Raw genomic sequence first — 51,705 nt, 5'->3', positions numbered from 1 at the left:
TTATTGAGTTTTGCACTTCCTTCTTCATTTCTGCCCGAGTTTTCTTCAGTGCTTCTATGACTTTTATGAATTCATTCAGAAGTTTATCCCTATCTTCTTTTAGTTCTTTGATTTGTTTGTTTGTGTGTTCTTTAAATTCATTTGAATTCCTTGATCATGTTTATGATTGTTCTTTTAAATTCAGTGTCCTGGGTTATCTCTAGGGGATTCTCCTTGTAGAACTCTTCTGTAGGATTGGTGGAGTTTGGTGTGGACATAGCATTTTGGCTTTCCATTTTGTTATTCTTTGTTGTGATTTTGGCATATGAACCTCTTTAGTTTATGATTCTGACATGAGAATTAAGTTGAAGTATGCTTCTGTTTGTGTTATCGGGGTGTCTAGATCCTTTCTTTATTGGTTATGTAAAGCTGCTTGGTACAGGGTTCAGGTTCTCTCAGGTTTGATTTGGAGGGAACTGATGGCTTCAGTTCAGCTATTCAGGTATACCCATAGAAGCCAATTTCAGTTTCCAGTCAGGTACATTCAGGCTTCCTTCACCACATGGAGGCAGGATCTGGGCACTCTCAGACAGTCCTCTGCATTATCAGCCCCTATGCCATTGGGAGGCCAGAGAGAGGGAGGCCAGAACTCGGCACTCTGGCAGTTTGCTGAGATCAGAACTGCTACACCAATAGAGGTTGAAACCTACCCTGTTAGGCTGTCTGCTAGGATCTCAGCCTTAGCCTACCGAAGCCAGATCTGCCCTGGGGCCTCGGGAGGGGCCTCATGAAATCCCAGGTAGGGGGATGGATATGGTGCAATTACGGGAAACTCATCACCACATGGAGGCAAAATTGGAGGATATCAGGGTGTCCCCTGCATTCTCAGGCTCCCTGCCAGAGGGCGGCCAGAAGGAGACCAGAACTTGGCACTCTTTCATGGTCATACATTTTAACAAAGAATGTCACAGAAGTCATGCCATGGTCTCCTTACTGCCCCCTTACCAAGTGGCCCCTGATGTCAATTTGTCCCATTAGTTTTGGTAGTGACATTGATCACTTACCTGATTGAGACAACATTTGTCCCTATTTTCTGCTGTAAAATTACTTTTTAAAAATGTTGTGATTAATATTCCACAGTCACCTATTTTTCTGTGTGTGTACGTGTGTGTGCACATCCATGCATGTGTATGTGAAGGCCAGAGCTTGACATTAAGTGTCTTCCTCTATTGCTCTCCACCTTATTTCTTGAGACAGGGTCTTTTGCTGAACCTGGAGCTTATGAATTCAGCTGACTGGCTGGCCAGCAAGCTCCTAAGATTACTTGTCTATACTTCTCTAGTGCTGAGATTATTGGTGTCCCCTGTTGCACTTGGCTTTTTAATGTGGGTGCTGGGGATGGAACTCACATCCTCATATTTGCATGGGCACTTTACCTATTAAGCCATCTCCCCAGCCCTCACCTATTTGTTTTAACACCAACTGGTGTTTCTTAGCAAAAGTTTTGCCTTAATGTTTAGCAAAAGATAACTTCCTATTGTTATCACTCCCTCTGTGCTTATTAGTTGATTGTGTAAGGATGAACTTTCTCGTCTTCCATTTTAAAACTCATTTATTTATAAGTAATTCAGAAAATTTATAAGTAATAATTATGTAATAAGTATCTATAAGTAATCCTTTAATGCCATCATATATTTTGATTCTCAAATTGACCTAGATTTTGACAGTCCCGTGAATATGACTTGTGTGTCCTTCTGACAGACTGTCAATGTGTGTGTGTGGTGTGTGGTATATGCTTGGTGTATGTGTATGTGTGTGGTGTATGTGTGTGATGTGTGTGGTGTATGTATGGCATGTGTATGTATAGTATACGTATGGTGTGGTGTGTGTGTAGTGTGTGGTATATGTATGGTATGTGTATGTATAGTATACGTATGGTGTGGTGTGTGTGTAGTGTGTGGTGTATGTATGGTATGTATGTGTGGTGTATGTATGGCATGGTGTCATGTGTGCGTGATGTGTGTGGTGTATGTGTGGTATGTATGTATAGTATATGTATGGTGTGGGATGTGTGTAGTGTGTGGTGTATGTATAGTATATGTATGGTGTGGGGTGTGTGTGATGTGAGTGGTGTATGTAATGGTATGTGTGTGGTATATGTATCATGTGGTGTGGTGTGTGTGTGATGTATGTGTATGATGTGTGTGGTGTATGTGTGGTATGTGTATATATAATATATGTATGGTGTGGGGTACTGTGTATGTGTGTGTACTGTGTGGTATATGTATAGTATATGGTGTGGGGTGTGTGTGATGTCTGTAGTGTATGTATGGTATGTGTGTGTGTGGTATATGTATCGTGTGGTGTGGTGTGTGTGTGATGTGTGTGCACTGTGTGGTATATGTATAGTATATGGTGTGGGGTGTGTGTGATGTCTGTAGTGTATGTATGGTATGTGTGTGTGTGGTATATGTATCGTGTGGTGTGGTGTGTGTGTGATGTGTGTGCGTGGTGTGTGGTGTATGTGTGTGTAGTGTGTATGTGATGTGTGGTGTATGTTTGGTGTATGTATGGTGTGTGTGTGTGGTGTGTGGTGTGGTGTGGTGTGTGTGGTGTGTGTGGTGTATGTATGGTATGTGTGATGTGGTGTTTGGTGTGTGTGCATGTGATATGTTTGATGTGTTGTGTGTATGTGTGCATGTGGTGTGGTGTGGTGTGGTGTCAAGAACTGAACCAGGGCTAGCTAAGTGTTCTACCACTGAGCTACATTCTCAGCTCTTCGAGAAACTTCTTCACAAGGTGTTCTAGGGTATTTTACACTTTTCCTGCCCCAGTTCTGGATCATCCAGTTCTCTAAGAGGATTTTTCCTCCAGGTAGATAGATGTTTAGAAGCTAAGATCTGGATATTAAATGTTCGCTTTTCTACTGGTGTGTTGCTACTCTTAGGCCCTTTGGGTGGACAAAGGCTGTCAATGTGGCATGTGTGTGTGTGTGTGTGGGGGGGGTGTATTTAATTATACAAATATTCATTTACACAGGAAGGAAAACCTCCTTATCTTCACCTCCTCCTAGGCACTATGAGGCCCCCACTAGACATGCACCACTGTCCAGGTGGGAGGGGCAGCACCGCCACATTCGCCCAAGGAAACAAGGGACAGCAGGGCAGGGCCAGCATAATACATTAGTCTGCACTTCTGAGTCTTGGCAACCCTACCATCCTGTCCTCCTCAGGCTCAGGTTGAATTTGGGAAGGTCTTCACACTATGCCCACTTCCCACATTGGTCATCAGCTGTCTTAGTGAGGTTCTCTCTAGGTGGAAACTACCTTTGATGGGCTTGGGGTTACAGTCAGTCCTTACTGGAGAGAGAAGAGATTGTTTCTTATAGAAAAATGCCCCCAAATTCAATTGTTCCCATGGCAAAAAGAAAACAAGGCACATATGCACACATATCTACACACACACACATACACACACACACATACCTACACACACACATACCCACACACACACACCTACACACACATACCTACACACACACATACCTACACACACACACACACACATACCTACACACACACGTACCTACACACACACACACATACCTACACACACATACCTACACACACACACACACACACACACACACACATCTCACATCTCACTTTACACACAGATTCTTCCTAAGCTCAGGTCCTACCACCTAAAGGCAGGTGCCTGACTCACTTCATGCCCAAAGATGGACTGATGCATGGGGAGGAGAGGGGGTTCTAGGTCTTTCTCAGAGCCCATGCTGGTGTAGGATTGGAGAATAAGCTGTAACCTCCTCTGGTCCAGGAAGCCATGAACCAAGGCTTGCACCTGCTTGGGCCTTCTGCAAGGAGTTAATTCTCAAAGGACGTGCAGACACTGCTTGTTCTTGGGAAGAAAGCCAGAGTGCTTAAGCCATTTAATTTGCTAGGTGAGGTTGCCTACAAGTGAGAGAGGGAGTAAGAAGACGGGCAGGCTCAGACTCATCGATGGTGGCCCACAAAGGCCCTGCGAAATCAGGGCAGGTAGCCCCTGCTGAGAAACTGAGAAAGGGTACCTAGTGGTAGGCAGAAGCTTCCCATGATTCCCAGAGGGTAGCTGGAGATGCTGCTCCAAGATCAGCAAGCAGGATGTATGGCCCAGCATGGGTGTGCTCCAGGTTGGCAGTGTCCTAGGAGACGGTACCAATGGCAGCAGCAACTTGGCCCTAAGAAGGCCCTCAGACAAAAGTCTCCTGGGCCCTGTGGCATGGGAACTTGGCAGGGACTGTTCTTGGCTCTGCTAGGGCCCAAGTGTGTAGAGGAAGTAGGGGCTCCATAGAAGCTCCCATCTAACTCCAGACCCAGCTGCACTCTTCTTCTCCATGGCCTTCTCCACTTCCCCTGGGGCTTCACAGCCAAGCAAAGCTGATTCCCTCTTGGTTTGGCTTTTCAAGCAGTAGAAATGTGACGGGAGATTTCATACAAGTATTTCTTCCATAAGCAAGTATTTAAAATCTAGAGTCTCAGAAAAGGATAAGAAGAAATGAACACCACACACGTTTGGAACTCAGACACTCAGATGGAATCAGACAAGCAGGCAGACCTGCACCACATCTAAGCTGGAGGACCCATTGCAGCTACTCACACTCTGCTCTGCTCTGCTCACAGCACGTGGGGGCTGTGGTGGAAGATGGGAGACTGCAACCACACCTGAGATCCACATCCCCGGCCCCTCAAAGCAACTGACTCAGGGAAGGAGGGGCTGAGAAGAGGAGAGGGACTTGGGAAATACACGTGTTTTTATGTAAGATCATATGCATTCAAACACATGCGCACACACATAAATAAACAAGCACCTATGCACCTTTCCATCTATATGTCTGCCTCTATTTCTCGGGATCTTGTTACCCTTTATTTGTTCAGTGACCTGTATGTACTCATTCTCCACCATATAGGGCAGCCTCTTGCCCTGCTCTGACACCTCCCTTGAGCAGATCCCATTGCCAGCTGTTGCTGGCTGCCCCTCCAATACCATCTTTGCTCTGGCCCTTCTCATTCCCCTTTCTTCTGCCTGCCCAATTGCTGAGGGGCCGAATTAAAACAGAGAGGAAGAAAGCCAAATTATTATTTCTTAATTAGAAGAAAACCTAAGCAATGGCTGGACTAAAATTACTTGTAAGGGCTCCCTCTTCATTCAGTGCCACACTTTAGAACTGAAATCTGTAAGATAGACAGTCTAGCTGCCAGGTTAACACCACAAAATCTGAAATAAAATGGTTGTAAGTACCCCCACGTCTACTTTAGACATGTGCTCATGGCCTGGAGGATGGGAGGAGGTGGTATTTATGAATTCTATAGTATACTTTTGGCCTTGCTCTAATGGCAGAAATGGGGCAGTCAGCATTGGTTTTAGCATCACTAAATCAGCAGGATGCTTATGAACTGGTTCTAGACCTGCACTGTGTCTGATGAAAGGATTGACTTTTCATTTGTACCAAGACATTGTACTACTCACTCCACCTTACATGACAATCTTGCATGACAATAGTTAATTCCACTCAAATGCCAACAGCATTCCTCCAACAAGAAGTAAAAAAGGTGCTCACTCTGGTCATTCAGTTTGTGATGCATTAAATGTCAACCTGACCATCGCGTTCCTGAGGGCTCAAATTCTTCAGCCTCCAGCAGATCTGAGCAAAATAACCATAACCACCAGAAAGAGTGGTGATGGTGACAGCTGCTTCTTCATCTTCTAGATATCCACCTAGTTACACAGTCCCTACTGAAACCCACATCCCAAATCCAAACAGGAGGTACAACATAGGACAAAATAAGAGATCAAAAGATCTTACGTTTTGACTTCTTTTGATATTAGCATTAGAAAATAAGTGGGGCCCTATTTTCAGTGTTCACTATTACTCAGTTATAAGCTTACATTTCCTGTCACCTGGTCAAGCCCTTCTGGATCAAGTGCAGGCTACTTGAGGGCAAGGGGCAGATTGTTAGGCTTATGTAGTCACCTACACTCACAATTAGTAGCTGATTCATTGCTGATGACTTCAGGCTTGATGTTTCCCAGCTAGACTATGAACGGTACCATCAGATGAGGGCTCATGTCTGTTTTTCTATAGTGTTTCAGTCACCTCCGTTTATTTCAGATGGGACTCACATCTATAGCCACTAGTAACCCCACTAGGTTAGGGTTAGGACAGGAGGAACTAGAGCCTGTCTCTCTGTTACCTTTGCTTCCTCTATCCCTCTTTGCCTCTGTATCTGTCTCTTATTTATAGATTGGTGGAAGTTGCTGCAAGAATGACCCTGACCTATGTGTGGAAATGACCTTCTCAGTACAGAGCTTAAGGTAGCAGAGTTCTAGTGGGTATATGCCAGAGTCAGAAGACACAATAGAAAATAATCAGTGTTCACAGATTGATAAAATACCTTTTAGTAAGTCTTAAAATTAACTTAATGTGACAACCAGTAATTTTGAAATGTAATAAAATAGAAAATACCAGATTATATACCTAGTAAAGTTTTGTTTAATCAAAGTTTTGTTTAGGCAAGTTTTGACATGCTTAAACTATCTCAAAGCTATTAAGCATGAAAACAACTGTGTACAGTAGACAGGCATTTATGAAAACATAATTATTTATGATTGATTACTATAATGGCATACTTAATTTTCAGTCTTTGGAAAATGAAAATTGACTGAAAAAGCTATTAAATATTTATGAGTGTCCAAATGAATAAGGGTCTGTGCAAAATTAATTAGCTAAAATATTGGTTACTAGGCTGTAAAACTGTTAAAGATATTCAAGTTGTAACTTTAAAGATCCCAGAAATTCCAGAAAGGAACTCTCTAGGTCCAGAAGACTTCAATGGTAAGTTCCACAAAACATTTAAAAAGAAACAGCAAAAAGTTTACATGATTTTTCCCTTTGAAAACAGAAAGGGACTACTTATCATTTCATTTTATAAGGTTAGTATTATTCTGATACCAAAATTGGACTAATATGGCTTATACCTTAGACACAAAATCCTCAACATTAGCAAATCAAATTTGTCAGTATGTGAAAAGATCTGGGGATGTAGCCCAGTGGTAGAACACTCACCTAACATGCATAAGTTCCTGGATTTTATCCCTTCTAATGAAAGAAAAAACAATCTGAAAATGTATGAAATGAATTATACACCATGACCAAATAGTGTCAACACTCAAAAATCAATAATATAATATCAATTGATTTGGGAAGATCATCCAATATTTATGATAAATTTTCATAAACAAGGACCAAAGGAATTTTTCTTCAACTGGATATAAACAGCAGCTCTAAAAAGCCTATGGCCAGCATGTGTGAAGGAAAGGGTTGTTTCCCTAGGGCCAGGAACAAGACAAAGAGGGATTCTATTACCACTCTCATTTAACATGAGACCAGAAATTACAGTAACTGCAAAAAAGCAAAGAAATAAATAGCACATAGTTTGGAAAAGGGAGAAATTGAACTTCCCTATTTTCAGATGACAGCTGTCTACACAGACAATATTAACTACTTTATAAAACAACAAAAACAAACAAGCCTCCTAGACCTAGTGAGTTCAGTAAACACGCGCGCGCACACACGCACACACATGCACACACACAAATTACATTTCTGTACACTAACAGTAAACATCTGGAAACTAAAATTAAGAATGCAATTCAATTTAAAACCATACCAAATAAATGGAAATACTTAGATTTATATTCTGAAAAATCACAAAGTTCAGGTAAAAAACATCAAAGAAGCTCCAGATAAAGGAGGAGGCACATTGTATTCATGGGCTGAAAGAGTCAACATAGTAAACACGTCAATTCTTCCCAAATTTATTGATAGACTTAAAATAATTCTGATAAAAATCCCAGTACAGTTTTTGTAAAGACAAGATTATTATAATTTATATGAAAAGACACGAATCCTGTATTAGTTAAAAGAATAAAATGGAAATTACTGTGTCTTATATTAGGACTTACTATATAGTTACAGTACTTGAGACAGTGATCTGCAGTGATAGGCCCATGCATTAGCAGATGAGAATAGACAACCCATACATATGCTATAAAGATTAGTTCATCTGTTTGTTTTTTTTTTTGACAAAGATGTAAAAGCAGTTCTTTTGAAGAAAGATGATTTTTTCAACAAATTGTGCTGAAGCAGATGGTCATCTACAGGTAAAAAAAATGACCCTCTTCCCCCAAAATGGACTCTACCTTTTAAAACATTTTATTCATTTTATTTTTATTTTTTTGGAATTGTATATGTACATACAATGTATTTTGATCATATTCACTCCTCCTCCTACCTTCTTCCAAGATCCACCTTCACCCTCACCCCTCCCAACTTTGAGTCTTTAAAAAAAAATGAAAGTCTAATTTGTGCTGTCACTATACTAATAATGGGTATGGGACCATCCTTGGTGCATGGTTGATCCACCAGGGGGGCTGCATCCTTCAATCATACATTTAAATTTAAAATATAGAACTAGATGAGGTTTGAAGAAAAACATAGAACATCTTTAGAATCTAGGCCTAGGCAGAGTTCTTGTACTTCACATAAAACATAGTCCTATAAATGGAAAATTCGTAGTAAAAAACCTTTAGTTCTGAGAAAGTCCATGTGAAGACGATAAAAAAGGATACAGATTGGGAGAAAGTATATTTAAAATATATAAAGAACTCCCTGAACTCAATAGTGGAAAAACCCCAAAACAACCAATTAGAAATGGACAAAAGGTGTGAAAAGACTTTATTCCAAAGAAGATATACAGATGGCAAAAAAAAGAACATGGAAAGATGTTCAATATCATTTACCAGTAGGAGGATGCAAATAAAAATCACAAGATGTTACTGTACATGTGTCAGAATTACTAAAACAGAAACTAGTGACCACAGCAAATACTGACAAGGATGCAGAAAAGTTGAATACATTACTGGTAGCACTGTAAAATGATACAGTTACTCTGGAAAAGTTTGGCAATTTCTTCTAAAAACTAAACTAAATATGGGACTACCATATGGCCAAGAAATTTTACTCTTGGACAATTTGTCCTACAGAAATAAAAAGCTGTATTTGCATAAAGATCTGTACATGAATATCTATAACCTTTATTCATAATAGCATCAAACTAGAAACAAGTCAGATACTCTTTAGTACATTATTAAACTGACTGTGGACCATGCATGCAGAGGAAAGGAAACCACCAGGAAAGGAACCAACATGGGACAAATACAGATGAATCTTTAGGAAAGTACGCTGAGTGGAAAGAGTCAAGTCCCTTAAGTTGTATGCTGGATCACTGCATATTTATAGCATTCTTGAAATGACAAGAAGCAGGAAGCAGACTGATGCCTGCCAGGAGTTAAGGAGCACGGTGGTGGCTTGGATGAGAAGGAACGGAGCAAAGCAGGAGACAGGATGCTGAAAAAGACCAACAGAAAAGATCTCTTGGTGAAAAATTTAAAAAAAATTTACTGAAGTTTTGAGATTTTCATACAATATATTTTGATGGTATTTAAATTCCTCCCCTATAAATTTTTTTTCTTCCAGTGCTCAGGATAGAACTCAGGGCTCTGTGCATGCTAGGTAAGTGTTTTGTCTCTGAGCTATATCCCCACCCTGGTGAATATTTTGTATCTTTTAAAAATATTTCATTTATTGTTATTTTGAAATTTTTTATGTGTATGAGTGTATTGCCTGTATGTACGTAAGTACACCTGTATCATATATTGCCCATGGAGATCAGAGGAGGGTAACTGGGGTTACAGATGGTTGTTAGCCACCATGTGGGTGCTGGGACTCAACCTGGGTCCTCTGCAAGAGCAGCCAGTGCTCAACCCCTGAGCCATTTCTTCAGTCCCGAATATTTCGTATATTAACTGGATTACTGTCACCATACTGGTTGTAACACTGAGTTATGGTTTGCCAGATGTGGCTGGTGGGGAACACTGGGTATATAGTACATGGTACTGCTCTGTATTATTTCTTATAGCTGCATGTGAACCTATAATGATCTCAAAGTAATGTTTTAATTTAAAAAATGAAAATGAAACTCCAGCTGAGTTTCATACAAAAATGGAGTGACATATTTATAATTTGGTAAAAGATTAACATAACTATTAGTGGATTCTAAATTGCTTGGTGATAGTGACATACCTTTTTCTTCCAGTATTCATTAGAACCCTCAGCTCTAATCATAACCTTGTGCACAAAACACCCATAACTATATTTATGTAGTATTATTAGACTGGAATAGGAGTCGCCTTACCAAGCTTTGTAATCTATGAATGTAAATGGAAGTCACGTAGGCATAAGACATCTAGATGTGATTCTGCAAAATATATTTTGAGGTAAAGATGGTAATTATCCTCAATAATATAGCCAAAGCATAACTGGAGTCCATTTGTGCACTATGGAGCTAAACAGCTGTGTTTCCTCCCACGGAGGTTTGATTCAGCTTGCTTTTGTCCTGGTTTTTTGGACATCCTTCACCTGCATTCAGGGAACAGTAGTGTCACTCCTACTTCTAAGAAAAGGTTCTCAACCTGTGTTTCTAGAGCTTAGGAGATGCCTCAGGAATCGAGAGAGAGAGAGAGAGAGAGAGAGAGAGAGAGAGAGAGAGAGAGGGTTTGTGGTTTTCTGCTTCCAGTAATGCTCATGTTGGGCAGTTTTTCCCTTTTTAGGGGGCTAGGGATTGAATCCAGGCCTTGCACATGAACTCTGCCCTGAGCTTCATCCCCCAGCCCCCGCAGCCCCTTTTCTATTTTGCATATTTGACTCACTTAAGATTTGGTTTAAGGAAAGATTCTGTTGCTGAGTTTACTTTGCACAGCACTGAGGTTGCAACTAGGGCCAGTGTCTCTGTGTCCCTACCTGGGACAATGAGTTGAGATGGGGAGTGGGTGCTGCCAGAGGCACAGCAAAAGGAGTGCCTTCGCCACTGTCTCCTGCTCCAGTCACTGCCAGCAGCGCCACTCATCCATCATTGCCCTTTGCCTTGGTGAAGATAGAGTGCTTCCCACCTACAGAAACTCTGAAGCAAAGCCTTGCTATTCCAGAGCAGAGAAGTCAACCAGTACAGAAGGGAATCTTTGCAGAGAAAATATTTTTCCTTTGATTTTTCTCATTTCAGAGCCCCTATACTGTCCTTTCCTTCATACAGAGCATGAGGGCCCAAGGCAGTGAGGCAATTGATCAGGCGATGTGAAAAGCACCTGTAGAATTCACATTAACACAGGCTTGCTGCATGAGCAAATGTGCAGAGCTGCTTTCTAAAGTGCATATGACAATATTTGGGTGGCTATCTCATGCTGGGCTCAATAAATAGCTGAGCAATGGTGATTATTAATAAAATAAGGAAGGATGAGATCTTAAGGGAGGTGGGAAATACAGAGTAATGGAATGGACAAGTTTAAGAAAGCAGAAGGGGACTAACTGGAGGAAAAAAGGGAACCAGTCCACAGTAGGGAAGGGGTATTAGCGGGACGTCAGTGGAGAGGCAGAGTGCATAAGAACAAAGTCTTAACAGAACATATGTATGAAGACATTATGATGAAACCCATTAATCTGCATATTAACCTAAAATGTTAATAAAATAATTTCTAATAAAATGATATATATATATATTTATTTATAAAACCAGTAAAATCTCACCTCTGTAGTATCACATCTAAAAGGGACCAAGATGTCCAAAAAAGGCAATCAAATGAGGGGCTCTGGAGGCGAGCACAGTGGAAGTAGTGGTTGATCTCTCACCAACCCCAGCAGGGAACTTTGTGATGCTTGGCATTTCTTTCTCTCTTAAGAAGTCTCAGCTACAGGCAAATGCTGTAACACCAGCTGGTATGGTTACTTTTTGACCTATTAGGGACTCCCAAAAACTTTCGCAAGCTCCCTCAGCACTAATGAGGGTCCTCTCCACACAACAGGCCCCACCTTCAGGCCTTGGGTATGGTAAATACCTTCTGGAGAAAGCAGCTAAATGTAGAAGATTGAATATTTGTGGCCATACCTCATAGTAGTCACCAGGAAAGGAGAGGGGTCTTTCAGGGCAAAGGCCTAGAGACTTTGTGATGAATTCTCACCTTAGTCTCCTGGGTGCTTAAGACTTCTTGAACTTGCTGGGCCACAGAAGTATGAGTTGAGGGTCCATAGCTGGTAAAATTCCCAGCCATCGCTTTGGAATTACTTTCTGAGTCTCAGATTTAGAACACTGCTAGGTCTGGCCTGAGCATCTGTCCACAGTGAGTACTCCCTTGGGACTTTTGCCATACCCTAGATGCTGGGCACAGGGGTGGAGTAGGAGGGGGGGAAGGCCGTAGTAGGAAATAAGCTCAAACCCTTAATAACCCCTTCCCTCCTAAACAAGCTACTGTTAAGATTGAATTGACTGTAATTTTCAGAGGATTTTTGGCCATCAGCACTACAATTAAGAACAGAAAACCCAACCAACAAAAACATATTGAAACCACAGGCTAAATCACCACTCTGTTATAATTCATCCAAAAAAGAGCGCTATCTGCCAGATGGATTTTTGTACATGACAGCCCTGGGCAATCTGCATTCTCCAAAGGCCTGGAGAGATCCTACAGGATCAACAGGGAATAGATGGGCACCAGCAGGATTTGCAGGCTGGATTTCACTAAGGACTCTCCTAGGACGGACTGAACACTCTATGGTCATTAGCAGCACCCTCACTCACTTTCAAAAGTGTGCCAGTTTGGACGATATGTTACATGGTTATCCTGAGGAGAGAGGGGGTCTGAAAAAAACCTCCTGACTTCACTCCTCAACAAACTATGGCCACAGGACAAAGTCAGCCTTGTCTTATTTACGCATAGCTCATGAGGAATAGACTTAAAAAAAACATTTAAAAGATTCTTCAAATAAAAATAAAGAATAGGAAGAAACTGTGCATGGCCTGCAATACCTAATAGCTATATACTACCTGTGCTTTGCAGTAAAAGCTTGCCATAGCTTATCTAGCTGCCTGGTCTTATAGCTTTGGGTTTTGGAAGACCAGAATCTGAAATCTTTATTGATATCTTTACCCCAGGGAACAGGTCTGTGTTCCTGCCCTATTTCTGTCAAATCCAAGGTCCACCCTGAGGTAGGAGGCATAGCAATGTTGTGGAATGGCATCAACTCAAGCATGATACTTGCCAGAGGATCCCATAGAAACATCATGAAACACCTATTCAAATTCCCTCACTCTCCCCTTCCAAGGGATGGTAACAGGAGAGAAGAAGAATGAAATTTGGTTGCCACAGGCCCCATTGGTTGTTTCTGACCATCAGTAGCATCCTGATATCCAATGAGCCTGCCTGGGACTCACTCATTTGCTTCCACCTTATATGCTTGTGAATCTGTGGTCCCAGCATGAGCAGAGGAAGTAGAAGGAAATGGTTTTTCCTGCATAAGAATGACCCTGCCTACTCCTGCCCAGGGAACTGCATGGCTCCATCATGAAGGCCTGCTTTCCACATCACCATTTTGGTCTCAGTTCTGTGAAACTGACTCTTGTTCAAGGTATTTCTTGGAAGGAGAGGAAATATTCTTCCTCCTGATGAACCCTGGGACATGAACTCTGTAAGCCTTCATCTCTTTCTCCATGGAGTAAGTTCTCTACTACTCTATTTAAGCCTGAGCAATGAAAATTTAAGAAAGCTCAAGAATAGTCTGAAGGGCTGCTTACTCTGGTGATTCATGGTCCTTCTTATAGGACTTTGTATTCAGAAGTCTTTGAAAAATGAACACATCCACTAATCTCAAAAGTACTCAAGCCACTCTGGTTCCCTCATTCCTGCTCAGCTCCCTCTGGCCTCTTCAGTAGGGCAGTTGACAGAGTACAGGAGGGCTGAGATGTCAGTGGAGCAGGTAAGAACCCAGAGTCTGACTTCCAAGTTCTTTCTGTAGCTCTCAGGTCTACGAGAGGACTCTGAGCACATGTGCAGGTTTCTTACACAGGTTTGGATTGAAAAGCACTGAGCCCCGCCATGGGCATGGCAGCTGAGCAGCAAACTCTCAGTTGAATGGCTCACAGGGGACCCTTGTTAATCTGGGGACATTGCTCTAGAAAAGTAGTTTCCTTTTCATTTTTATTTTTCTTCAGTCATCTCTGAGATTAGATAATGGTTTCACAATTGAGCAACGATTACAAAACCATATTGAATTTCATTCATTAAAAGCAGTGTTACTTTTCTCTCTTCTTATTTCTGTGAAGGCAGTTGTGGGCAGTATTTAAGATTTTTAGGAAAGACGACTAGTTGTTAGTTTTGCACTACCGTGACAAATATCTGAGAGAGAAACTTGAAAGGAGGAAAGGTTTATTTTGGCTCCTGGTTTCAGAATTCTCAGCTCATGGTGGACTTACGCAACTTCTGTGGTCCTGTGGTAAGGCAGAAAACCAAGGGCACAGTGGCCCCAAGTAGCTCACTCAGGGAAGCCAGGAGAGGAGACAGCGATGGAGGAGATAGACATAGAATCAGGTAGGGACAAGGGACAAGAAATAGATCCAAAGACACATTCCCAGTGATTTGCTTCCTCCAACTAGGCCCCACCCCTTAAATTCCCTACCATCTCTCAAAATAGCACGGGGTGCTGGGGACCACACCTGCAACACATGGGTCTGGGCTTCAGGCAGTTTACCCTTGCCTCTCTTCCTCCATCCCTTCTGAGCTTTTTGAAAAACCTTACTTAGGGTTTATGTCTGTTATTCAGCTAAGAGGGGAGTCCCCACCAGGAGCTGGTTTATTTTTCTGGATACAGAATTTGGTCCATCAAACAGTTCAAAGCTGTGACTGCCACAGGTAGTTTTCCTACAGTCTGAATATATACATTAGTCTCAATACATTTGTCTCCTCTACCGTTCTAAAGCTAGTGAGAGGGTAGGAAGAGCTGAGGAGCCCATGTTCCCCCTCCCTGGCACTTGTCTACAGATGGTGAAGGCTGTCACCTCTTCACTGCTAGACAGCCTAGAAGACAAGAGTCCCCTTCCCCTCCTGCAAGCCTTCCAGTTTTTCCATAGTCACTGAATATGACCTGTACCTTTGGAAAACCAATATGTGTATGTTAAAAAACATTGACTTAAAATAATACTCACCCCCTCTGGCATTAATAATAGAACACTTTCAGTTTTGTTTTTTCTATCTTTATTACAGTTTTGCTTTTGAGACAGATACAAGCCAACCATTCTCTTATACCACAAAAAACCAGTCCATCCTGTGACTTTAAAGTGCATTTCCCCTTTACCATTGTGTACAAAAATATTTCTTAAAAACATGCAGAAATTTCTTGAAGGCACTTTCAGGCATAAAATGAACACAAGTCCTCAGTTGGACATTCACATTAAAGCAAAAGTGTAACACCCCACATCTGCATTTTAGAAGTCCTCATGGACCCAGTGGTCTCTCAGAGCCATCAACAGAACTGTGAAAACAGCTGTGCAGGCTGCTCTGGGATCCCTCCCAACTGCCACCAGAAGAAACTGCTAGTCCCTGATGACTGTCCTCCAGTTCAGGACAACACCTTAAGATGCCAAACTGTCTTTGGGTGACTGTGTAAGAGCCCATTCTAGGTAAGATCTTATAATTTGTATAACATCTTAATTCCAATTTCAGTGATCCTGTCAGGACACATGATCATGTTCAGACCCTCCCAGAGTAAAAAGCCACATCCAGTGGAGGATTTTTAAAAACAGAAACAAATGGAAGGTTACCTGGGTTTTCTTCACTGTGCACTGAAAGAGGAGAGTTGACATGGTGTTTCTGAAAGAAAGGAGCATTTAGCCCACAACGTTCAGATGACCACAAATAGAGCTTGTTCTTAAAAAGCAAGCAATATGCAAAGATCAAAAACCACAAAGCAATTCAAATTCTACATCTTTAAAAAATGTGTCATAGTTGAGCCTGGTGACACATGCCTTTAATCCCAGCCTGGTCTACAGAGTGAGTTGCAGGCTAGCTGGGGCTACAGGAGACCCTGTCTCACAAATCAAAGCAAAATGGAAAAAAAAAAAAAAAGAACCCAATACAATCAAACAAAAAACCAGTATTATGTTTTATCACTATTACAATAAATCTCAGGACTAAAATAACTTCCACTGTTGACTCAGATTTTGAGTTTCTGGAGAACTAGGGTTCTATTATATTTTGCCAGCTTTCCTATAAAGAATACTTAAAATAACGTAACAACAAAACATGCTTATTATCCAAGAAACATGGAAAACTTATTATGTATCTTTACATAGTCCAGCTTATTTATTGCACCCATTTTGCAAAAAGCACCCCAGAGAATTTTGGGAAATAAATATGAAACAAAGAATGGAGTTGCCTCTTCCTAGATTATGGCAGGAGATTGGTCTATAGGGAACATGGGAAGGACACTCAGACTGGGGGTCACCCATCACCATAACCAAGAGCTATATGAAGACAGATCCAGAAAGGAACCTGTCACTCGCTGAGGTGTTGTAGGCCTGTCTACGACGGTGAACTGCTAAGAGGAGAGTCCCTCAGTTAGGTTCAGGGAATCACAGCACAAACTGGGTGAAATAGAGAAAGACTGTTGGGGGTGGGGAACAGAACTTTCTGTGAGTGACAGCCTTGATGAAGAAGGTAACTGCACAGGTTCCTTTAAAGGGAGGAAGGGTCTTGGCAAACAGGCAAAGACTTGCCCTCTATGCTGAGTGGTGGGGTGCACACCCCAGGTGTGCTGTCTGGGGACTTTCACCCAGTGCCCCTAGCAAGAAAGCTGGGAGAAAGAAGAGGCGGGCAGAGGGTTTACAGCTTCTTTAGGAGAGATATTCATCACTGAATTATCATATTTCATATTTTGACATGGGAATGTCTGTGGATCATTACTGCACACAACCAAACAGACTTTATTCTGGAGTCACATGGGGTCATTTTCTTCTGAAAATGATCTTTAGTCTGGTACCCTGTAAGTAACAGCACACCTGGCTGCTTTCCTGCATTGAGAGGAGGCACTTCTAACACAAAACAAAATTTATGACCCTCAGGAGATCAGTTTTGCTTCCCTCTGATTTAGATTTATGCTATTAAGAGTTCTGGTCACCAAGTCTGAAATATTTAAAGTACGTCTGTTTATTTGATGTATGTGCAGATAAAATGCAGCCCTGCCTAATTTCAGCTTAAGGTACAAAAGCAATTTTCCCATGAGATATTAACATGTAATCCCAGAGCACTACCACCTGGGAGAGGTACAAGACATGAAGCATAGATTGTAGACCAGTAGCAGTTCATTTTAAGGACAAGAAATTACACAAAATACCACTTAGCATTTAAAAAGTCAGAACATCTTAAAGTGAAAAAGTTAAAATAGAAAAATAACCCCCAACCACACACTCTAGGATCAAAGTACTTGATACCTGCCTGATGCTACTGTACCAGGCCACAGAGAGCAGGACACCTTTCCTATCTAATCTGGAAAAGTCAAGCATAGGACTCTTTCCTGGACATGTCCAGTGGCTATGCCTCTGAATCCATGCAGCTCTGTGCTCACTTCTCTCTTACCTCAGGGAGACCTCCTTTAGTAAGAAAAACAGGCATTTTACAAACTTCAAACACCCTCTCCCCGACTTCTACAAATATGCATGTAAAAATATCTTTCAAACTCCCCTAAATAATAAGTAATCTTATCTTGCTCAGGAAAAAAAAAATCACAGGTTTAGGGGAATCCACCCAACAGTGAATGTTCTAGGAGTCTCTCAATTGCATTTGGTCATGCATTGTAGTCCAATATGGTTCAAAACAACTAATCTCTGACACTCCAGAGTTGGCATTTAAAATAACAGGAAAACTTGGTGAGGTTCTTCTCCTCTATCTCTTTTCAGACACACTGTAAATAACACCCAGTCAATGTCTTTGGGTGCTTATAAAGTGTCCTGAATATTACACATTGCAGACAAATTTGAGCATTTTATGGAAGCTAAGAGGATATGTTGGCTGTGCCATTCAAATGTCCTAAGCACGCTTGGAAGTGGACTCTCCAGGAAAGGAGAGCTATGATTCTTCTCTCATAAGAAAGAAGCTCATATACCAGCCAGGCAAGTGAAAATGATCTTGTCACTGAGCCTTCTGGTAGCTCAGTTGAAAGTGAGTGCTTAGACAGCTCCTCCCCGAAAACCAAGAGGAAAAGCTAAAACTCACAACTGTCCCACTTTGTCACAATGCTGCAATCCATGACCCCGTATGGAGACCAGTGATGTTCCAGTAACTGGTGTATTGCTCTCTGCTGAAATATACAAGTGGGGCCAGGTTGAGGGAGAGGAAATGTCTAACTCAGCCACAAGCTATTTGCTTTATTATCTTTGCTGGAACATTGGATGGACTGTGGAAGAAAATGAAATGCAAAGAATGAACTTCACAGAAAGCACTGCTCCTATCCCTCTTCTGAAGCTGTGTTAGGAACGTGAGGCATCAGGCCAGCACCGACAGAAAGTTGGCTCTGAGTAGACATGGAACCGCAGTAATATGCAGGAGTGGGTCGCTGGGACCAGTCACCCAGAGGTGAATGGTTAAGGGTCTGTCGGAGGAGGCTGGAGGCTGAGTGACTTCTGGGTGACTGCCTTTCCACATGTCCAAGGGTAGGAGAGGCCAGGTTCCTCCATTCTTGCCAGCACTACATGCTTGGCTCCTCTCCAGACCCTTCTTGCACCATCCTAAGCGTTCTCTTGTGGCCACCAGGTACCACAGAGGACCAGCACACCTCCTCACCTCTGAGCAAGAAACCAGCCATAATGGAAACCTGGCTGAGCTTGCTGGTTTAAGAAAAAAGTGAACAGGATCCTTTTCTTTCAGAAACCATGCCTAATGGCAGTTCAACTGTGCTCCTCTCTTGGTTTCTCTCCTCTATCTTGACCAGAGCCTCAACCTGTCATCTGCAGTCACTAATAGTAGGGCCCCAGCTTTTCATACCCCAGGTAACTAGGCCACTCTGGAAACAGACCGTAGGAACACCGAGGGCTTCCAAACTGGTCAAAGGATATTCCAAAATCTGGTCTATTGTGTGGCTCAACCGTTCCCTGAGTGGATCGTAGTTCGGCCCGGGTGATCCTGTAGTTTTTGCCTTTGTTGCTGTCCCAGTATGCCTGGCCATTACACTCATAACACACAGCAAACTCCATTCTTTCATAGGACTGAATCTTCTCGGGTAAGCTGATGTCAAAAGAGAATGTGTCTCTGTCTGAACCAGCATATGTGTCCTTCACATAGTGACAAGGGAAGTCTGTGAAGCTCTTCCAAGTGTCAAATGTCATTCTGATCTTGACAATCTTTTCAAATGCAAGGTTCTGCACCTTCACGGTGCCTGCGATGGCTTTATCCTTCAACACACAGTTTTCCAGGCAAACATGGTTGGTCTGAAGTCGATTTCTAAAGTCTAAGTAATCTGCAGAAGGCTGTGAAAAGTCCAAAACAAAGCTCTCACTCTCTGCTGTCGTCAGACTCACGATGCTGTCTAGGAGTTCAGTGATGTTAAATGGAATATCTAGTGGGTCATCAAATTCTGAGAACACTTTGACCATTGTCAGAGCCAGCCCCTGATTGTCGGCAAAGGACACCCGCTTTTTCACTTTCTTCTCCTGTGCTGTGGGGACCACCACTCCACTGGCTTCATCCTTGCTGCCCAGCTGAATACAAGGCCGCAGCGGCTTGCTCAGCTTGGGGGAGATCTTGAAGGCAAAGCGCTCCGGGCGCAGAGAGGGACCCATGTTGCTGTATCTGTATTCTATGTCCACAGCCATCACGGGGCTAGACGAATAGGCTAGAGCTCTGCAAAAAGGCGAGGAAAGAAAACAGTAAAGAGATCAGATAAATGTTTAAACCCTCATTCAGGCAGAGACTAGCAAACAATGTTGCCTTTCATCTGGGCTCAAGTGGCCACTGTCCAGTGTTCACTCCTGTGTGGGCTGACGGGACAGAGGCTTCAGGGACAATTAAGTGTAAGATTGGTGGGGAGACGGCTGCGATCAAAACCAACCAACAAAAAGCACAGAAGGCAATAGTTTCAAAGTGAATTCATGTTTTTTTTCTGTCAGGATGTCCTGGGCCCCTCAGTATGCTATCAGGGGCATTATGAAAGGGGCATTAAGAATTATGGGTTCCTACTGTTTGCAGAATTCCTTACTTATTTGACTAAAAGAACCCCCTTATTAGTGGCGTATAGCCTACATATAGCTGCCCTGCAGAGCATACTTGATAAGTATCAAGGATCTATTATTAACTGATAAGTAAAAACTGTTCATATTTTGGAGCTGGTGCAATGGCTCATCAGGTGAAGGTGCTTGCTCCAAGCCTCATAACCCAAGTTCAGTCCCTAAGACCTAGTGATGGAAGGGGTCCATCACTGAACCCCACAAATTAGCTCTCACAAATTGTCCTCTAATCTCCACATATGTGCTATGGCACACATCCGTACACATTCATACACACCAAATAAACACATGTAATAAAAATTTTAAAAACTGCATTTATGGAGTAGAGCATGGTATTCTGATATATGTGTCAATTGGGGAATGGCTAAACTACTTAACATGCACTTTTCTTTTTATACTTGTGTGGTGAGAACATTTAAAATCTACTCAGCAATTTTCAGGTATATGCTGTCATTAACTATAGTCACTATGATGTAATGGAGTTTGATTGACAGCTCCCCAGTCTCTCAATGCCCAGCGCATCTGGTAGCCATCATTCTATTTTCTGTTTCAGTGTATTTCTTTCTTTTTTTTCTTTTTAAGCTTCTGCATGACTGGCACATGGCACTTAACATGGTACCCTCCAGGTTCATCTCCATATTTCTACAAATGACAAGATTTCATTCTTGTCTATGGCTGAACAACATTCTACTGTGTGTGTGTGTGTGTGTGTGTGTGTGTGTGTGTGTGTGTATCACATTTTATTTATCCACCAATAGACACTTAGCTTGATTCCATATCTTGGCTATTGGGAATGGTATTACAACGAACATGGGAGTTTGGATATTTCTTCAACATACTGACTTCATATCTTTTAACTATATACCCTGTGAGGTTACTAGGTCACAAAGTCATTTTATTTTTAATTTCTTGAGAAAACTCTATAGTATATCTTCTGCAGTGGCAGCATTAATTTGCATTCCCACTAGCAGTATACAAGGATTTCTTTTCTCCATATCTTCTTCAACACTTGTTAACATTTATCTTTTTGAAAGATAACCACTCTAACAGGTATGAAGTGTGATCTCTTTATGGCTTCAATAATAAATACTGATTTAATTCAATATGAAAGCACACAAATTCATAACATAAACATTGGCTTTGTGTTTACTGTATGCCAGACATTACTCTGTATACCAGAGTCAATGGTGAAAATGGACACAAACTTGTTTTCACTAAACTTCTGGGAGATTTTTATGTTCTAGACTAGCTTTCTTTTAAAAAAAAACTATGAGTAGTTTAGTTTTCTAAACTTTGTCAAACACACATTTGCCTTATCCATAGATGAAAACAGTTGTTATAAGAATAAAAAGCAGGCTGGGCATGGTGGCACATACCTTTAATCCCAGAATTTGGGATTTTTTCTGTCAGGATGTCCTGGGCCCCTCAGTATGCTATCAGGGGCATTATGAAAGGGGCATTAAGAATTATGGGTTCCTACTGTTTGCAGAATTGGGAGGCAGAGGCAGGCTGCTCTCTGTATGACGCCACTCTGGTCTATGAGTCTAGCCTGGTCTACATAGCAAGTTCCAAGCCAGCTGGGGCTACAGGGAGACCCTGTCTCAAAAAGACCAAAATAAATAATAAGTAAATAAATAGAAAATAAAATCATTCTAAAAGATAGTAAATCTGACTTAATTAAAACTATTTTTAAAGACAAAGTGGGAAAATATTTTACAAGAAGCATGATGATAGAGGTAGCACCTTAAAATACAGAGATCTTACAAAGCAGTAACAAAGTTCAAAAGTACACATAGAAAAATGAGCAAAGAAAAAGAACATTAATAGATAATTCACCAAAGAGATTTAAGAGTGGCCCATGAATACAAAAAATATCCAACCTTAACAGTAATGTAAGAGCTGAATGTGGTGGCACTTGTCTTTAATTCCAGCATTCAGGAGGCAGAGGCAGGTGTATCTCTGTTAGATGGAGGCCAACCCGGTCTACGTATTGAGTGAGTTCCAAGCCAGCTGAGATTACAAGGAGACCCTGTCTCAAAAAAGTAATTTAAGAGACTGAGAAGTTGAGCACGATGGTGCATGCCTGTAACCCACCTATTCAGACATCAAGGCAGGAAGACTGCAAGCTCAAGGCCTACCTGGGTGCACAGTGAGATTCTGACTAAAATTAATTAATTAAGCTTAAAAATAAAAAAAGGTAAAGAAATTTACATTTTTAACATATTGGATTTTTGTTTTTACCTATTGGGTTAGGAAAGAATTATAAAAAACAAAATATTTTATAATCAAAATTGCTATAATGTAAATGTTATCATTTTATATGTAATAAATATCATTTAATCATATATGAAATCATTACCTAGGTAAATAAAATACACAGAAACTAATGTAATAAAATGTTTTGTACATCACTACAGGAAAAGAAATAATGAGAAAAAGAATACCCACTAAGAGATACCTGGTAAAATCTATCATACCACATAAATCTGCTGTACTAAATCCATATCGCTTAATTTTATATCACTAACTTCATTATTTGAAAAAGTTTAAATGGCATGGAAATTTTTTATTTGGTTTTAACTTTTTTGTATTATTTTTTAAAAAATTCTTAAAATTTTTTTTTATTATTCTTATGTGTATGTGTGTATTGCCTGCATGTAGGTAAGTACACCATGTTGTGCAATGCCCTTGGAAGAAAGAAGAGGCTTTCGGATCCCCTGGAACTGAAGTTACAGACAGTTGTTAGCTGCCATGTGGGGGCTGGGATTCAAACCCGGGTCTTCTGCAAGAACAGCCAGTGTTCTTAACCCCTCAGTCATCTCTCCAGCCCCTGTATTATTGGTTTTTGAGGTAGTGTTTCACTATGTAACCCTGCCTATCCTGGAACTCAAAGAGATCAATCAGCCTGCCTCTGTCTCCCAAGTGCTGGGATTAAAGGTGTGCACTGCTACTACTCAGTTAAAATTTTATAATATAATATTAATGTGAAAAATAGAGGAGATAAAATTGTATATAAATTCCAAATATGAGAGAAATTATAGAATGTGTATGTATTTAAAAAATAAGTAGAGATACAGTGTACCCTGCCTGTTTTGTTTCCCATGGTGTCACTTCTTTGTAGTCAACCATGGTCCAAAAATATTAAATGGAAAATTCCTAAAGTAAGCAACTGGTAAGTGTAAATTGTGCACCATTCCAAGTTGTATGAGGCCACCCCACCTGGTTGGGTCCCACTGCCTCCTGGGAAGTCAATCATTGCCTTAGCCAACATATCCATAATGTATACACTACCTGTTCATCAGTGACTTAGTAGCCACTTCAGGTATCAGACAATTGAAGCATCACAGTGCTGGTGATCAAGGAACTTTTATTTTGACCCCAAAGCTTAGGAGTAGTGATGCAAGGGAGGCAACTTGAACATGCAACATGAAAAGACAGATGAATTCTGGAACTGTAGGCAATGTTGCAGGACATCTAGGGAAGAGTGTAGTACACACAAGATTTGCTACTGCCACTGACTTTCAGGCTCATAATGTGTCTCCTGCAGACAACAGGGGACTATTCTATGGTTTAAAATGTCAGAATATCCAGGTGACAGAATTTCATTAAAGTTGTTTCCTGTTTTGTGTATTCTTTTATCTTCTAAAATGATACTGCTTTTATAATCAGAAAAAAAACAAACTTTAAAAAAGCACTCAAAGACTTTAAGGTTTGCTAAAAGTACCCTGATACTATTACATCATTAGAGCTGAGCACTTTTTAATCGTTCTTACGACTATGGCAGATTTATATGACAGTTACAATGGTCTAAATTGAAGAAGCTAGTCACAAAACCTAGATAAAAATCTTAAATCTAAGAATATAGCTCCCAGCCAGGTGTGGTGGTGCACGCCTTTAATCCCAGCACTTGGGAGGCAGAGGCAGGTGGATCTCTGTGAGTTCAAGGCCTCCTGGTCTACTCGGTGAGTTCCAGGACAGCTGGGGCTACAGGGAGACCCTGTCTCAAAAAGACAAAAAACAAAAACAAAACAAAACAAAACAAAACAGACTATAGCTCCCAAACACTCTGCCTTCTTCTAGCCAGGGTGTAGGTATGTGGGAGTAGGTGCATTGGGGCATGCTGGGGCTCTGCTCTCAGGCCACCATGGCTGCCTGAGCAGTAACAGGTAGACTATTGTCATCTTTTGACAAGTGCTAGGGAACCATGCAGTTGACCCAGTATGTAGTTTCACTTTCGACTTTTGATTTTGATTAACAAATTATAATGAAAAAAACTGAGAACAAACAAAGATGCCCCATTCTTTCTAAAGGTGTAGTGCTTCGAGGGTACAAGAAGCACTTAGCTAGGACCACTTGGGAAAGCACACAAATTCAGTGGCAAATCAGAAAAATCTGCAGCTGTAATATAGTTACTTGAATATTCATTTTATGGGATATTTGTCTTACTACTTCACTTCTAGCGAGGTCAATCCACTGAAAAGTTTCAGGGCAAATTTTCTTGTCCTGGTCTTCTGCCCATGCACAAGATTGTTACAGAAAGGGAAATTCTGACTGAACTGGGCAAGATGGATTTATAAAGGATCAATGGGCTGGCTAACTCACTTTTTTTAAAAGGATTCATTACTTACCAAATTACTTGAATTTTAATTCTTTCTACCTATTGCAAAATTTTGTTAGAATGTACTGGAATTATACCTTCTGTTTCCAATCTTAACATAGGTATTTTTTTGCTCTGTGTTTAAACGTGTATTAAAACCAAACAATCACACAACATATGCTCTGCATCCCAGGGCTTCTCCCTCCATCTACCCTTAAAAAGCTAGGTATAGGGTAAGCCCCCTACCCCCAAGCTTCCTGCTGGCCTGAGTCAGCACTAGGTCAACTGTCCCTTGGCACTCTGCGAAGCTCTAGGACCAGTTTCAGCCACACTTTCTTCTAAATCTTTGAACCAGATAGTTAGAAGGTGGTACAAAATTCAGATACTGGGAACAGCAAAGCACAAGGATCAGTGAAAGACCTGGCTCTCTTGCAGGCCATGAAAGTGCTCTCTCCAGTTCTAGCCCTCCAGATCTACTCTGAAGACACTGGTGAAGTGGTTCTGTTGGGCCCCAGGGTATAAATTTGCCTGGGAACTCCCTTTATTGCCAAGTTGTAGGAACAAGCAGAATGGAGGTTGGAGAGGCAAGTTTCTAGTCAGAGCCAGAGCTGAGGAAACAATCCCAACATTTTTGAGTCTTCCCTGAAAAAGGCAAAAGTAACATTATGATGGCCCAGGATTTACTGCTAGGACCCCTGCTCAGGGAATTGCACAAGCCCTGGCCCAGAAACCCCTCATTCTTTCTGTGTGTCACTGTCACTATAGGTGAGGACATTTACCCTTGTGGCCTCATTCAAAGGTTTGACGTGACTGACAGCTGCCCAGCTGTCCTCACAGAACATTCCAGCTTTTAGTAATTTGATCACCCTCCAAAAATCAGTTTACCTAAGTGCTGGTTGGAGTTTGCTCTCCTGACTTTCTGCTCAGGATGTCCCAATACTTATTACAGGGATGATAGCCACTCAGCTCTCCTAGCACTGGAGAAAGTCCAGCAGATACTATAAGTCCCTGAAAATGTACCTGGGCAGGTACTTTGTGACCAGTCCCACCCACCCCTATGTGCTTGGCTGTGCCTTAGGCCTCTTCTTGACCCCAGACCCTGGCTGCTCTAGCCTTTCCCTCAGAAACCCAAACCAAAGCACACAGATGCACATTTGAATCAGCAGAATATGACATAAGATCTGCACACCAGTTTCAAGACAGGATCATGGGAGCTATTCCCCCAGGACAGTGAGGACCTCACATACTTTGCTTTCACGTGGATGCCTCAGAGGTCAGCTATGCCTAATGAGATACTGAGCCATGTCCGGGATCTCAGTGTTGCTTGCCCACATGCACAAGCTCCAGCACTCTTGAAAATTACAGAACACATAGTTTTGCAGAAATGCCTTTCCTGTTCCACTAGTGGCAAATAATATGCTCTCTCAGAATACTGGCCAGTGTTAGAAGTTGTAGTGATTTTTCTTATAAGAATGATAGATCTGCACAGAAAATAACCCTATAACCTTCCTAATTTCAGGCAGCTGAGCTACTGACTTTCTGGTTGTCTTTTATAGGAAACAACTCCTATTTATTTTTGTATTGTCGCTTTCCATTCATTCATCTATCTCTCCTCTCTCTCTCTCTCTCTCTCTCTCTCTCTCTCTCTCTCTCTCTCTCTCTCTCCCTGAAAAACCAGATGCACAAGTACCCACTAGCAATACCACATTAGGTAAGCATTCATAACCAGGTTATAAGACACGGCTATCCACTCCTCCCTTTAGCAATTCTTTATTCTCTCCCCAAATGTTTAGCAGATACAGTACAAAGTTGACATCTTTTCCCTTTTGTACACAGACCCTGGGGATCCTATTCTAGACTTAAAAGTTATTTGTAGACTTCAAACCTTTTGCCATCATCCCAAGTATCTTGGAGATAAATATTTGTGCTGAGGAAAGAGGTAAGTTGGTATAGTTCCCACCATTTACTAACTCCAAAGGTCCTGGCCTGAGATGATCAGGTTACTAAAAGCTGTATCTCTTGAGAAATTAATTCTCTGGACTTGAGGATTCTTCTCAGAGTTCTCTTCTAGCTCTGGTCTGTGTTGCTAACAGTGCCTGATGGTTGGTTCACTTTCCACTAACTTTCTTCTAAACAGTGAGTCTTCTTTGTGGTAACCCCTCCAGCTGTCTTCACTTTTGCCTTGGCTCCTGGACAACTCACCTGAATGAACCATTTCCTTTCCTGCCTAGGCTGAAGCTCCTGTCCTTTTCCTGGATCCTGGGTCTCCCAGTGAACCTGACCAGCTGACCACAGGCAACTCTACAAGTTCCCAGGACAAGTCTATTTTAGCTTGCTCTTCTCCATTTCCCGCTGGACCTGAATACACTGTTTGAAGCTACTGTCTCTTTCACAGCCTGTTCTCTAGGTTCAAAAGGGTGGCGTGAACAAGTCCCTGGGGGCAGGAGGATCCCACCGGTCACTATCCCCCACTCCCCAGCCTGCATCCTGTCCCCAAACCCGCGAGCCTCCAGCGCTTGGCCCTGCACCTACCTCTCCTGCGGCGCCGAAGGCCGGGCCCTGGCTCGCAGGTCTCATGGGAGAGCCTGGAGAGAGGTGGCAGGGGTGACTGCTGCCACCGAACTACGTGAGCGTCGGTGTGTCAAGGAGGCAGGGCCTGGGCTGAGTTCCCGGAGACTACAAGGGAGGAGGAGCCCAAGTTATCGCCCTGGGGCGGGACCTGGCGGCCAGACAGCCCCTGCTGGAGCAGCGCCGCACTAGCACCCCCGCGCGGGCCACCCTGCTCGCGGCACCCGCGCATCCCAGTCCCATCATCCGAACCCCAGTCCCAGTCTTGGAGACCCGAGAGACTAGTGTATGCCCTTCCCAAGTGCATTCCCTTCCCAGCGTGCAGCGAAGGGTGAATCTGAACCAAAGTGGAAGGCGTTTGGACAACTTGATGGCCATAGGATTTGGACGCAGTTTTCTTACAATTCTAGTAATGGGAAACTGAGGCCCAGAGAGATAGGCGACTTGAGTTGGGGCTCCAGATTCCGCCACGGAAAATTCTGGAGATAGTCTCCAGAAGGGGCGAATCTCAGGTTGAGAAAGTGCCACGCCTGAACTTGGGACATGTGCTATCCAGGGCAACCCCTTGGGCCACCGAACTCAAGGAACTCGGGGTCCCGCCAGACTACATCCCAGCTCCGGCCTCTGCGGTAGTTCACGTGGAAACAAGAGCCGAGGGAGCCCATCACTCGTGTGCCACTGCAAGAGGGATGGCACAAGGTAGGTGGCAGGCAACAGAGGGGCCCTGCCCGCGCGCCGCTCACCACGGATTTCGCAGCCCTGCACCTTGAACTAGGGGCTGGGGGAGACCTACCCGCTGCAGCTCCTGAGTCCGGAGGGCAGACTCGCCCGCCCACCGCACCATCCGCGCGGGGGAGACCGCAGCCACAACGGCTGGGACGGGAGCGATGGGAGCGGGGGCAACTGCATCCGTCCAGGCGACAGCAGCCCTCTCACCTGCTCCCTGTGCACGACACCTTGAACTCAGGCTCCTGCAGACCTTGGCACCCTTTAACTTTCTAGCCACCTCTCCCCTCTCAGAGTCGCTTCCCAGACCTTTTTTCTGCCTGACCGCCAATGAGCGCTCTTGCGACGAAAGCCGAGGACCAATAGCTGCAGCTCGGGAGAGCACGGCTCCGCCACGTGATCGATGTGCGGTGAGTGACACTCTAGGGTCTGGGAAGAGAAAGGTAGGTCACGGTTTCTTCAGGAGTTGGGGACCCGTGCCACCCTGCAGAAGCGAGTAGAACGTTGCTTTGTAGAAAGACGCACAACGGAGCGCAGAGTACATGCAAAGTTTCCTCTAGCCAGGAAAGTCCTGACCAGTCTTGGGCGTCCCAAGCCTAGAAGGTTTTGTCGTTGTATTTCCACCCGCCGATTGGCCAGCCTTCATAAGCCTCTAGCATCAGAGTTCACAGACAACTGACTGCTTTCCTGTCCCCTGCATGCACAACAGGAGAGGCCGTGAGGTCAGTGGTCTCCACCCCCTCACCCCTCATCCCACATCTGGTTTAATATGCATCTCCTGCAATAGTGTCCCAAGCACTCACTGAACCTTGTTTTGTGCCCACCGTGTGCAAGTGTTGATATGGAAAAACTCCAGCAAAAATCCTCATTGCATTGGTATTGGTCTCAGAACCCCTCCCCAGTCTCTCACGGTACTTCAGATATGCCTGGGGATTAGTCGGGTGGACATATTTAAGTGATTACTGGACTTGGATTTGTTGTAGTAGCTGCCAGCATGTGCAGGGCTCTGTGCTCTTTCTGAGGCCATACAAGACCTTAGGAACTAGTGGCTCCTCCTCTCTTGGGCAGTCAATTGATTTGAGCTAGCCACTTGAAGGAGGCTAATGACTAATAAACTTTTAGGATATTGCTAATTGATAGAGAATTGCCAACTTAAAAAAAAAAAAAGTACTATGTAGACCTCTCGTGGTGGCGCATGCCTTTAATCCCAGCACTAGAGAGGCAGAGGCAGGTGGATCTCTGTGAGATCAAGGCCAGTCTGGTCTACAAATCGAGTTCCAGGCCAGCTAAGGCTATAGTGAGACCTTGTCTCAAAAAGACAAAAACAAAACAAAACAGGGCAACAAAATTTTACTGAAGTACTACTAAGTTAACACATTAAAATAAACCCACCATCATTTTCTTAAAATTCTCCCTCTTCCCTTCTTTTTTGAGGCAGTGATTTGCTATGTGGCTCAAGAAGGTCTCTCACTTACTGTGTAGTTCAGGCTGGCAACAAACTCATGATTTTCCTGCCTCTGCCTCCTGAGTGCTGGGATTACTGGTGTGTGCCACCACATCTGACTTTTAAAAAAATTTATTATTTTTATGTGTATGAGTGTATTGCCTGCATCTGTGTCATGTCATCTTACAATGCCCACGGAGGTCAGAAGAAGGCATTGGATCCCCTGGAACTAGAGTTATGCACAGTTGTTAGGTGCCATGTGGGTGCTTTGAATCAAGCCTGGGTCCTCTACAAGAGCAGTCAGAGCTCTTAACTGATGAGCCATCTCTCCAGCCCCCATATCTCACTTTTTAAAAGTACTCTTTAAAAGAACACAAGAAGGGCATATTTCCAGTAACTCATATTGGATATGTTTAGCTTTATAAAAATTCATTGTGTTTAGTATGCATTTTCGAATTTCTACTCTAAGGGATATAGGAGCAGCTTTCAATTTTACTAGGTGCTTCCCCAGCCCAAGTCTCCAAGTCTGAAGGGTACATATGGTCATTACCCTCTTCTTTCCTGATGGGAACATCTGATATAGGACCACCTGTGAATGTGTTATTGATAGGCAGCAGGCCTAGTTCCTTTGCCAACTCTAACCCCCCTTTTGTTAGCTGTGAGTAGGCTGATGATGAATTAAGGCAAGTGCTGGCTATGTTTCTCAAATGTAGTGAGCATGCTTGCAGAGTGAACAAAATAGACCCAACAGGTATTGCAAAATGTGTGCAAGGCAAGGGTGATGGGACCTAAACTGAGAAGGAGTTGGGATGGGACATGTAAATATAATTTTATAGCATGAGGGTTTGGAAGCATCTTTCTTACATAGATCTAGGAAACCATGGGGAATAGTTTCCCTGTGGTTTAGATGACTATTTAGAATCAGGAGTGTGGGCTAAACTTAGCTGTGGTATACCACAGTCTTGGTCCGTAGGAGTGTGGCATCTATGGGTTTGAAAAGAGCAGTCTTTTTCTGTAATTAGAATAGAGCTAGCTGGTCTGCTAGCTCTGGAGGACTTTGCCCGCAGAAGACAGGCCCAGAGCCTGTGAGTTGGCCCAGTCCTTTCTTATTGTGTGGCAGTAAAGAGAGAAAGTGAGCATGGAAAATTTCTACCCCTTAGGCAATGCACACCAAGTTCCTTTTTTATAATATTTAGCACTGAATTTAAGTCTTAATTTCACTTATTAAAAACAACCCCCTCCCAGAAAAATAAACCAAAAGACTTAGCGGTGAGTAACCGTAGAACTTCTTTTTACAAACTGTTCTTTTTCAAGGCTGTCAGTAGTAGTAGTGTCCTCTTCCTTGTACCAAGGCTTATCCAGCTGCTTCAGTATTCATTCATTCATTCATTCATTCATTCATTCAGCAGCATATTGAGCAGCCCCATGAGTCTGGGAACTGGAAACGAAAAAACAAGGGGTTAGTATTATTGTGAAAAACACAACAACAGCAAAAAACCCAGAAGATTTGCAAACTGAATTCAAGCACACATCAAAAAAATCATCATGATCAAACTAACTTCATTCCAGAGATGCAAGGATGATTCAACCAACCTATGTAAACCAACAAATGTAACACATCACATCAAGGAACTCAAGGTCAGAAATCACATGATCATCTTAGTAGATACGGAAAAAGCTTTTGACAAAGTCCAAGATCACACGATAAAAGTCCTGAAGAAATTAGAAATAGAAGGAACAATAAAGTCTATAAAAGACAAACCTATAGCCAACATTACACTAAATGGGGAAACTCAAAGCTTCATTAAAATCAGGAACAAGCAAGGATATACACTTTCTCCAATCCTTTTCAGTCTGGTATTGAAAATCTTAGCTAGAGCAATAAGACAAGATAAGGAAATTTCCTGTATACCAATAACCAGCTTGCTGAAAAAGAAATCAAGAAACTATTATTATATTATATTATTATTATATTATATATTTATTATTATTATTTTATCCTTTTGACACAGGGTCTCCCTGTAACTTTTTTTTCAGATGATATGATTCTATATATGAGACCCTAAAGACTTCATGAAAAAACATTTACAACTGACAAACACATTTAACAAAGTGGCAGGATACCAAATTAACATACAAAATTGGAACACATTATGTAGACCAGGCTGGCCTTGAACTCACAGAGATCTGCCTGTCCCTGCTGGGATTAAAGGCATCACCACCACTTCTGGAGAAATCAAGGAAATAATCCCATTCACAATTTCCTAAAAAATAAATTGGACTAAACCTAGTAAGGAAGTGAAAGACCTCTAAAATGGAAAATTTTGAACGCTGAAAGTCAGTGAAGATGCTAGATGGAAATGCTTCTCATGCTTGTGGATTGGAAGAACTGATAGTATGAAAATGGCCATCCTACAGACTCAGCAATCTACAGACTCAGTGCAATTCCCATCAAAATTCCAACATCATTATTCACAGGAATAGAAAAAAAATCTTAAAATTCATATAGAAGCACCAAAAGACCCCAGACAGGCAAAACAACCTGAGCAAAAAGAATACCAAAAGAAAGGCAAATATATTTTTTCTCTCATTTGTGAATCCCAGATTTATATAGATACATAAAATTAAGAATGTATACTTGGTATGAAATAAAACTGAGAAACAAAGAAGACTAATGGAAGGGGGAGGGAAGAAGGGGAGGGAGGAGTATGAAAAGACGGACTCAAAGAATATTAAATATTTGCATGAAAATAGTCTTATGAAACCCAGTACTATGTATAATGAAAATGTGCAAATTAAAAATATTTCAAGGGGCTGGAGAGATGGCTCAGAGGTTAAGAGCACTGGCTGCTCTTGCAGAGGACCTGGGTTCCATTCCTAGCACCTACGTGGCAGCTGACAACCATCTGTAACTCCAGTTCCAGGGGAACCTGACACCCTCTTCTGACTTCCGTGGGCATTGTATGACACAGGCGCACTTACATACATGCAGAAAGACACTCATATACATTAAAAAATAAATAGAATTTTAAAATTATTTTAAAAGGAAATGGAAAAATGGGGGAAATACAGTCTTACTTCCAAGAAGCACATAGGCTAATAATGATGTGTAACAAACGGATGTAAGGTTTTGGGGATGCTATGTTACTTTTCTGGGGAGACATACTGATTCACTACAGATGGGATATCAATGACAGACAGAAGTCTTGGTTGGAGAAGCAATGAGTTTATCTCGTGTATTTACAGGACTGTGGGTGACAGAAACAGCTGCATCCTACCCTAGCATGGGTCATGACCTCCAGAAAGGTGCATGGATGGTATTTCACCTTTGGATAACCTTCCACTTCGTGTGTACTAAACATCCCCCAAGACCATGTGCTGCTGGAGGTGGGGTGCCAAGAGAGAGTAATGGCTGAAATCTCTGGTGAGGATTCTTTGACTCCCAGTCTCCTTCTAGGAAAAAGCATTATCAGCCCCATTATCATTACTGTAGACCTCATTACTGTGTTGTTCTTTTCACTTCATGACTAGAAAGTTATTTTGTAGATTCCCCACAGCAATATCTGTTGCAGGACGGAGATGTTATGCCCAGAGGGAATATTCCCCAACAGGGGAGCTTAATAAGTAGTCTCGAGATATCTGTGGCAGGCAGCAAGGGTGAGTGTAGAGTAAGGGATGTGGTAGACGGAGCCCTGAGACGTGGCCACTGAGCAGGTCAAGTTGAGGTATGATTGAAGAAAGCAAGATAAAGAAGAATTCTAGAGTCGGTTGTAGAATTTCTTCTCTGTGGATTAAAAATTAGGTCCTGCAACCTTTGTCCCTCATCAGAGAAGGTTCTTAGCTCAGTAGATGTTGGTTGACACTGAGAGTCACAACTAGTAGAAATGCAGGAAAAAACAGCTGTGGTGTGCTCAAGCCCCAAACGAGACATCTATATCATCCCTCTCCAGAAGACTCAGGGACTATCACAACATCTTGGAATAGGGGACAGAAAGATTATAAGAGCCAGAGGTCAGGGAGGACTGTGTTGTTGTGAAATAGTGCCCTTAACATGACAGGGCAGTTGCACTCATGAACTGATGGCTGCTGTGATTATCTACACAAGACTTGCACAAGATCAAGCCAGTCAGTAGTCCAGCATGGATGGGGGAGGGGCACATGAGGCCCCACCTCTAGCTGAGAGCTACTGGCACTTGATAACTGCTGGGGCAGGGAAGTCTGTTTTTTTTTCAGGGGTGTGGCCTATGCTCCAGTGGACTGCCCTACACATAGTCACAGTTGGGTAGCACTGACTGGACTCGGTGGGCTACTTTTTGAGAGAAAAGAGGATATGAGGTTGAGTGGGGAATGTGGGAATGCCTGCGGAAAGCTGGGGGGCATGGGAGTAGATATGATCACAATAGACTGATGCATGTATGAAATTCTTTCCTATTTCGCATATAAACTGCTCTTTCATTCATGTTTTAGAATCAAGTTGCTACTCACTTGGAAATTTTGAAGAAATATTGCTCATGTCTCATTTCTACAACTTAATGCATTTCGAACACATTTCAAAAAAACTCATGTAAAGATTTTGGAAGAAAAAATTTTAAAAATTTAGTTCTAATATTGTTTCTCTTTAAATGAAGGTTATTGCAGAACCAAATCTAAATAAAAATAACCAGCATCAGGAGTCAGCACTAAAGAAGAGTACATTCTTCCATTTAATCAGAATAGCAAGAGGGAGACTGTTTCCAAACTGCCAAGTCAGTTTATATTTAGACAAGAGGAGTTTGCACCTGTCAGAGCTGTGGTGTGTTCTGAGCGCATTATGTTACCTGGGGCCCTGTGTCCCTCTTTCACATTCCACTAACATTGACTTGCAAGGTCATGTTTTATAGTGGACAGAAGGATAAGTACTGACAGAGGGGCTCTATAAACCTCTTTCTGTGGAGAATGTCCTGTGCATGTGAGACTTTGAGAACTCCAGGGCCTATTAGGGCTTCCCTTACTACTCAAGGCTTTTGAGTTGCTGGGTAAGGGGCTTATTCTTCAGAAAACTATGTGATTAAACTAGACTTAACTAGGTGGTAGAGCACTTGCCTAGTGTGCATGAAACCCTGGTTTTGAGCCCTGGCAAAATAAACAGACAAATAAAATCAACAAGACTGCTGAATTTGCTTTTTATAACCCAACTTCATATCCTGTGCCAGTGCTTTGTATAAGACTGATATGACTTCTGTAATTTGTATTATTTATCATTTTATGATTATAAAACTAGTAGGCCATTGCTGGCACTGTGGAAAATACAGAAAAATATTTTAAAAATAGAATTGGCAGTAAAAACTGCCAACATAATTCATGCAACAGTATACCTTTATATTTTTTATCCGTGACTATCACTTTGTGAGTACTACTATTATACATTTTGTGACATGAGTCCTAATGGCTATATAATGTTCTTCCTTATGAAGGACTATACTTTCACTCTTTTCTTCTTCAGCAAATTTATTATATCTAAATTTTTTATGGTTGAGAATGAGACACCGTGCTTCACTCCGTCACCAAGTTACAGTCCCCAGCTCCTTAACTCTTTTCTTCTTATGAGAAAACAGGTGCTTTTTGCCCAAAATTTCTGTTGTAAATATCCTTCATTTGATGGGGAATTTTCATGTTTGATAAGTCTCTTCATATTTAAATCTTTGTCCACATTCTTATGACTTTCTGCAGCCCTATTTCCACAGAGAAGACGGATCTTTGGACTCGGTTCATATTGCCAAATTGTTTTTAGAAAGGTTAGTATTGATTTTTTTCATTCCTGCTCCTGAGGAAAAATAAGTCAAATAATTCTAATAAGGTCTTGGTTTGTGGACTTTGGAAAAATTACACTCCATTTTACAAAAAGATCATATGAGAATTTTTACAAATGAATTCTGTGCTCTGTATCTGGGCAAAAATAGCCACACACCTCATCTCCTGTTCAGCTTTGACTCTGAGAGCACACAGCCCATTTATGCTATGAATGGAGACTTTACAACCCATATTATTGACTTAAATGATATTAAGTGGTGGCTTGTTAAGGAGAAGGTGGAGAGGCTAGGAACTAGGGAACACTTTGCCACAGACTTACAAAGCATTAGGCAGAACTCAGTATATATTAATACTCTTTGCTCATTCATCCCATTCAAGACCGGCATGATCATATATTATATTTAAACACGTAACTCTATATACTTAGAATGTAATGTATAGCAAAGCTGCAACCAGAATTTCATGGCAAGTGGCATGCATTTTTGTGAGGAGAACAGCATGTCAAGCTGTTTTTAGGATGGTGTCAGGCCCCTTGTCTGTTATGTGCCTTGTACCTCAGGTCAGGGATGATTGTGTTGCATGCCTCTGGAGTCAAAGGACTCAGATGCTGCAAGAACTTCAGATTTTGTATAAGCAACTGTATTTCAGCTGATAGTTACAAGGCTTCTGGGACTGCACTCTTAGGAACATGCACTGAGATATATTCCCTTTAGGAAAGCAATGACTCACTTGAGGGATGAGGGGAAAAGAAGTAAGTATTTGTGTGCGATGATTCCTAAATGTGCACCACCGTGCTTTCCTGCAGGCTTTAGTTTTCTATCACCCCTTTTCCTTTGAAGCTCAAAGTCGGAGGTACATTGACTTCCTGGTTTTCCTTGTGATGATTTGATATTCCCTAGAGGGTTATGACTTAAAGACTGCATTTTCCCTTCTTGGATTCCATGTTAAAGATTTAGCCACACAGCACCAAAGGCTGATGTGGAGCTAGAGACAGAGAGGTTGAAACTAGCATTTCACAGTATTGAGAAACTGCCCTTGCCTCCATGCACACATACGTACACTCTGCTGGCGCAGAGGAGGGGCCATCGCCTAACGAATATATTTTTCCTACTATATAATAAAACTGAGGACAATGGCACATTTGTTATAGAGGCTACTCAAGTTTCTTGTAAAATTACACTTCACCAAAAACAAGCCGATAACTATTAGTATGAGTCTTACTTGGTAAATAGCCAAGACCATAAAATATACAAAAGCAAACTTTGCCAACTTTGTTTCGAGATGGCTACAACAATATATTAAGCCGTAACAAAGATATTTGGCACCATTCCCATTTCCCTTCTGTTAACTCCTTGGTCATTTTCAAATGCATGGCCCTCTGTGTCCTTGTATTCTCTGGCTTCATTACTCTGAAAAGTGTATTATTTATCTTCCTAGTTTCACTTTGTCCTTTCTTCCTCCTTCTTCTCTTCTCTCCTTCCTTCCTTCTTTCCTCCCTCCCTCTCTCCCTCTCTCTCTTTCTTTTTATATTGCTCCTTTGCTTACAAAACATGTTAACGGCTTCCTCCTAGAAGTAGCAAATAAACAATTCTCTTTCTCATCTCATTATAAAATCACCCATGAAATTGTAGTACCAATTTCAAGACACGATGAAAAGAAACCTACCATTAAATATATGAGGACGTTTTTCATTTAACATTTTGCTAAAATTCCCAGGAAATAATAAAAAGCTGAAAGACTCACAAAACCTTCACAGCCTAAAAATAATGAAGTGTAGGGGTTGAAAGCCTGACCATAGGTCTTTGGAATGCAGACTTTGCCCGATTATCTGTGGACTTTAGGAAAGTAATATTAACAACTTTGTGCCTGTTTCTTGATCTGTAAAGTGGAGAAATTAGTGCTAGCCTGGAAGGGCTAGTCTGAGGATTTCCTAGAACATTTTTTTTGGTCTTCTTTTGAGACAGGGTCTCCCTGTAGCCCTAGCTGTCCTGGAATTTGCTATGTAGACCAGGCTGGCCTTGAACTCACAGAGATCTGCCTGCCTCTGCCTCTCGAGTACTGGGATTAAAGGTGTGAGCCACCAAGCCCAGCCCTAGAACATTTTATGTATATCCAGAATAATACTTTACAAAACTCAAACAACAACAGTCTTATTTCTTGATTATTCTAAATACAATAAATTCTGGATGTGAACCCTCCACCTACCAAGGTGAACAAGGGGCTGATATCAGTTGACTTAGTGGGCTAATGAAAATCTAGAACAGGCCTTATGCCCTTAGACTCTAGGTCATTGCCCTTACACTGTTCCTTCCACATCCCATCCTCTGTGGAGGTGAGGTCCTTGCTACCCACTGGGTTACTGCTTACTTAAGGCAGGCTTTGGTAATGCACATTTTGCAAACCTGGTGTGAAATTCCTATGCCCTCAGACCTAAGACCCTTTTAGACTATTGTACTTGGGATGAATCATTTCCACCACCTGAGGAAACTTTAGCCCCACTTTACAGACTCTGAGGATTCAGCCCTTTCTGGGCTAGATCTTTTGGCAAACCCATAGAAGCACCAGTCTTCTTGATCTTCTTTCACCCTTGAAACACTCTGGGTCCTTCCTGGAAAAGCTCAGGATTCCCAGACAAAGGGAGACAATATCTTCAGAGACTCCTCAGACACGAAGGTGCTGTTAGTACCTCACTGATGCTGAAAAAGCCAAGACTTCAGGAAACAAAGACCTACCTATCCCCTTAGTGTAAGGTGAGATGTGTAAGAACAAAGCACAACTTTATATGCTGACTGTAATTGTCATACTCATGGTAAATATCTCAAAGCCCTCACTAATTTTCCAAGAAGAAAACAGAAACATTGAAGATACAGCTTATTTAAAAAGTAAAAAAGAGACTTCTATAGACTGGAGAGGGGTAGACTTTCTACAGAAAGTCTGGAAGGAGGCTTACCATAGGAAGCAAAAGAAAATCTTAAAAAATATCTTTGATTTCAAGGAGACTTGGTGGATACACAGAGCAAAGGCTCAGATGAAAAGTAAAGTTAGGAAAGTAGAATGTAAAGAGAGCTGATGTATGACTGGATGGCAAAAGGCTTTCTACATGCCTGCACTTCCAGCACTCAGGAAAGGAGGCAGAAGGATTGGGAGTGTATGACTAGCCTAGGCCACATACATAGTGACACCCTGTTTCAAAATAAACCAACAAATAAAAGCCTCACTAACAGCCAAAAAACAGATGGTCAAAAAACGCAATCAAAGAATCAAAATCCACTATGGAGGTGGAAATAAGGGGAACTGACAGGGTAGAAAATGAAATCACTGATCTGGAGGTTAACCTTGGAAAGTTTTCAGGGTTTACAGTCAAGAATATGGGGTTAGAAATGATCAGGGAAAACAGTTACAAGAAAACAGATAGATGCTGATAGATAAAGAGAATGGAGTCCAGTGTAAGAGCTGTGGTACTGCTAATCAACAGAAACAAGTGATAATAACCTTATTAAACATTTTCAAGCCACAAAGAGAGGAGATACAGAGCCAGAGGGGCTCACTTCTCTTGGGTATGATTACTTTAAAAGATCCACATCTAGGGGCTGGAGAGATGGCTCAGCGGTTAAGAACACTGATTGTTCTTGCAGAAAACCCGGGTTCGAATCCCAGCACCCACATGGCAGCTAACAACTGCCTGTAACTCCACTCCCAGGGGATCTGACAGCCTTTTCTGACCTCCATGGGCATTGTACAACATGAGTGCACTTACCTACATGCAGGCATTACATGCATACACATTAAAAAAAAAAAAAGATCCACGTCTAGACACATACTGTTAGCATTTGTGAGTTACAAACACATAGACACAAAGTGCTGCAAGAATTCAGTAGGAAGTAAGCCCACCCCACATAAGACATTGGTAGAGGAACAAATACCCAGACTTCTGACCTCTATCAGGGAGTACTGAGCTGATTTTCCTATCTTTAAGACCTTGTTTCAGAACACTTCTTGGGTTTCTTACCAAATTCCACCCCCATGTTATGAAATATAGCAGTGAGACTGAAACAAGTCTTATCCACCATGGTGATTTTGTTCCTTGATGAGGTTCTAAAGTTGTATGTTGAAGCCTCTCTTAGGCTCCCTCGTTTTTCTGTGTTGAGTACCTTGCTTTTTAACAATCCTCTAATCTGGCAGCAGGGAAGGTTATTTGCTGCTGAGAAAAGAGGCCTCCCTGCCTATGGCTTCTTTAACCTCATCTCTCCCACTCCTGGGGTGGTCTTCCTGTTTTTCTTACCAAAGGGAATGTCTACTTTGTGGGCATAATGTTTACTCAGTGGGAAAGCTCAACATACCAAGTCTTTGCACCTTGATTTCACTCCATGTGCCAAGACTGTAGTTTATAAAGCATATTGGAAAATCAGAGATGGTTGGTTTAAAAGGATCCTGTCTTTTTGTATAACACCTTCTACTTAGAGGGAGGGGACTGAAGCCAAGAAAAGTGACATCCCTTGTTTGCAGTCATAAGTTTAGACACAGGAGTACTCCCTCCACATCTGTCACTTCATTTTCCATGATTTCAGTTACTCATTGTCAACCAGAAGAAGGGTTAAGTTTATTTCCCTCTCTCTCTCTCTCTTTCTCTCTCTCTCTCTCATCTATCTATCTATCTATCTATCTATCTATCTATCTTCTATCTATGTATCTATCTCTAATCTATATCTATTTATTTTTTGTGCGTAGGCACATTGTTTTCATCTTCCGCCTTGTTTTTGAGGCAGGGTCTCTCCAGTTGTTTCTGCCCCTTTGTGGTGTACTCCAGGCTAGCCTGTGAGCTTCTGGCTGATTCTTTGTCTCTGCCTCCCATTTTTCAGATGCATACCACTGCATTCAGCTTTTTTCATGGGTTCTGATCTATCTATCTATCTATCTATCTATCTATCTTCTATCTATGTATCTATCTATCTAATCTATATATAGAGAGTTATTATAGTATATGCTATAATTGTTTTATTATTGTTAATTCACTACTGTGCCTAATTTATAAATTAAACTTTATCATAAGACACATATAGAAAAAACATAGACTATCTAAGGTCTGGTTTGTCCTATCCAGAGTTCTTTAGCGTTTGGAGTTTTTTGGGTCTAGTTACAGAACATTCTAAATAAGCAGACTTGTCTGGGACACTTTACATCCTTCTGTTGGACACTGGTTCAAATTCAACCATCCAAGTGCCTCTCCTACATTAGTAGCTTCCATAGTGTTTCTGTGTGATATTCTGTCTTAGAATGAACCCTGCACTGCTAAGGTGAATAGTTTGAATTGGGACTAGCTGGGCTTCCCTGCATTCCTCACTAGACCAACACTGTTGGGCAAAATCTACTGAAAGCCCAAATAAGCATATTTTCACATCTAAGAGGCTCCTGGCTGTTGGTGTCTGAAGCCTGTGGAAAGGCCAGATACAAAGCTGATGCCCAGCACTCTGAAGGAGGACGTGATGACACACCTTCAACACAACTGCTCCAAGCAACGAACAGGCCAGGTTTTCATCCATTAGGGCAGAGTCCAGGCACTGGGAGACATGCTTCTTGCTGCTTCTGTTTCAGAGCTCTTTAGAGTTTGGAGTTTTTAGGGCTCTATTAACAAACATCCCCCCTAAGCAAGCTGGGGATACTTTACATCCTTCCAACCCACACATGTTCATATTCAGGAGACCAACTCCTTCCCAGCATTTGTAGCTTTCATGGAGTTTCTATGTAGTACCAAGTGAGTCAGGAACTCTTCAGGTGGGAAAAGAGAGACGCCTCATTCCAACTAACTCCATCAAACAAACATAAAGAAATACCAAGATGGTAGCACCAGCCTTTGACTTCTTCACATGGCAGGGAACATAGCTGCTTACTGCTGGGCACCAACATCAGTTTCACTTAGAGAGAAACATGGGCGTCTTCCATTTGCTGTCAGAAAACAAAACTCCCAGAGGGATGGTGTGGGACTATTAGCTGTGCCACAGGAGTGACCCAGACTGAGTCCAAGTTTACCTCTGTTGAACATTCTCTGTCCCAAACTAAGGCAAATGGGTTGGAAGTGGTGGCAGGCACACAGAAGCAAAAGCTGATCCACTCTGGGTACCAGGTTTCCAGTAGCATGCTCTTTGATCTTTTCCTGCTTCTGCTGCCTTGTATTTCCAGAAGGGTGGAAAGAAATTAACAATGAGCCTACTTTGCCTCCACTTTGGCCCTAAACAAGGCCACTTCTAGAAAGGACAAACAGGTTTCTAGTCTGTCTCCCACTTGGTACCTGTCAGGAGCTTGGGTAACCTGTGCTGGCACTGTGCTTTGTGGTGGCTCCTCTCCCTGGATAGGCAGGGCAGAATGCAATGAGGATGGGTTCAAGCCAAGCTCAGGTTCCTAAGATGGTGTACTCTTCTGCTCCAATCAGCTTTGGAGACTCAGCTCTGTGTAGCGTGACCACCCTGGTTAAAACTTGGCTTCCTCATTGCCCAGCTAGCTGCTGCAGCTCAGGGCCAAACCCCAGTCCCTGGCGTCAGATGCTCATTTCTGCTGCTTGTTTTCCACAAGCCAGCTTCCCTCCTCCCCTTTTACAGATAAGAAGGGCATCTGTAATTGCCTCAGAGAAGTTAAGCAAGTCATCTAAGATCACACAGCAAGCAGCAAATATCGCAGTCCTGCCTCAAAATCAAATCTATCTGATCCAAAAGCCCAGGCTCTGTCTACTGTCCCAGCTGCAGCTCACAGCAACCAGATGGACAAAGGCTGGTAGCCCCACCTCGGGGATTCTTGCCTTTATCTTGCCTCCATGGGCTGCTAAATTGAATTTGAGGGCCTTGCTCAGACTCCAGCAGAATAAATGCTGGATTTTGAAAACACAGTTCCTAATTGGATTTGTCTGCCAGGACAACCACCTCATTCACAGGTGGGCGGCACCGAGGGGTGATTAGGTTACAGGGCTGCTGGCTAGGGAAGGAAGAGGGGTCAGCAGCCTCTGGGGATGGCTACAGCAAAGCCTGGAGAAGGAAGTGTGGGCAGGTGGAGGAGGAATCCCAGGGCCAAAGATGGGGGAGGAAGGTGCAGATGCCGTGGGGAGGCAAGGCTTGGAGGCCTGGGTTGGGCAAAGGGAAAAGGCCTCACAATAGATGGACAGATGCCAAATAGTTCTGTTTATAGGAGGAAGTCAGGCCTGGAAAAAAGTTCTCCTAGCCCAAACAATTCTCAGATATCCCCTGCATCCTGAGACAGCATAAATATGAAATGAGCAAAACAGCCTGCCCTAAATGCAGTGTAAGTAGGAAATTTATAGTAAACCCAGGAGGGATTCATTTGATTCCAAAGTACTTTGGGAATGTTGTCCAGAGTGGGTGACAACCTCAATGTCAGGATATTGCTGGGTCTGGCCTTTAGCAAGGTGAGGACATAGAACCGCAAAGTGCAAGAATACATCATACTGGGTGTGTGGGCTGTGGTGGGGAGGAGAAACCCTTGCACAGTGGACCACAGCCTGTCATCTCAGCCCCTATCCACAGCACCCAGTGACAAGGGTTAGCACTTGTCACATGGTGTGGTACCTAAAAGAGAGATGATATGATCTGGAAGGTGATGGGTATGAACTGTGTTCCACTGAACTTCACACTTTGAAAACTCGAGGGATAGCAACATACAAGGGTCCATCCCATGCTCAAACACATCCCACCAAAGCAAATGTTAACTTTAATTCTAATTCACTCCCATTTGGACACACACCATCTGGTATTTTTATGAGTAAGAGAAAAGAGTAAAAATTTCAAGACTCCCAAATCCATTGCAAAGTTACAAGTGTAGGATTATAGAGATCCAGGAAAAAATTATATTTGTTCAGGGGTGTGTTTGCAGGGAAGGATGTTAAGATAGAATCTCAGAGGCTTAAAATACAGTCCAGGCTGGCCTTGAACTCTCTCAATCTTCCAGTCTTAGTCTCCTGAGTGCTGGCATTACAGATATGCATTACCATGCCTGGCCTTTGTGAAAATGTCTTTAATTTTTTAAAACTTTAAAATTACAGTTATTTATCTATTTATTTGTGTACACACCTGCTTATGTACCCATATACATTACATTGTGTGTGTGTGTGTGTGTGTGTGTGTGTGTGTGTGTGTATCTAGAAGATAACTCATGGGATCCAGTTCTCTCCTTCTGCCAAGTGGGTCCCAGGTCAGCAGGCTTGGCATCAGGTGTTTTTTGGTTTTTTTTGTTTTTTTTTTAACCTGCTGAGTTATCTCAGACAAAACAAAACAAAAACCAAACAACTTTTTCATTATTTTAAAAATATTTTATTACTATTATTTTTTATGTGTATGAATGTTTTGCTTACATGTATATAAGTGCACCCATGTCATGCAATGCCCATGCAGGCCAGAAGAAGGCATCAGATCCCTTGGAACTGCAGTTACAAATGGTTGTTTGCTGCCATGTGGGTGCTGGGAATCAAGTCCTCTGGAAGACCAGTCAGTGCTCTTAACCATTGAGCCATCTCTCTAGCCCCTCAAAACGACTTCTTAATGAAATGTGAACTTCCTGCTTTTCGGTTCACAGATACTTGAAGAATGAAGACCCTTCACCCTTTTTTCAGGGAAGATCACCTCATCATCTTCCAGAGATGCAGGACAGTGGATATGACTGCAGCTGAGCTGAGGAGACTTGAGAGTCCTTTGCTTGCCCAGTACTTAAGGGCATTAAAAAATATATTTGAAAACTATTAGCTTAAAATGAACCTTCTGATTAAGGGATGGAGAAAATTAGACAGAAAAAACGTAGGGAAAGCACTGTATAAATACAGAATCACTAGGGACAGAGGTGACCTGACAAAGCAATGCAACAAACAAGCTGTACAATTTTGCTATCTTGGATTGAACTTGGGTCTTAAGGTCTTAAGAGAAGTTCATCATTAAAAGATTTCTGGAATCAAATAACCTGGAGGTTTTGACATGCTGTGACCTCACTTTGAGGGCTGCTGCTCTTGAGACCACAGGCAGGGACAGCCTGACTATGCCTGAAGGGAGGGAATCCACACTTAATTTAATAACCAGGCACTTTCCACGCTGACCTGAGAACTCTACCATCTGGAAACCCAGAAAGGAGAACTTACCTGCATATGTATGTAAGTCTCTTGGTCTCCACACTGGATCATACCAAAAGGGCCAGGAAGCAAAGTGTTGTTTCATATTGTCACACTGCCACAGCAAAATACTCTAGAGTAGGTGGCCTTCAAACAGCACATGTTTATGTTTCATAGCTCTGGAGACTGGAAAATCCAAGAACCAGGCACTGGTAGATTCAGTGTCTGAAGGGCTTCTTCTTTACAGATAATCCTGTCTCACTGTGTCTTCACATGGTGGGAGGGAACATTAAAGAAAAGATCCTAGGAAGAAATCAAGGGCACACCAGGCCTCCATCACAAAGACCTAATCCCTCCTCCTGTCATTCGGATGGTTTGGATTTCAGCATATGAATCTGCGGGGAACACAATCATTTAGACTATAGCAGAGAACATGAATGAACTTTTAGAGAAGAAATTCCAGAAGAATTAGGAAATGTGTTATGCATGATTTGATTTTGTGCAACACTGGAACTCAACAGAAAGCAAGGAAGGAAATAATTCCAATACATTATGCATTGAATACATGTTTATATAACAAGGAAATTATAGGTATGCTTAAGTTTAGAACCAAGCCATCGTAGAAGAAATAGGGCCTAAAAATAAAAATAATTTTAAAAAGGAATTGAACCACTCTAGTTAAATCTTATCAATAGAAATAGGTACCCCAAATGTCTGTCCTTGTACTCACAGATTTATAGGGATGAGACTCAAGTCTATGCTTAGAACTAATCCATTCATGTTGCCATTTCATGTTAGCTTTAAAGGGTAAGTTCTTACAGAGTAGAGGAGTGTCTTTGCCTTTGTAGAATCGATGCTCAGTTTTCCCTTCATTCATTGAGTCACGCATTCATTCATCCATTATTCAGTCAGTCTATCTTGCTGATTGTCTAAATGTGTCAGACCATCTCTCAGGGTGGAGGTTCAGGGAGGAGAAGAGAGAGCTGTTGTGTCAGTGCTTATCATTGGACAAAGGAGCCACTGGGAACAAAATAGTACTGGCTACTGCGATGACAGGGACTACTGGACCAAACCCCAACTGCAGCCACCCACATGCAACATGCAAAATGCAACATGCATTTTTATCCCTTTTATCAATTGAGTCATGCTTTTTTGGCTGCTGAAGCAAACCAGCAGGTGGTTGTTTATTGTTAATAAAACTAAGCATTAATCTCCTGACACCTCCCAATACAGATGCCAAATAACATTCTGAAAGAGGCTATGGAGCATCAAAAGATAAGTCAGAACTCAGAATTCAGATCTGTCACTCACCTGCTTTCTGACTTCCATCAAACAACTGTGTAAGGAGGTTGTTCACATTGCTCAGCAGCTCTGACTGAAGCAGATAATGGTTTTCAGTGGCTTCTGATACCCAGGGTAGAATGGAAAGCTATTCATGAAGTCCTTTTGAAAAAATGAACAGTCTCTCAGGTTCTAAAATTGGTCAAAAATATGTATAGGAAATTTGGACATCTTCAGGAAGGGTGAATTTCCTCATTCCTGGCTGCCTTAGCTCTGTACAAATGTCTTACTATAGTTCTAGATGCAATCTCAGGCATGATGCCTGTGTCCTTAGTAATCATATCATCAGCACTTGGCATAATCCTTGACAGTGGACTGGTTGTTACTGCATCATAGAATTTTCAGGTTGTGCATACTAAGCTGGAGACTCTCCCAACTATGAGAAGTGGCCATATTCTCCAGGGGCCAGCTCCAAAGTCCCCATTTTCACTACCACTTCTGTTAGTGCTACTATTTGTACATGGAGAGAGCTGGACACTCAGCTATTGCTGAGTCATGAGGCCTGATATTTCTACTTTAAGTTCATAAGTTATCTACTGACAAGTACTGTGCAAAAACTCAGTGCCTCCTTCACCATCTCTGTGAAACAACGCCCCCACCCCCGCACTTTGCCGTCCCTTGACAGCCTCTTCCTTGACTCTCTGGATTCAACTTCAGTGATATATGCCAGAAGTCCCCTGACCACTCTTGCTAACCAAGAGCACTCCTGTTTGTTTCCATTACAAGAATTATAGTCAGTAACTGTTTTATTTTCTTCTTGTGATGGGTCCTTGCAATGGGAGTAGAAGGAGACAACGCTGTCGGATTGTCTCACTGCTGTGAGCTGAGACCTAGACTCTTGCTCCACACTCATGGGCTCAACCAATTGTGGGTTAAAAATATTCAAATAAACTGTGTCTGTCCTTGTCACTTGTTTCTGTGACACTTTCCTGAGAAACACCGCAGCAGCTAAATGTATATCATTTATATTATATTAGGTATTAGACGTAGTCTGGAGGTGATTTAAAGCATACAGGAGTGAGTGGGCTGTGGAGATGACTCAGTGGGCAAACTGCTTGCCACACAGCAGGAGGACCTGAGTTTGGGTCCTCAGCACCCAGGTTACAAGGTATGTGTGGTGGCAGGTTCCTGTAATCCTTTTCTGTCCAGTCAGTCTAGCAGAAATGGCAATCTCCAAGTTCAATGAAAGACTCTGACTCAAAACATAATGTGGAGAGTAATGGAGGAAACAGTCAATGTTGACCTCTGGCCTCCACATTCAAATGCACATAGGTGCACACACATGAAGACATAAACACACACACACACACACACACACACACACACACACAAAAGTTTGCAGGAGGATATGCATAGATTATATACAAGTATTATGCCATTTTATGTAAGGAACTTGAACATCTGCTGATTTGGGTATCCACAGAGGATACTAGAACCAATCTCCTACAAATGTCAAAGGTGACTATATTCCCTGACACCCCAAATAAGAAGAAAAATATAAAAACAACATCAGAGACAGTTTTGAAAGGAAAAAAGGAAGATTATCTGGTAGTTTTGATCATAGAAGCTGACTAATTTCTCTTCTTTCCTATCTGTTGAATAATGGATAATTAACTTCTGGCTTTAACACAATCAAAATGCTGGGGCAATCACCTGCAAAGACAGCCATCCAGGGCTTTGAGTGTTGTTGGGGAACCCTGCTGCTAAGGTTGCAGTCTACCATGTCTGGATAGCTCTAAGGAGCTTGGTGCTATATGGAAGGACTCCCTTTCTCAGTGTGGGTCGGGGGGCTCCTGTTCTCTGCCTGACTTATCTGGAAAGTGCCTCCAAGCATGCATGCCTGACCTTATTTGGAATATGACCTTTGCATAGTTTTTCTATGCAAAGAAAAACTATGTTTTTTGCCCCCAGGTTTTTCTATATGATAATTAGGCATTGCCCTATAGCCAGATGATAGGATCCCCCTGCCACATGTAAATAAAGCATACTATGAACACCTATCAGCTGATGCTTTGGCTGCTGCCTCCACACTATATTTTTCCCTGACCCCCACTGAATAAACAGAGCTGTACCACTGAATCTGACTCCCTGGAAGGTTTTTCTGTCGTGCTCACTGGCCATCCTGACCCCATTTGTCACTTCTGCTCCCCTTGTTCTCATGGGTCAGTGGCCAATGGTCCACGAGGGGAGGGAGAGACCCACAGAGTGTTAATCACAGTCAGATTGCCACACTTATTCCAAGTGACACTTTCCTCTTCATCACCATTAGCTAGGTGCTAGTAGAGATCAGAGATGGAACATTTAAAAAAATCTTAGCTGCACATCTGCAAGGCAAACAGGCAAGGGTTAGGATGCCTGAGAGAACTGAAGGACAGCTAGCAGAAAGCAGAATGTCATACCATCTTAAAGACTCCTGATCCCATCTTTGTGGAATCCAAGCAGTAGGAACTCACTGCAGCAGAGACAGTTGTGGTAGTCAGCTTTCTGTTACTATAACAAAATACCTAAGATAAGAAACTTTAAAAAGGTCTGTCTTGGATCACAATTTTGGAGGTTTCAGTACATGACTGGCCTCCTTGCTTTTGGTCTGTGGTACCTTTTGGCAGAAGTACATGTTAGAACAAGTTGTTCTGCTCATGGAGGCTGGGAAGTGGAGAGGGGGAGAGAGAGAGAGACAGAGAGAGAGAGAGAGAGAGAGAGAGAGAGAGAGATCTCAGAAACTCCTTTGAGGGTATTTCACTCATGACCTAAGACCTCCCATTAGGATCCACTTCTTAAAGGTTCTACCACCTCTGTATTGCCCAGAGTTAAAGACCAATTCTTTAAAACATAGACCTTCAGGAGACCACTTCAGATGTAAACTAAGTAGTTTAAGGCCATTTACATGAGAATATCCAATCAGCCATGTTTTGCTAAAGGTCAAGGAAGGTGGGGACTATGAGAGACAGTATCTACAGCTTCAGAGGAATGGGGTGGACTCAGTTGTCTCTAGAACTGTGACTCTCCAATGAGTAAGTTAGAGTCCACAGATTATTTGACTCCGGAAACCTTTTAATGAACTTCTCTTGGTACCAGTGTTCCATCCAAGATGCAGCAAAGGCATTGAGTTTATTTGTTGTGTTCCTCCATTCCTGTGAGGGATCACACCTGTGATGGTTCAATTGTCAATTTGACTGAGCTTTAACATCACCTGTGGGCACACAGACAAACCTGTGGGCATGTCTGTGTGGTCATTTCCAGGGAGGTTTAATGAAGGCAGAAAAACCCACTCTGAATGTGGGCAACACCATCTCATGGGCTGGGGTCACAGACTAAATAAAAAGGTGAAACTGAACAGCATACCAGTACTCCTCTCTCTCTGCTTCATGACTGCAAACACAATGTGACCAGCAGCCTCATGTTCCTGAGCCACCACGCCTTCTCACATGATGGACAGTCTCTTCAAATCATGAGCTAAAATTAGCCCTTATTTTGCTGGTGTCAGATACTTTGTCATCACATTGAGAGAAATAAGCAGTACAACATCTTTTCTCCAATCTTCCTATATACTCACAGTAGTTTTCCTTATCTTTTCCAGTTTTGGAAAACCCTTAATCAAAAGGACTGATTTATATAAATTGGTATTAAATACAGTGAATTTCATTTAAAAATGTGCTCTGTGTTTATCCATCCAGTCACATCAGTGCTTGACATGATGCATCATGAGCTTGTTATCCCTACTGGAGAAAACTGGGAGTCCGAGGACTCTGGATGAGATGTTGTTGGTGCACTTTGCCCTGATCCTACCACTTCATTCTTATAGTCACCTGTAGACAACAGTCCTTGGGCTGATGGCTTCTGGCATAACAGACTCACAGCATTCTTTGGCCATATACAGATTATTGACTTGTCAGGACATTAAAGCCCAGGAGTGTCCCATAACCAATGAAAGACAGAAGTTTCTGGATTAAACACCCCAGTTTCCTTGCTTCTTGGTGAGTTAATTCTGAGTTTTACACAGCTTTTCAGAGGGTCCATTAAAGAATACTGTCTTAGAGGATCACAGCAGCATCTTACTAATTAGTGTAATTTTTACTAGCTAAATTAGGAGAGTTGTCTGAGAAACAGCGTGACTATAGAAACTTGCTCTCAGGAAGTATATTGAAGGTTGTGGATGTACCTCAGTGGCAGAGCACTTGCTTAGCATGCACAAGGCCCTAAGTTTGATCTCCAGCACCACAAGAAGAAAGTATAAGGAAGTATATTGAGAAAATTCTTAGCTAATAATATTTAAGTGGAAAAAGGAACTAGAACTGGGTAAAGGGGGTTGGACTGAGAAGTAACTATAGCTGAAGAGGATCCCACAGCAAGCCAAGATCATATTTTAGAGTGGACCCATTGAGATCAAGGTAGAAGACAAGACTTTACAGTTGGTCAGTCAATGGATGTGCCTGCCTAAAGATAGAGACCTGGGGTAAAGCCTCTGCCGAGAGCAATTTCCAGAGAAGGAATCTCAGATTAGAGCCATCAGCCACCAAAATTCCTAGCATCTGGCAGAGTGAAGGCTTCTGTCCGGAGGTGAAATCTAGGCCATGTACCACTGTGACTGCTTCATCAGCTCTTCCTCCCTTTCCCCTCCCACTTCTTTCACTATCCTGGACCCATCTCCAAGAGAACTGTGCATACCAAATACTTCAGCATCTGCTTTTGGATAAACTTGAACAAAGGCAGGAACTATATGGCATCTTGGTTTCTTTTCCTGTTGCTGTGTTAAAGTGCCCTGACAAAACCAACTTAAGGGAGAAGGGGTTTGTTCTGGCTTACAGTTGCAGGTTACAGTCTGTGACAGGGAAGTCACAGGGGAAAGGAGCTTGGGTCACATTGCATCCACAGCCAAGCAGCAGAGATGGGCAAATGCATGCTGCTGCTCAGTTCCCTTTGTCCATTAAAAAAAGTTTTATATTTATTATTTATTTATGATTCATTCATTCATTCATTCTGTCAGTGGGGGAAGTGTACCATGGTGCACATGTGGAGGTAGAGGTCAGAGGACAACTTTCAGAGGTGGTTCTCTCCTTCCAACACATGGTCTTCAGGGATTGAACTCAGGTCGTCAGGCTTGGTAGCAAGCACCTCTGCCCACTGAACAACCCTGATGGCCCTCCCTTCTCCATTTATATGATTTAGGATCCCATCTGGGGAGTGGTGCCACCCAGAGTGGGTGAATCTTTCCACCTCAATTAATGAAATAATACCCCACAGGCTTTGAAGATTCCCATTTCCCAGATGATTCTAGATCCTCCAAGTTGACAGTTAACACTAACCATTATATATGGTCTGCACTTTTAAGAAGAACAATCTGGAAAAAAGGTATTCAAAAGACTAGAGGGTTGAGAGTTAAGAGACTGACTAAATAAACTAGAAACAGACACATCTGGATGCCTTGTCCAGATGAGAAGGATTAAATTGAGACATGGGTAAAGGAACAAAAGAAATGGAGATTGTGGTAAAATTGCCATTATGTAAGTAATGTATCCAGAAAAGAGAGAGAGTTTGCTGAGAAGAGGTTAATTTGGCTTTAGAAAATTTGCACTTGAAGTGCTGGTGTGCTTAACAAATGGAGTTTTCCAGCAGGAAGGTATGCATTCAGGTCAAAGGATACTGTGTACCAGGCACTTTAAAAAAGACCAGCAGGATCCAGGATCCTAGAACCAGACTCTGATAAATGAGTATGCAACCAGACATAACTACAGGAACCAGAATAATGGAAAGGAAACAGGGAGGTAAAGGAAAAGAAATAACCTGAAAGAGAAGAACAGTAGGAAACAGGCCCTAATAAGGGAGATATGGATAAAAATTGGGTTAGTTTAAGGGGGGGGGGAGGGAAGGGTATACAAGGACCCTAGGGGATAAAGGGAAAGAAGGAGCTCAAGAGAGGTAGGACCATAGGAGAAGGGTAATGGTAAGG

General features: G+C 42.2%; 1 protein-coding gene and 1 long non-coding RNA gene across 3 annotated transcripts; one reads left to right on the top strand and one right to left on the bottom strand.

Annotated features, from left to right (window-relative positions):
- Positions 1-15,157: 15,157 nt before the first annotated feature.
- Ppp1r3b (protein phosphatase 1 regulatory subunit 3B) lies at positions 15,158-28,366 on the bottom strand. Of its 2 annotated transcripts, XM_008839638.3 has the most exons (3): positions 28,154-28,234; positions 27,325-27,468; positions 15,158-19,812 (listed from the first exon to the last, which is right to left on the bottom strand). In XM_008839638.3, the coding sequence occupies exon 3, from the start codon at positions 19,782-19,784 to the stop codon at positions 18,930-18,932; it is 855 nt and encodes a 284-aa protein (XP_008837860.1). In that variant the 5' UTR covers positions 19,785-19,812; positions 27,325-27,468; positions 28,154-28,234; the 3' UTR covers positions 15,158-18,929. The 2 variants fall into 2 exon arrangements, with proteins under 2 accessions (XP_008837860.1, XP_029422592.1); XM_029566732.1 differs by lacking the exon at positions 27,325-27,468 and having other exon boundaries at positions 28,154-28,366.
- Positions 28,367-28,411: 45 nt separating this feature from the next.
- Positions 28,412-44,213, top strand: LOC115071461. Its single transcript, XR_003850547.1, has 4 exons — positions 28,412-28,496; positions 32,777-32,954; positions 35,240-35,304; positions 43,895-44,213. It is a non-coding gene; the product is annotated as an uncharacterized LOC115071461 (long non-coding RNA).
- The last annotated feature ends 7,492 nt before the right edge of the window (positions 44,214-51,705 follow it).

This window comes from Nannospalax galili, unplaced genomic scaffold, assembly GCF_000622305.1.
Source record: "Nannospalax galili isolate Female #2095 unplaced genomic scaffold, S.galili_v1.0 scaffold319, whole genome shotgun sequence".
Classification (NCBI taxonomy): domain Eukaryota; kingdom Metazoa; phylum Chordata; class Mammalia; order Rodentia; family Spalacidae; genus Nannospalax; species Nannospalax galili.
The sequence above is the reverse complement of the archived record's forward strand: the minus strand, read 5'-3'. Positions and strand labels throughout refer to the sequence as shown.

Excerpts from the sequence above, each read along its gene's own strand:
- Ppp1r3b (XM_029566732.1), bottom strand. The coding sequence starts at position 28,269 with ATGCAGTTGCCCCCGCTCCCATCGCTCCCGTCCCAGCCGTTGTGGCTG. Across the intron at positions 19,813-28,153 it reads GGACTCAGGAGCTGCAGCGG|AGCTCTAGCCTATTCGTCTA; the intron begins GTAGGTCTCCCC and ends GCCTTTTTGCAG.